The 54,468-nt window shown below is 34.8% G+C and overlaps 3 protein-coding genes and 1 pseudogene across 6 annotated transcripts; 2 read left to right on the top strand and 2 right to left on the bottom strand.

Annotated features, from left to right (window-relative positions):
* Positions 1-7,544: 7,544 nt before the first annotated feature.
* On the top strand, positions 7,545-26,894 carry LOC146168231 (uncharacterized). Of its 2 annotated transcripts, XM_083383332.1 has the most exons (7): positions 7,545-8,077; positions 13,449-13,601; positions 22,395-22,631; positions 22,697-22,854; positions 22,974-23,039; positions 23,094-23,187; positions 25,166-26,894. In XM_083383332.1, exons 1-7 carry the CDS (start codon positions 7,574-7,576, stop codon positions 25,205-25,207), a joined length of 1,254 nt encoding a protein of 417 aa, XP_083239458.1. In that variant the 5' UTR covers positions 7,545-7,573; the 3' UTR covers positions 25,208-26,894. The 2 variants fall into 2 exon arrangements, with proteins under 2 accessions (XP_083239458.1, XP_083239457.1); XM_083383331.1 differs by having other exon boundaries at positions 22,974-23,187.
* LOC146168232 (transcription factor Adf-1-like) lies at positions 15,524-21,587 on the bottom strand (annotated as a pseudogene).
* A 13-nt stretch (positions 26,895-26,907) lies between the features above and the next one.
* LOC146168230 (NADPH:adrenodoxin oxidoreductase, mitochondrial-like) lies at positions 26,908-43,650 on the top strand. 3 transcript variants are annotated; one of them, XM_083383327.1, is made up of 13 exons: positions 26,908-28,930; positions 29,077-29,171; positions 35,962-36,057; positions 36,129-36,198; positions 36,327-36,371; positions 36,448-36,516; positions 37,735-37,836; positions 37,899-38,006; positions 38,089-38,182; positions 38,678-38,856; positions 39,404-39,572; positions 40,200-40,364; positions 42,624-43,650. In XM_083383327.1, the coding sequence occupies exons 3-13, from the start codon at positions 36,026-36,028 to the stop codon at positions 42,743-42,745; spliced, it is 1,155 nt and encodes a 384-aa protein (XP_083239453.1). In that variant the 5' UTR covers positions 26,908-28,930; positions 29,077-29,171; positions 35,962-36,025; the 3' UTR covers positions 42,746-43,650. The 3 variants fall into 3 exon arrangements, with proteins under 3 accessions (XP_083239453.1, XP_083239452.1, XP_083239454.1); XM_083383326.1 differs by having other exon boundaries at positions 36,129-36,251; XM_083383328.1 differs by lacking the exons at positions 26,908-28,930; positions 29,077-29,171 and having other exon boundaries at positions 34,102-36,057.
* An 824-nt stretch (positions 43,651-44,474) lies between these two features.
* LOC146168229 (ER membrane protein complex subunit 4-like) lies at positions 44,475-46,103 on the bottom strand. Its single transcript, XM_083383329.1, has one exon. The coding sequence runs from the start codon at positions 46,054-46,056 to the stop codon at positions 45,517-45,519; it is 540 nt and encodes a 179-aa protein (XP_083239455.1). The 5' UTR covers positions 46,057-46,103; the 3' UTR covers positions 44,475-45,516.
* Between the last annotated feature and the right edge of the window lie 8,365 nt (positions 46,104-54,468).

Below are 54,468 nucleotides of genomic sequence, written 5' to 3'. Positions count from 1 at the left end.
ACGAAAACTACAATATTCATGTTTTTCTATGACAAATTTTACTGGTTCCATGTGACGCTTGGTGTTAATTCTGCTTTTAGGCTGTCCTATGCTCAACAGACAATTGCAAATTTTGGATCTAGAGAAGGGTTAAGAAACAATGTACTGTATAATTTTTATACATGTTTCTGCAACCTTTTAGATATCATGGTGTAAATTTGAAAATATATTTTTTGACCAGCCCTTCACTAAAACTACAATTGTCATCTTGGGTGGTTGATTACATACACATTGCCACAGTGTTTCTAAAACTAAACCAATGTCTAATAAGTAATTTTTTTTGGTTGTGTATTCTTCGCAGCAACTAGTTTCAAATACTTTCATTTTGATGTATATTGATTAAAAAGTGGTTGTTTCCAGTTAGTTTTCCCCATATTCCAACCCAACCTATGGATAAGGGGTTTTCCATCTGTGACAAAAAGGAAAACCTGAACAAAGGGCAACCCCTTGACGTGGGGTTCAGGCTTGCTAACTAAGATTGCCCGGCTGGCAAAATAGTTTTTAAAACTTATAATATTCAGTACATTTTTTAGGATATTAGATTAAATGTATAAAGTTCAAAAACTTTTGTTTTATATGTATATGCTTAAATTTTATGAAATGTATAAGCCTAATTTAATCTATGAATAGCAAACCATTAAAAAAGGGTCACACTGAGTGGGCTTTAAGCCAAAAGGGGGATTTTGCACTAAAAATATAGCAGCATTTTCTTGTGGAGGGCGCTTTTAAAAATTTTGTGGGAAAAATCTGAATAGCATGAGTTAGTGACTAACGTTATGTTAATTAGTATTGTATTCGGTAGTTTAACAGTAATTTTTAGGAAAATCATGGGCAGGGAAAAAAAGTTATAACCCGCCAAACTGGGAGGTTTCGCACGTAAAATATAGTATTTTTTTCGTAGAGAGGCCTTCGAAAAGGTTATTTTTCTGCAAAAACCTTAATGGCATGAGTTAGTGACTAACATTATGTTGTTAAGTGTTGTATTAGGTAGTTTAACAGTAATTTTTAGGAAAATCATGGGCAGGGAAAAAAAGTTATAACCCGCCAAACTGGGAGGTTTCGCACGTAAAATATAGTATTTTTTTCGTAGAGAGGCCTTCGAAAAAGTTATTTTTTTGCAAAAACCTTAATGGCATGAGTTAGTGACTAACGTTATGTTAATTAGTATTGTATTAGGTAGTTTAACAGTAATTTTTAGGAAAATCATGGGCAGGGTAAAAAAGTTATAACCCGCCAAACTGGGAGGTTTCGCACGTAAAATATAGTATTTTTTTCGTAGAGAGGCCTTCGAAAAGGTTATTTTTCTGCAAAAACCTTAATGGCATGAGTTAGTGACTAACGTTATGTTGTTAAGTGTTGTATTAGGTAGTTTAACAGTAATTTTTAGGAAAATCATGGGCAGGGAAAAAAAGTTATAACCCGCCAAACTCGGAGGTTTCGCACGTAAAATATAGTATTTTTTTCGTAAAGAGGCCTTCGAAAAATTTATTTTTCGGCAAAAACCTTAATGGCATGAGTTAGTGACTAACGTTATGTTAATTAGTATTGTATTAGGTAGTTTAACAGTAATTTTTAGGAAAATCATGGGCAGGGAAAAAAAGTTATAACCCGCCAAACTGGGAGGTTTCGCACGTAAAATATAGTATTTTTTTCGTAGAGAGGCCTTCGAAAAGGTTATTTTCTGCAAAAACCTTAATGGCATGAGTTAGTGACTAACGTTATGTTGTTAAGTGTTGTATTAGGTAGTTTAACAGTAATTTTTAGGAAAATCATGGGCAGGGAAAAAAAGTTATAACCCGCCAAACTCGGAGGTTTCGCACGTAAAATATAGTATTTTTTTCGTAAAGAGGCCTTCGAAAAGGTTATTTTTCTGCAAAAACCTTAATGGCATGAGTTAGTGACTAACGTTATGTTGTTAAGTGTTGTATTAGGTAGTTTAACAGTAATTTTTAGGAAAATCATGGGCAGGGAAAAAAAGTTATAACCCGCCAAACTGGGAGGTTTCGCACGTAAAATATAGTATTTTTTTCGTAGAGAGGCCTTCGAAAAAGTTATTTTTTTGCAAAAACCTTAATGGCATGAGTTAGTGACTAACGTTATGTTAATTAGTATTGTATTAGGTAGTTTAACAGTAATTTTTAGGAAAATCATGGGCAGGGAAAAAAAGTTATAACCCGCCAAACTGGGAGGTTTCGCACGTAAAATATAGTATTTTTTTCGTAGAGAGGCCTTCGAAAAATTTATTTTTCTGCAAAAACCTTAATGGCATGAGTTAGTGACTAACGTTATGTTATTAAGTGTTGTATTAGGTAGTTTAACAGTAATTTTTAGGAAAATCATGGGCAGGGAAAAAAGGTTATTACCCGTCAAACTCGGAGGTTTCGCACGTAAAATATAGCATTGTTCTCGTAGTGAGGCCTTCGAAAAAGTTATTTTTCTGCAAAAATCTTAATGGCATGAGTTAGTGACTAACGTTATGTTATTAAGTGTTTTATTAGGTAGTTTAACAGTAATTTTTAGGAAAATCATGGGCAGGGAAAAAAAGTTATTACCCGTCAAACTGGGAGGTTTCGCACGTAAATTATAGCATTTTTTTCGTAGAGAGGCCTTCGAAAAGGTTATTTTTCTGCAAAAACCTTAATGGCATGAGTTAGTGACTAACGTTATGTTGTTAAGTGTTGTATTAGGTAGTTTAACAGTAATTTTTAGGAAAATCATGGGCAGGGAAAAAAGTTATAACCCGCCAAACTGGGAGGTTTCGCACGTAAAATATAGTATTTTTTTCGTAAAGAGGCCTTCGAAAAGGTTATTTTTCTGCAAAAACCTTAATGGCATGAGTTAGTGACTAACGTTATGTTAATTAGTATTGTATTAGGTAGTTTAACAGTAATTTTTAGGAAAATCATGGGCAGGGAAAAAAAGTTATAACCCGCCAAACTGGGAGGTTTCGCACGTAAAATATAGTATTTTTTTCGTAAAGAGGCCTTCGAAAAGGTTATTTTTCTGCAAAAACCTTAATGGCATGAGTTAGTGACTAACGTTATGTTAATTATTATTGTATTAGGTAGTTTAACAGTAATTTTTAGGAAAATCGTGGAAAAGGAAAAAAGTTATAGCCTGTCAAGTTTCGATTATCGCATGATAATTAAACTGTAAAATGTTCAAATTCACATAGTAAATTTTTAGGAAAATTCATCAGGAATTGATTTAGTTGATTTACAACATTTGTTTAAGTACCTTTCTTTGTGCGAATGTTCAATACTGTACCTTGAAACTATTGCCTCGTTGTTCGTTTCCTTTATTGATTGTTGCTATTGTTACGTCTTTAAAAGCCCCAAGGTATTTCCCCATGTCATTCTTTCTTGTCTAATGAAAAAAATAAAATATATGGTTATTGGTTACGTTGATGTTGTATCAATAAATGTTTAGAAAGTGAAATACAGAAACAGTATTTGCTTTTTGTTTTAGTTTGTTTTGTTTATTATCATTACAAACTGCAATTAAAAAATGTGTGAATCTTCCTAAGTCGAATACTTACAAAAATATCGGTGTATAGGTTATCTGATAATTGGCAATAAACAATTTTGTGGTAAACGGGTTGAAAATTTTCTAAAAAAAATTACAAAAAATTATTTCGCCGAAATGACAATGGTCGTTTTAACGACCCTGTTTCAACGCAGCGACAAGGCATTCAATGCACAGCACAAATAAAGTTGGAGAGAGAGGATCTCCATGGCGTACGCCACGTTCAACGTTAAACGATTGTTATAAAAAGTTGTTGATAACAATTACGCACGATGGATTTTGATAAAAACATTCGATCCATTTAAATCTTATCCCGAACCCGAAAGCAGCAGGTAAGGCTGCATAATATGAAGTCCCAGTTCACCGTGTCAAAGGCCTTGAACATATCTAAAGACAGTATCGCGCCAGGTATATCGTAGTAGTCTGCGCAGTCAAAGATATCGAACAAAAGACGAATATTAGTGCCTATGTATCGTTTTGGAATAAAACCATTTTGCGCAGGCGAGATAATGTCGTTTAGTACACCTCGGATGGTAACTACTTTTGAAGCACTTATTAAAGTTTTCCAAAAATTGGTTACATAACTGAAATGTGTAAGAAACCAAGAATAACTTCAAAATGTGAAAAGAAGAAAAATATTTTATAATAACCTACACATAAGGCAACTGTTAATGCGAAGACCGAGAATGTACTGCAAAACCAGTGTTGTAAACGTCTTTTTGAATAATTACCGTCAAGTCCCAGTGAAGTCATAATTAAGTCAAGTCATTTCCAAGTCAAGCCCTTGTCACAAAAACTAAACGTTAAACTATTAAAACTGGTAAACTCATCCAGTCATGAGCAATAACTAAACTAAATAAATACAAAAACACATCATGTACCAAGAAATTAAAAAAAAATGTTTCATGTGCAGAAATTACAAGAAATAACCCAAATTTACAAAAAAAAATGCTAAATGAAAACACTTCATTTCAACCCAAGTCATTTTGCCCAAAAGACTTACCGTACATCAAGTCAAGTCATGGACTTTAGGTCATTACAGCACTGTGTAAAACGAACTAAAGAATTAAACGAATAAAACTAAAATTTTCGACAACTTTACAGTTTTCCAAATGTGCTGTGGCCCAATTCTGGGCCATATGGCCCACAGATTAATAACTCATGGTGTACTGTACATGGTTAAGTATCGTTATTTGGTTTAATTAAAATGCTAAAGTGCGGTTAAATTATGCTAAAGTGCAGTTAAAAGTATTTGGTTTAATTAAAATGATAAAGTGCGGTTAAATTAGCCTAAATCCGACTACCTAAACCTCAAAAAATGATTTTATTCCAAACAAACCGGTAAACAGGTAAAAACATCGCAGTATTCCTTTTTTAATCAGTTAAGACACGCAGCAATTTCGCGCGCTCGTCCTGTCTCTGCGTAGGCATTACGACATGCCTGAGTAGCTAGAATTACGTCATACCTTTATCAGTCTGGCACTCAACATTTGGTCAAAGTAATCAGCCAATATTTTCATTTTATCTATTCCGGGAGTTTACCAAATGCATGGTTGCCAGTTAGGATTGTTAGGATTTTTTAAAGCCAAATTTGAAAATTTAGGCTTTTTTTTTAACCTGTTTGGATTTTATTTTTTCAAAATCCAAAATGAAATTTGGCTTTTTTAGGCTTTTTTCGTTTTATTCCAAAATGTCATGAGTGTTATGTTAAGAAGAGATCAAACTAACACAAAAAGAGAAAATTTGCTAAGAAAAATTTGCGAAAACAAAAAAAATTGCCAATAAACAATTCCAAAAAGAGAAAAAAATTAAGAAAATTTGCCAAAAAAAGAGAAATTCAATGTACCAGCATGGCCATTTATTGCATTTTTTATTTAATTAAGGAAAAACATAGGGTTGTTAGAGTTTGTAGAGATTTGGCTTTTTTTATTTTTTCATCTGGCAACCCTGACCAAATGTCCGATTAGTGCAGTGGTGACCAAACTTTTTCATTCCGCGTCCTAATTATTTTTCATAAAACAGTTTGTGGCCCACCATGTGCCGTTACCTTTTTGTAATCCCAATTTACGCGTACATAGTCGGACAATTTCCCAATAAATACATTGATTCTAACAACATCCAAATAATCCTTTTGTAGTTCCGGCTGATTTCTAGATTGGAATTAAATATCTCGATGACAACAAACTGAATTTAAAGTAAATTGCCGTGCTAACTGCGTAGCGAAACAAACATATGTCGTGAGATTTTGCCTTTACGTATATAGGTTACAAATAGCCAAAAATGGCCTCGTTCCTATTATAGTTTTAAATATGCTAACAGCTATTTTCGTAAAACATAACATATTTAGTTGCAATATTTTCAAATAGCTCTATGGCCCAATCAAAATAGTCTTGTGGCCCACTCCTGGGAACCACTGGATTAGTACATTGCCTCGACCTACCTGGGCGAAGTTGGCGCGCTGGATTGGTTTTGGGCAATATCTCCAAAAGTTGTGACGATACAAAGTTGAAATTTCTACACAATCCTTATATTGGTTACATCTTTCCAGCAATCACACTTTTAACGAAAAAATATTAATATTCATTTTTATGAATATTAATATTCAGCTATATTAACACCTAATTTCCAAACTTTCTCGCTAATTTTTTCTTTTCTCGCTAATTTTTCCAAGACCTCAAGGTCTAAAAGTCAGACTTTTCTGCCCTTGGTTGCCCTAATTGTCTTATACCTTTTTACTTAGAACTGTATTAATTTCTCACCCCATCCGTCAGAAATCAGGGTGAATTTCTAATGGATCGGTTGACAAATTCGTCCGTATATGCAACATTATCTGCCCGGAGGTCTGTAGTGTTGAGAGCTGTCACGAGACTTCTAAAGTTGTGTTTATTGCAATGGTAATTACTTTACATGACTAGGACCATGTCAGTCGACCTCCTTTACCCCCACTGACCCCAAGATACAGACATTGGCGAACTTGGTGCGCAGAGATTTTTTTAGGCAATATCTCCGGGAGTTCTGACGATCAATCCTTATATTGGTTACACCATTCCAGCAAACACTTTTTTAGCAAAAAATATAGCCATATTAACACTTAACGATATAAACTACAAGCATACTCTTCAAAAAGAGCCATCGCTTGTAGTCGATATGTATCGGGCTATACTTTTAATATCGGGCTATACTTTTAATGGCTCAAAAAAGTGTCCTACTGACCAGCCTATACCATTACCATACTATCGACAAATTTTGATTTGCTCACCTTCCCCAAAATAAAACCCATTATATTTAATAAACATTTCCCCAAAATTCTCTAACCCTAACCAGGGCTGCTGAGTCGGTTGAAAATAACCCGAGTCTGGTTCCCGAGTTCGACTCCTGCCAAAAAATAAAGTCCGACTCCGGCCAAATGTGCTGTTTCGTCGAGTTCCGAGTCCGGCCCTGACTCTAAAGCCTGTATTCCGCCAATTTGCCTAACCAAAATAACGTGGATATTCAGCAATCCACTTATAGGGATGTCATATAATTCATTCACTCACAATATATGACTCCAGCAAAACAAACCGAGTCCCGATTCGCACTCTGCAGCCCTGACCTAACCCATTAACTGGAGCCTATATATTACCACATTCTCCCCACCTATTTAACAACATTTAATTATAAATTAGCCAAAATGCCATCCAAGTTAAAACCCATACCACCCCAAATATTCAATTCCTTGATCAAAATTGCCTCCTCTGTCACACCTGAAATAATTTGGATGCCCACCTCACCTCCCTCTTTTAATACTTGCTCACCCTTCCTGTCCCCATGGGCGAAACTTGTGTTTTGGTGGTCCTGGAGTTGTATTGTAGTCAGGGGCCTATTGAGTTAAACCAAGGGTTGCAACTTAATTGCTTCAAGGGCCAAATAAAACCTTGTAGATTAATCTTTGGGTATATTTGAAAAAATGTTACCTGTTTTTATTTTATATTTTTAGCAATTAATCTGATATTATACAGGCCAGCTAAATATGAGCAAGCTAAAACGATTATCAAAAAAATTTGTTTGTTCAAGAATAAAGATCCAGTCAGCACTGCCTACATTTTGGCATGTTTCCAAGATTTTGGACCAAAAGTATGGTCATATAGATTTGAGAGTGTCTGAAATTGAAGACTTTGCTGAGCAATGTGGTTTTTTATTTGATGTGTCCTATTCAAGAAACATATCAACAAACTCACAGGAAGAAATGTCTTTGAAACAGTCTAGCAGAAATTTTAACGAATCAGATGAGTGGTTTAAAAACCCTTCCTGGATACTTAAGCTTGACCTCTCTCTGAACAACTTAAAAAACTTAACTTTGGCTGATTTAGATGCATTTCGGGAACTAAGAAGCATAGACCTGTCTATGAACAGAATTGAAACATTTTCTGGAATAAGTGCATGTCCTCAACTAACTAGTTTGTGTTTGGCTTACAACAACATTGTGCAAATTCCATTGACAGCTTTGCAACATCTCAAACAGTTAAACCACCTCGTAAGTATTTATTATATAAGATATCTTACATAATTTCAATAAAAAATACTAAAGCCATTATATTCAATAAAATCAACATTTTTTTTACAAATGATTCAGCAATACCTCATGCCATCATCAGTGTAAAAATACAGGTGAAGAAAAAAAAAACGATAACACATACACAAAAGACAAACAATGAGGTTTGGATTGTCTTGACCTAAAGCAAAACTCTGTTGTTGTTATTGGATCAAATGGTCAAAATTTGCAAAAATTATGGTAAACTCCGCAGACTAAAGATCAATCAGGAGTTAGTTTTTGACCTAAAAAATTAGAAATTTTGACCTGAAAAATTAAAATTTTGACAAATTTTGACCTAAAAGTATATTTAAAAAAAATTTTGGGTTTATACAATACTCTCGGGAATTCCTAGTTGATATTTTTGTTATTTAAGAAAAAAACAGTATAGAAAATACCACAGAAAAAACCACAGAAAAAACAAGATGCTGGGTATTTTCGAAAATGCTGTGTAAACAGTTTAAATACAAGGTATAAAAGGTAAAAATAGCAAAAAATTGTACAATACATTTGTCCAAATCAGAGATACACACTTATATAAAGCAAAAACGAAGTTCGTGATCAGCCTAGTGCGATAAACTAGGTCTGGGTGGTTATTTCTAACGGCTTGAGTATACCGCATATTTTTATAGTGAAGATATAATACCGTTAAAATGCTGTTGCATATAATTCAAAAGATACACCGTTAACTGAAAGACAATTTAAAAAAATTTGACTAGTTTTTTTAATTTTGTAAACAATGTATATGATTTTTATTTTTTTAAATAATCGCCCTAATCATGAGCGTAAATCTCTTAACAATAAACGTGTGAGAAACTACAAAATAAAAATGTATATTGCACATGGTAAAAAAGTATTCTGCATTCAATATTCTGATAAACAATTGGGACCGCTCTATGAAGAGAACAATACTGATAGCGGACCGAAATAGAAAGGCAGGTTAAATTGTTGAAAAAACAATTCGCTAGGACAAAAATTCGCAGACAAAATGCCAATATTTTTTTGGAGTGTAGTTGGACGAGCACTTCTTGGTTGACACATGCTTGTGTGGCAAGTGCCAGTTTCAAATTTGATGTCCCTGTATATATGGGACTTTAACACAGTTGCCAACTAAAAATATATTTGTATGCATCAACTGTCAAGTTGCTAAATGGCCTCACACTTAAACCTTTTTTAGTCGTGGACCCTTTTGAAAAATGACAAGCTTATGGACCCTCAACTTAAAACTAACCATTCCAAGTCATGGAACTATGGTTGGGTTTTTGATAAAGCCGTTTGCATAAATTGTGTTAATCTTCCTGGCAATTTTTCTCTTAAATTTGTAAACGTTGAATCAACAAGGTATTCTTTAAGGGCATATTTTGTCACGGTTAAATTAGAATCCATACTTCATGTTGAAAGCTAATTCGAGCTACCAAATTTTAAAAACATTTAAAATAGGAATGTGGAATATCTCATGAAAAAATTCAATTTTCATGCAAATAAAAATGTCACAATCTTTTTGATTCTTATCTGCGGAAATGTTTTACAGATGGCAATTAGCGGTTAGGTATTTCTTTAATTTCGCTTATTTAATGCTACTATTAGCCAATGCTTTACAGGTTAATAAAAACTCAAACCGACTGTTCTAGAGTAGTGCACTATACAAGCCACCGCTACTGTAACTAAATGACGTTGCAATCAATAAAAATGACGTAACAAACTGATAACATTATTAACTTATTGCTTACATATTGCTTTGTATTGTGTGGTGTGTTTAGATACTGATGCTGCTCGTAGGAGCGAAATATGTTTAACATATAACATCCAAACAAACTGATATCTGGTGTTCTATGTTTTGAACTGAGTTTAATCTTTATTATTTAATGTGCAAACAGAATCATTTGTTTTCACCATTCGGATTCAGGCAAATTCTTTTATTCCAAGAAAAGTTCTGATTAATTTCCATGCTAGGTCAAAATCATTTTAGGTCAAAATTGTTTGCAAAATCTAGATGGTATGTTGTAGAGATTGTGTCATTGCGTCTTTGTTAGCTTTGTTGCTAACATCTAGCTTGTAGTTTATTCAAGGGGTCACCAAATGTTTTTTTCATAAAGGGTCTAATTACTGTAAGGACTGCTAATCGCTAACAATTTTTTTAAGTTGACCATCCCTGGCCAGATATTATTTTATACAAACAAATCTACATTAATATAATTATTTAACAAGAACTGTAGTAAGTTTTAAAAAAAAAATTCCTTGTGGGGATTGAATTTTCAACTGTCTATTTTTTGTCTCAGGGAATTGCTCTATTTTCTGTCTGACGTTTTATTATGTTGAGTATGACATAAAAAATAGTGGTTTGAAATAACGTCATAAATAGAAAAAACTAATCAGAAAGAGTCAATTAACAGCCAGCAAAATCTAAATGTAAGACGCAAAGCAAACACGTGCATTGTTGACACTCCTGCCAGGTGCCAGCAGGCGAAACCGCTTAACATGCAATTGTCAAATTCAGGCAAAAACTAAACCAAGACCGTGAAATATGGGTGATTGTTTTTGCTAGAATCATCTTTCGATTATCAACAATGCAATTTTCTGGCGACTTATTACTTTGCGTAAAGAGTTTTTGTGTAATGTTGCATTGTACTCACTATATTGGAAAAATATTAGGTTTCGGCAACCACCTGGACATCACTACAGCTTACACAACTGCTTCAAATGGCAGTTGTTAAGAATGTTTAATATTTGGAGAATATTTTTTTGTTACACAAATTGTTTAGCGATATATTGCTGTCATTGTAGGCCATGTAGCCTGTAGGGTAGTGGGGTTCAGACTCCCTTTTTGTAGGCGATATTATCATTTTTGTCAGGGTTTAACTCACTGTCCAAAGCAGAAATGTTTTTAATGTTCTTGGGTCACGTGTCTTAAGCTAATGCAAAACCAAAATCAAACGCAAAACGCCATTTTTCTTATCTCATTCGGTTGCATGTATACACCTTTTGTTATTCGTTCAGGTTGGCTGATAAGTGTTAAGTAGGATGTTCAAAGTTGATTCCAATCCAATTTTGCCATTTATATCGGGTAATTGGAATCGATATAAATTTCATTCCCAAGTGCGCTTTTCAGAAGGAGGTGTGTGACGTATTGGACTGACCACGCGGTTGGACTTTGGACTCCTGGTAGTCATAAAATACACTGACTTTGCAATTAAACATTTCACTTTGCATTGGTGCTACATAAACTCCATTCATAAGTGCGTTTTTCAGAAGCCCTGTGTGATGTATTTGGACTGACCGCGCGGTTGGACTTTGGACTCATGGTAGGATTAAAAAATCGCTCAATTTGTATGTTATCGTTTCGCGTTGGTGCTAAGGAATTCTGTATCGCCTTGTTGTCATTGCGGTTGAGAAGCATAGACATAGTTTTGACGAAAAAGAAAGAGAAGTATGTTCCCATTACAAGTGTGGTTCCCATTATCAAGCGGGTTGCATGAAAAACTCAAGCCCAACAGAAAGAGGATGCAAGAACAATCCATTCTTTAAGACATTGAATATGTCGTGCAAATTGCAAGATATTTTGAATGTCAGAATCATCCTATGCTGTGGGTGTAATATGGTGTAATATTGGAGACGGTAGAGAGTGGTACAGCATCACATCCTTCAACATCCACTGAAATACCTCATACTCAAATGGACCAGATTGCTGACCTCCTGGCTCTTGGGGTTAAAGCTGGGAATTCCAGCAGTGATGAGACAAACTATGATGAGCGAAAAGCCTGTAAAGAGCTGGTAGACATTTAAAAATGGTGTCATGCAGACAAAAATAAAATGCCAAACCTAAAACAAAAATTCCAAAATATACCTTGCAATAGCCTCCTCTGCATCATGAGAACGTTCATTTTCAAGTGCTGGCCTAACCTCTATTAACTATGTTCATGGCTTAATCTTTTCCTCAATGCATATTATAGTTTTTTGATTTTTGTTTATATTTTTGCATTATGTTTATTATGTATGTTTTTGTTGGTATTTTTTTCTTTCTTTTTCTTTTTCAATAATATTCAATTATTTCAAATAAAATGTTGTCCTTTAAATTGTTGTGTTGTCATACAGATGCCAAATGATATTCATAAATAGTAAAAATTCCTCAACATATTATTACATAAGGATTCAATATTCTGGATTCGTTATTCTAGATTCAAAACCTACTATTCTAGAATACCTTTGGATTCTACTTTGAACTTCCCTACAATGATAAGCCAGGGTGTATTTGACAATTGACAATGCTAAGTCCAGCCTTCTTCCCTTTTTTCATACTAAACAGGAGTTAGGCGCAGCTACTGTTTCTCGCCGTCTGCGCTAATATCCGATGTTGGTGTATCAACGAAATTTTTATAACTGAAGCAGATTGTCTTCAAAGGTGGTCTAACTTGACTTTTCAAAGCCCATTTTTATATATTCATAGTTACTGCAAAATCATTCTCTATAAGCATATCCTAAGACCATGTGTTTAGTGTGCAATTTACACAACTTATTTCTCTCATCTCTCAACTGCTGCTTTTAGCTGACTTGGCACACTACTTTGCGCATATGTTGCGCTAATCGCAGCATAATAACACCCAGCAAAAACAATCTTTGTTTAGTATTGCAGGTGGCGAAGACGTGCTTGTAATTTAGCTAGTCCTGTACATTGAACTCAGGAAACTGCACTGCTGATAATCTAAACATGATTCTACCAAAATCAATCACAAATATTTCACCAGCTTGGTTTAGTTTTTTCGGCTCAAGTTAACGATTGCACACTAAGCTGTTTCGAGCACGTGTTAGCTTTACATCTTAAAGGTTCGCTTTTGCTGGACGTTAATTAGCAGTGTATTGTTATTTTTTATGACGTCATTACAATCACTGTTTTATGACGTCATTCGCTCACTATTTTATGACGTCATTATTCATTAACGGCAGAAAGAAAGTAGGGGAATTCCCTAAGTTCAGGACCCCCCCTTGTTGAATTTCTGGATACGCCCCTGGTTTGGATCACCCTCAGGAGCTATAGCATGAGGGTTCAGCAAACTTATATATCCATGGTCCAATATGATATGCCATAGTGATTGAGAGCCCACAGCTTGATTAATTGTTTATGTTATTTATCACACTTATTGCAGTGGTTATTATGCTCCATCACCAGAACAACGTCCATAGTCAGTACCTCAAATAATTTTAGTATCATACAACATTTATGGCGACATACAATTAAACCGATGATTAGCCTATTTAACATTGGAACGCCAGGTATTTTGTCTAGTATACATATTAATCTATGCAAACATGTGTACAGGATTTGAGGTCAAACTTGTTGAGTGATCTCAATCACCTGCCAACTTTGCCAAACTTGGAAAAACTAAATGTTAGCTACAATAACTTGACAACACTGGATGGGTTGCAATCACTAAGGTCTTTGAGAGTATTAAATTGTCAATTCAACAAACTGGTATGTAATGTTTTTTGCTATTGTGTTTTTGTTCGTTTGGCTATGTGATGTATTAAGTAAATCAGGAAATGCCATTCCCGGTAATTGATGTGAAATCTCAATATATTGCTTGACTTAAAAAATCACTTACTTACTTTTAAATCTATGTCATAAAATTGAAATATATTTTGTTTGGGTAACCATCTTAAGCACCCTTGTATTTGCTAAAAAAATAGCAATATGCTAATATAGTTTTCAGAATCATAGCTTTACTTTAGCCCAGATTTGTTCTAGCCTGTGTCTCAGTTAAATGGTGAATATTGGAGTTTTAACTCTCCTGTTATACATTTACCATTTAGGGTAGTTAAACATTTTTATAAATCTAAGCTAAACACACCAACATGCAGGAGATGCAAACCTATAAATTAAACAATTGACCAGGGCTGCTTTGAAACTTGTGTGATAATAATACAATTTAGTGCTGTCTTAACAAATTGATGTCAAAACAAATTGATGGCTTGACGTTTCTTGTAATTTTATCTACAGGTTCTTAGATGTAAACTTTATAGACAGAATGTGTTATATTTGCAATTTTCGATACATAACACTTCAAAAAAACTGCTAAGCATAATATTAATAAAAAAACAGCGTCTCTGTAAATTGTGTTTATTTTCCAATGTTTCGGCAACCTATTTAAGTAGCCTTCTTCACCGTGAATGATGCCGAATGGTTGTAGTGCAATGTAAAAGCGACGAGCAACAAAATAATAAAAAACACAATTTGGGATAACCAATGACTGCAGCCTCTTGTACTTCCACAGGTGTCTGTTGCACACTGAGAGCATTATTTTTGGTTTGATGTTCATGGTGTTACCCAGTCTAGCAGTCTAGACACCCCCATTTGATTTTTTTGAACTCCTGTATAATAGTATCCATGGAATAGTTAATATCCCGGTGTACGATTATTAGCGTTAAGCTGGGTTAAGCGTTATTCGCATCAGATTTTTCTATTGTATGTTTTTATTAGCCATGAACTCGTAATAATAGCTGTTTTCGGCGTCTAGAACAGTGGTTCGCAACCTTTTTAGCTTACGTACCAGTAAAGTTTTAAAACAAATTTTGCGGACCGGTGGACCTATAAAAATCAAAATCAACCCAAAATATATGCAACAAAAGTCTTCTTAGCCTTTACATACGCTACAACTGGTCTTAAATTTTAAGACTTAAACAAGATGTAGCCCACTTTTAAACAGTTGGTCACAACACTTGCAACATTGTTGCCTATGTAAAGTCTGAAGTATTACGAAACTGGAGAAGTTTTAAATTTGATAGACAAGCCTTCAACATCTTGCATTTTGCAATATAGATATAAAATTGTAATATATTTGGTGGACCGAAAACCGGTGTCCGGTCCGCGCCTAACGTTTATGAGAAGTTACGCCTTTTTTCTTGTTTTTCCTTTTCCTTGTGTTTTGTTTACATGTCTCGTTTTGGTGTGTCATAGTTCATTCTAACTGGACACAATGAATTAAAGCAACTTCGCTACATATTGGTGACGCCAACGTGATTTGGACACGCAGCCTTCTAAAAACACCTGTCAACGCTTTTTGGTCGACACCGGCGCTGAAATTAGTGTTTACCTTCGTCTGCGTTTCAACCTTCGTCTGCGTTTCGAATTGCACTCGTGGAAGAGAACTGCAAGCAGCCAATGGCACTCGCATTCAGACGTACGGCAACAAGCAACTGTTGCTGATTTCTTGCGCGCGCATTCCTTGATTGTCGACCTCAAGCATAATAGCCTGTTGAATGCTAAGTTGTTCTCGAGCATTCCTTTGCACTCCGCCAAGCAATCCGCCCTTCAGCTTATCAACATTGCTTTAAAAAATTTCTGGTGATTACAGCACGTACTCTACCTTCCACGCCACCAAAGCACAACGTCAAGCATCACATCATTACAACAGGACCACCAGTGCACTCAAGGGCTTGTCGCTTATCTCCGGAGAAACTTGCAATGGCCAAACAAGAATTTGAGAAAATGCTAAACATGGGAATAATTTGAAGGTCAGCGAGTCCCTGGGCTTCACCCCTACACATGGTTCCGAACAATGATACAGGTTGGCGCCCTTGTGGAGATTACCGCAGATTAAATGCGATAACAGAACCAGACCGATACTCTATACCACACATTAAGGGTTTTTTGGCAGGTCCGGCTGTCGCGAAGGTATTTTCCAAAATGACTTGGTCAAAGGTTATCACCAAGTACCAGTAGCATAAGCAGATATTCCGAAGACGGCAGTTATAATGCCTTTCGGTTTGTTTGAATTTCTGCTAATGCCATTCGGTATAAAGAATAATGCTAATTTGGTAAAACTAACATTGAGTTTCTTGGTCATCACATTGATGCGAACAGAGCTAAACCTCTGACAAACAAGGTAGCAGCTATTTGCCGCTTTCAACGCCCACAAACGATCAAAGGTCTGCAGCAATTTGCAGGTATGGTAAATTTCTACCACCGATTCATTCCTTCGGCCGCAGTGACACTTGTTCACCCACAACCGCAAGCACCTGTATCATTAATAACAGGCGCATCAGATAATGCTGTAGGCCAGGGGTGGGTAACCTTTTTAACACAAGGGCCAGTTAGGAAATGTAATGCTCACAGGAGGGCCGCACATCAAATTAACACTAATTCATATTTTTAGCTTTTATTAGAAATACTAATGAGCTACTTGGCTGCAACTATGACAGTTTTGTCAGTGCTGTCTACTTGTGGATTCGGAAATAACCTTTTCTACAATTCCAATGAGACCTTGATCGTACGGATCGGCTCAGTACAATTTAATTAACAGCCTTAATTCAAAACCAGCTGTTAAACATAACATTTCAGTCAATATGCGTAGCAAAAGCCTGTTACACCTTGACCGTCTAGACAAGTGTAACTGTTGCAAAACAATTCTTTATCATAACAACGTGGCACAAGTAAAACTTTATGAATGAAGATTGTTTTCTAATAGATGCTACCCATTCGAGTTCAACTGCATTAGTTTAGCGCCTAAGATGGGTTACATCACACTTCAAACAGGAAACTGCTAGAGCAAAAGTCCCAACATGGTGCACACTCATAGCCTTACTGAGGGAAAAATAGCTGGAAGAAGGTGAAGGGCCGCACAAAAAATGGAAAAGGGCCGCATGCGGCCCGCATGCCGCACGTTGGTCACCCCTGTTGTAGGCGGTGTCCTAGAACACAGGGTTAATGGATCCTGGGGGTCACTCGCGTTTTTCAGTTAGCAGAAGCTCAACATTGTGACGAAGTTGAAGTGTATCGCACCGCACTGACATCATTCAAGTTAGAAGGTATTCGCTATGGCACTTCGCAAACTACTGCGTTATGTGACACATCCACCAGTTCTTCCCGGCCAATCGTTCCCTCAAGCTGGAAGCAAAAAGGGTTTGATGCCGTACACCGATTATGTCACCCATCTGTGCGTACTACACAGAAGATTGTGTCTGACAAATTTGCATGGCATGGAATTAACATAGAAGTTTGCTTGTGGGCGCAATAATGCATCAAATGTCAGAGGTCAAAAATTCATTGTCACGTAAACTGGAATATTTTGCTGTCCCAAACATACGATTCAGCCACATACATGTGGACATCGTCGGTCCATTGTCTGAATCAAGAGGTGCAAAATATCTATTTACAATAGTACATCGCTATACAAGATGGCCGGAGGCAATTGCAATGAAAGAAGCCACAACCGCTAGTTGTGCAAGGGCGATATCGTTTCATTGGATCGCCAGATTTGAAGTTCCCAGTCTTGTCACATCAGACAGAGGACCACAATTTGCGTCTAATTTATGGAAGGTAGCCTGCCAAATGTTGGTCACCAAACATCAATGAACCACCGCATTTCACCCACAGGCAAATGTCCTGGTTGAACGCTTCCACCGGCACCTCAAGACGGCTTTAGTTGCATGCCTAATGGACGCAAATTGGTGCGACGAGTTACCATGGGTGCTTTTAGGTATACGTACATTGCCCAAAGAAGATCTGAAGACCTCCAGTGCCGAATTGGTTTACAGCTCAACCATACCAATTCCAGGAGATTTTTATCTCACCTACGCACCAAGAACCCCCACCGATCGCTTCGGACGTAGCACAAGGCACTGTCAAGATTGCTCCCGGTGCCAACATCACCCCATTGAAAAATGTAATCAATTACCAAATCAACAGAAGAGTAATTTTGGTCACAAACTTCATCAGCTGCAGAGGCATGACTTTATTGCCAAACAACAGGCCAGTTACGTTCAACACTTATCTGTATAAAATAACTCTTTGGGTTGCATGATACAGAACAAGGCTTTCATTAGACCTACAGCCAACCCACAATACACCCCTTTTTATTTCATAATAATTCCACTCCAATTTTGTGTCATGCATCATTATGATATAGACCACATTTTGCCTGAAAAGATTTTTTTTTAAATAAGAAATTTGTCATATGTCCCTTCAAATGTTTAAAAAATATTGTTTATTTGGTTGTAATTCAAAAAAATTAAATTAACTCCCTAAAGTTACACATATAATCCGTAAAAATTTTAAAAACACGCCCAACATTGTAAAAATGCATTTAGGAATGGCTGAGCTATTAGCAAAATTACAAAATATATTTTGCCATCTAGTGACAATAGTCCTACAACTTAAAAGTGTATTTTCTTGAAAAGTACATGGTCAATTCTAACAAAATTTAAAACAAAGAGTGAGTGTTATGGGCTTAGCAACTGTTGGGTGATTTGATATGAAATCACCTTGATCACATTTGTAGTATAGTAGCTGTAAAACACAATAGAGTTTTATAAAACAAACAGATTTGTGAAAAGTTAATTGTGTCGAATTGTACTCACTATGTCTCCTGCAAACTTCAGCACACTTCCAAGATTTCTGACTTAGGTAGGTGATGCTTCATTCACAGATTATTATTTGACTCAATCCAGTAGTGTTGTGCGGCCCTTCACCAAAAATACAGAATGGAATTGTTGGTGACATTCGTGAAAAAATAATTGCACATTTTAAGAAGTCAGTTTATTTCGTTTCAGCAATCGCAACCAGTGACGCTTCTGACATTGAACGACTCTTGCTACCTGTTCCTAATGTTGATGATGGGAAGCGATACAGGAAGATTTCCTGAGGTTCCTGCAAGCAGAAGACTTCACAGGGGACGCACTAAGTACCCTAATTTTGGACAGCTTAACAGATGGAAATGAAATTCCGACAATATATAAAGTCAAGATTACGAGTGTGCAGTTAATATGTCTGGAAGAAACACATTGCCCATCATACAGATTAAATACAACTCATAAGGCTTTGGCAAATCGAATAAAGTTAATACAATCAGTAAGATTATTGTATTATTCAATTCAAGTTTTAAGCTTTTAACAATACTCCCCAGAAGCATCAAGACATTCTTTCTTGAAATCAAACCTACTAAATTGAAATTGATGTGCGAATCGGTTGACTGACATGATTCAGTCATACTGTTTGAGTAAGTTTTTAGGGCGGTAGTAGGTGGGCTCAGTTAAAAGGAAACAACAACTCACACAAACTTGTGAGACAGGGCAGCTTTGCTAAGGAGAGCAATGAGTTTTGAGTTTATTGTGGCTGTCATGATCATTATCAGCGGGCTCATGCTGGCCTTCTTCAGGGCACTTCAGCGCAAATCTATTGACTTGGTGGCAGGTGTCAGTGAAGTCAGAACATGTCAGAACATGTCAAATGTTATTGCTGATTCCGGAAAACACAAATAAACAGAATTTTTGTTGCATTTTTACCCAGTCATGAAAAGATAGTTAAAGCATACAAAAGGATTTTAAAGCTACACCTTCCAAGAACCATTGTTGATAGATTACAACTGTCAAGTTACTCTAATACATTTTCTTCCCTTGTGTCTTGCTTAAGCGATGTATTTCAACAAGCAGTTAAACTGACCACATTGTACCATGCTTTTTTGTGTTATACAATCATAATTTAATTTATTATTAATATAATTTGAGATGTTACCAAGTTGGGAATGTTAATATATATTTGTTCATTCAGAAATATATGTAATTTAATGTGCATGAACACAACCACAGATTTTTTGTAAAATGTATATTTTTAAAAATGTAGGTATATATTTAAAAAAGTTTGAATTTAATATTTTTTCAATGAAATCATTTTTTTGCTTTAATTTGTTTTGTTTTCTGAGTGATTATTTGGCGCCAAGTCGCCAGCATTCGACGATGCAAGGCCGTGAATCTTTTCCTGGCAATCGTAACCCATTAATTTAAACACATTTGCTTTTAAATAATGCTGTGCGAGCCACATGTGGTCTACGGGCCTAGGTTTGAACTACCTTACTTAATGTGTTCATAATTTAGAGAAAGGATTTCTGGAGCCCTATAATTTGTTAAGCGAAATGTGCAAACGCGTATCTCAAACAAAAAACAATTTTTCACTTGCTAATTTTGTTAAATTAGCTTTGATCAATATGTTTTTAGTAAACAAATTGTCAAAACTGCCTAATTTACTCTCTTAAAAGCCAAAAACGCATAATATGACTTAAAATAAAGATATTTCCTACAATTTGTAGATTATTACCTTAAAAAGGGCTCTGCACACCAGACGCGGTTGACGGTGACGGCTGGCGATAAGCGGCGGCAACGGTTGATCGCGTTTCTTCCGCGCGACGTTTGACGCAAAAACGGCGTTCACACCAGCTGTGCGTTTGGCGACGCGGCGACGAAGTGTTTTTGTCTTGCAAACACAGCGGGATAGGAAATGGATCATCTTGTACTGAACAAAGGCTTTGCCAAAGTCAAAAGGGCACGAAAAGTAACGGCTCATAACTTATGTGTCCATGGTTATTTGCGCTGTTGGACGCTTACAGCCAAATAAAGTGGGTCAGTGTGCTTGACAGAAGGAGTATATTAAACCCCATCCAAGTAAAGAATCAAATAGTCATGCATGTTTTTTTATTTATTAAGACAAATATCTTAGCAATGTGAACAATTTGATTTTAAAGCCCAGTAAGGATCTGCATTACCTTTGCTACATATGAACCTAGTGCTTTTCATTCACTGTTTTGTTAAATTTGTTTTTGTACATATTCAATAAAGCAAACAAAGCTTTTGCACATTTTCATGTTTGACAAGCCAGAAACAGTATAAACATTGGCTGATAATACAGAACAACAAATATAATGAGGTAACAGAACACCATGAGTACACACAATTAACACTTGGTATATAAAAAAGTACAAAAAAGCATATAAAAATGCAAGACACTATACATTGCACAAAAATGATTGATACAGGATAGAAAAGAGAAAATACAAAGAGGTAACAAACACCAGGAGTATATGAAATTGAAAACAACTAGACTGTACAAAAGTGCACATAAGCATACAAAAAGTGCAAGACACTATACATTAGTATATGTTAAGTTGAATTAATTGAAACCAAACAAAAAAAATACCATCTTCTGGTGTAGCTTCATCTTGTGTGAAATCAATAATTGGACTGGAGGTTTGGGGAAAATTGCCAACAGTCCTATGAGAAACCACAGTTGTTAACAGAGCACATTTAAAACATTTATATTAATTTTAAAAATCACTCACACTTTATGCCTCAAATGCTCTTGCAAAAATTTAAGAGCCTCATAGTGCTCCCACCCTGTAAATTTGCAGCAGCAGCACCACTTTTTTGTGCATTTTTTCTTCCTCTTTTCTTTAGCAAAGCGGTCTCTCAAACTCTTTCAGCGCTTCATGCAAGTTTCAACTGCAACATTGATAATCGTATCATGATCAAAATAATTTACCGGATATCAAGTCTTACCTGTTTGGCCAGTTTGTTGGGCAATATGTTTCCACACATTTTCTTTCCGCTTTTGATCCTTGTACTGGCTGCTACCAGAATCATATATACAGGGAGAATCCTGAACCAATTGTATCAGCATTTCATTGAATTCCATTGTTTTTTTAAGCAAAAGTTTATCTAAATAGAAGTCTACCAACACAGCACCAAAATAATGAAATCAAACCAACATTATTGCACCTTTCATCGTGTCTTTTATTTTTTTGCGACCCCTTTTCAAAAAAAAATATTAGGCAAAGACAAACTGTACCCTTACCATAAATAAATATTACATAAACCTTCTATCCTCAAGCAAACTAACTTAAAACTACGGAATTGTCCCGTTGCAACAAGGTTCTGCACACAGCTCTTCAGTCTGCAAGTAGTGTGGCTGACGGAAAAGTTAAATCTGATTTAACTTTGCCGTCAGCCGTTTCAAGCGAAAAAATCACGCCGTCACGGCATGACGCCGTCTGGTGTGAATACCCCGTCGCTTGCCGTCGAACGCAAAAACGCGCCACTTGCCGCCAACCGCGTCTGGTGTGAATCTTGCTTAAGCTTTAATGACCTATAAGTCAGCTACAACATAGTGAATATAGACAACAACATAACACTTTATATGGATGAAACTTCCACAATATAAATATACATATATATTTATTTATGTTTGTCTAAGTTTGTCCGTCAGTCAGTTGGTCTGACCAGCTTTTGTAGGCTTTCCCTTAAGGACTAAAGATCTTTTTTGCTTGTAAAAATAAAGTTAAATGCTGCGAAGATAATTTTATGAAAATTGTGCTTATGATTATGAATTACTTGCCTAATTTCTTTACCTTCATTTATCAAGATGGGTTTTGTACACTGGGTGATTTAATCTAGCAATGATTTTATTTAGATGCATATTTTAAACCATATATATTCCTTACAGAGTAACATTTTTAGTCTGAGTGCATGTTCAAATTTACAACATGTTGACATCTCTCATAACTGTCTGTCAGAACCTCAGGATATTGTTGAAGTTTTACGACATTTGGCATATTTGACTGAGCTCAATATGGCAGAAAATTGGTTTGTTAGTGATGCTAAAAATCTAGAAGTTAAGCTTCTTGAAAATTCTTCAGTCAAACTGCTGAATGGGATAAACATTCATACCTATAGAGAGCAGGTTATTGTTAACAAATTTTGTTTTAAATTGTTATTACATTTTAACTATATACTTGTTTTTTTTAGGTAAATAACTTACCTGGTATTGAACCACCACTAATTGGACAACAAAAAGTTCTTAAGAACAAGTTAAAGGATGCCGTTCGGGAAGCAATGGCAGAACGTTTGCACGAGCAGCAAACAAAGCATGAAAGTTCTATGCGCTATTTCCACAAAAAGATATTGTAGGGATAATTTCATACAAATATATTTTGGTGATGCGAATGCTATTGTAGAAATGATGTGCTTTAGTTAAATCTACACTTTTCCATTTGAAATAAGTAAACAAAATTCTATATTTTAGGACCATGATAATTGATATGAGCTCTTACAAAGAGAGAAACAAGAAAGAAACTGAGGCATGGTGCAGGTATGTGTTTCTCTTTTTTAGAACTCCTTTATCTACAGGTTATATATTTTGCAGCTATATTGATACACTATCTCAAGAAAAAGCAGAAGGGTTTTCTGTAAATAAAATTCGAGCTTTGGCATTAATTCAAGCTGATGGGACTGTTGCAGTGAGTATATAATCAATATTTTTATATATGCATAAATAACAAAATAATTAAGAATTGAACAAATCTATGTCTATACTTTTATTTATACTAGATGGTATACCTCCCTCTCAAAATTAATACGTTTACTTGTGATCTGAGAACATATTTCATACCTTGTGTTATAGAGGTTGATTTTAGCTTAGCAGGCTGTGTCATAGGATAAGCCTTTATTATTAATTTATATATAACGTCCTGCCACAAGGAAGTCTTTTATTGTAGTGGTCTATTGGATTAGCATTCCCATTGCCATACTGGAAGTCTAGGAAGGTCAGTTTGGGTACCATTTTGCAAAAATAGCACATACAGATAGCACAAAAAATGTATATCATAGAGAAAATCTGACAACAAAGTTCAATCAGCTCGCCAACCTTACCTTAAAGCAGTGTCCAAAGTTTATGCAAGAAAGAAAAAGTATTTTTTACTTTATGATATAAGCTGTATATGATATGTAGTAACTATTTTCCGGCATAATAGAAAACACCTGAGGCTATTTTTAAAATCAGCATCCAAAATAATTCACAGTAAGTCATCGTTTTGTAAACATGGCGTTTTTTTTCTAGTAAAAACTAGTGTAAAATTTCCCAAAATACTTCATTAGCCTCGGCCTGTTTTGAGAAACCTGCTGATATTTTACATAGTAACTAGTGTGTATTTTAAAACGACTATTCCACTGTACTCCCCCTTTCCATAATTTTTGTTGCTGAAACAATTGACATGAAACAAAAGAATGACCTTAAAATGTTAAACGCGCTCAACAACTTTTTTCTCTTAGCGAAAAAAAAGTTTTTGTCTTAACTAATGTGATACACTCCAGGGTTGGTCCCCAACTACAATTGCAATCTAGGCGAGTGTACTCACTTGGACGGAACAACGCTTATGTTTATGATGAAAGCTCACTTTGACCCTTGTGTGAAAAGCGAGTGTCAATTTTTATTTATTACCAACCCTTTACTGAATCAATCAGTTCAAACAAAGAAGAGTTAGAGGAAATATTTTTGTTTAGTTTACCCTTGCAATTATACATAACAACTTATGTAAAAAGTATAATTTATATAACTTTATAAAAAATGTCCGCAAACATACTCTAGGACAAACAGTCACTTTTGCTGTAACTTTTACTAAACTATATGTTGTAAAATAACAGTTAGGATTTGGTCAAGTCAATAAAATTCCACCCGATTGTCAGAACTTAGTGCAGTTCTAAGCAAAAAGGTTTACAACAATTAACGCATCTAAGGGCAGAAAAGTCTTGACTTTTAGACCTTGAGGTCGTGGCAATGCACTAATTTGACCTTTAGGTAAACAATCCCGGCATAGATAAAATGAAAATATTCGCTAAAAATTCTCGAAATATAAAAAAAATGTGAGATAAAATCAACAATACTTGACTCACCTGAACCCGAACCCTAACCAAAATAATGTGCGTTAATTTAACAATTATTTGAACGCTAGGGAAAACGCCCAAACTGGGTGGGCATAAGATAATTCCTCGTCCAGGGTAGATATGATTGTTAGTCATACATTGATGTATGGGGGCCCCAAAGCATTTATGTAATTATTAAATCAACGTACAATATTTGAGTTAGGGTGCTGGTTAGCGTTTGGCTTCAGATGGGTCAAGTACTATTAAACCTAATACTCTAATGCAGATTTGTTAAATCAAATTTGTGCATTGTCCATGACCTAAAAGTCAGACTCTTTGATCCTTTGGATGCCTTAAATGTTGTAGACCTTTTTGCTTAGAACTGCACCAATTTTTGACGGATCGGGTGTATATTCAATTGCTGTATAAACATTGAGAAATATAGGTAACTTTTTTTAATGCCAAATTGTATCACTTCGAGATTTAAGTATTTTATACAAATTCAATATACAAGAAATGTAAATATATTTTATTACTTAAATTACTACCTATTATTAAACGATTTGATTTCTTCAGAACTTGGATAAAGAAATTAATAAAGTTGAAGAACAGCATTGACCTACATGGCTATATACTTGATGAATTAACAAAAACAACAATTTTTTTAACAATTACAATCAGATATGTTCTATACCTTCAAATGTTTAGTCGAAATGGAACCAAAAACGACTTCTTTAAAAAATGAACATTTTAGTTGTTTTTAGTTCTTAATGTTAAGCTGTAAGACTTATTGTTATATTAATATATTTTCCATGTTAATCCTGTGAGTAATACTGTGAGCGCCAACTTGCATTTATTGTTTTATAGTTATTTACTAGTGATTTAGCAGTTGAACTTGTAAGCTTTACCTGTTTGACAAGTTTGTTGCATAGTGCATTTTTAATGTTTTTTATTGCTTTAAGTTACTATGATGTTTAAATTAATTTGTACTTATTTAAAATATTGTTTTTATTCAATGTTGTTTTTTACATTTTTTATCCATTGTTAAAGCAGAATAGTCCATTAGGAATATTTCTATGTTGTTTAATGTACGTAATCCTGTTATATACACAGGCTTAAACATACACCCCGATTTGTACAGAGGTCGGTCTTACCATAAACTTCTTGTACTAATGTTTTATACTTAAATCAGCTTACCAAAAATTTCTATAATGGTGTTCTGTGTCTTGTTCAAATTTCAACCTAAAGTTTATGGACTAATTTCACGCACCTTGTGCAAAAAGTACTATAATCTGGTCAATGCTTATGTCATTGATTAGCCAGAGTTTTTAGAAACCTTAAGTTCTGCCTTGTTTGTCTATTTGATTGCATTTTTATAACTGTCTGCTTGTTAGTGTTATGTACCCTCTGTGAATTAAAAAAAATATATAAACTCACCATTTTCTTACTATATAATAGCTTTTGGACGATAAGTATTTTAAAATTATATAGCTCCCCAAAATATGGTTGCCAAAAGTGAGTATCAGTACATTATTTGGATCCAAATAACTTTCAACATATTAAGTTTTGCAAAAAAAATTTAATTAGAATTCATTTTTCAAAAGTGGTATGGTAATGAAGCAATATTTGTAATATAAAATTTAGTGCAGTTATATATTTTCTGTGATTATAATAATAATTTTCTATGATGTTATGGTTAACTTTTTTCTATGTTTGTAATTGTCCTATTCCTTGGGCCTCTTCTGGTATTAGTACCATACCAAACAATATTCTGCATTTGTCCATTAAATATCAGTGAGACAGCCTGAAATACTAAACTGGATGCTAATTACATTAAAAACGAAGAAATGTTATTAGTTTAAATTGTCTACATTTTCAATTTTGGACACACACAAACATTGTACATTGCTCTGCTCAATATATATTGACTTTCAACGAGATGATTTGTACAAGCATGTTGCGAGGGCCATTGACTTCACAGCTGTTTGGCTGCATAGAAACCAAATCAAACACAATGCACTGGCCATATTGCCAAAACGTTATGATTCAGACAAACACAAAAATATTTTCTCTGTTTTTTTTTTAAGGGTTTTAGACAAGGGTCGGCAACCTTTTTTTATTGTCACGGGCCAAACCAAACTCAGCAAGTTCTCGGCGGTACTAAATTTCCACTAACAAATTTATGCTATGAAAACTGTCCATTTAGATAAAGCTTCCTTACTAACATCAGTCGCGTCTGGTCTGGAAGTGTCTCTTGAAACGCAAATCTCCTTGAAGGCAAATATGATTCGTGTGAAGGGCGACATTTTTGGCATTTTTGTATAGTTAAAAATTTGAGCCATGGCCTTGTGTCAGCTTGTAAAAGAAGTCGTGGGCCGGCATTGGCGGGCCAGATGTGGCCTGCCGGCTGTAGGTTGCCGACCCCTGGTTACTAAGAGAAATAGTTCAGGGAAGCAGTATAACTTTATTGTGTACCTAAGTTGGTAAAAACTGCATTTCATGAGGGCCGTTATTCTTTAATTATTATGTGTCTTTTTTTGAATAGACAGAAAACATTCAATAGTATACACAAAGATTTTTTGGGGCTAAAATTTATGACTTCACAGCAGGGAGTTTGAACCGGAACCGAACCGGAACTTTATAAACCGGTTTTGGGTCTATTTTCGCCGAACCGTAACCAAACCTGAACCTTTTTTGTAAGATTTCAAGGAGCCTAACCAGAACTGAACCCAATAATTTGAAAGAACCTGAACCTTAACTGAACCTTTAAACAAATGCGGTTTACTCCAGCATGACATCACAACTTGTATTTTACAGAGTCAAGTTATGCCATGTTCGAAATTTTATGAAAAAAATATGAATATTGATTAAATAAAAGTTGATTTTTTTATTTTTCAGATATTTCAATAATGAGTTGCTGTTTTTTAATATGTCACGTAACTTAGATTAAATGACTTACAATGCAAATATTGTTCTCTACATTTATTGACCCGCATTTTTAGATTTAACGCTGTATCCGAACCGGAACTGAACCGTATTCCAAAAAAATCTGAACTGAACTTGAACCAGAAAAGTCAAATGGTTGGACTCCGTGCTTCACAGGATAAAACTAAATACAAAAATTAAAAATTCATGTAAAGCGCAATAATTTTATGCAGTTACAGAGGTAAAGTTGGCAAAAAATATATTTTGGAAGGGCATGATCTGGTGCCCAGCTGCCATACATTACTTAAATATCCATCATCCAGATTGTTCATACTGAACATCCCCAAAATCCATCATGAAAACAGCAAATATAAATAAATTAGGTTTAAACACTGAAAAACTAATAAAAATGAATAGGTGAAAAATGACAAAATTAACAACAATATTTTGCTGTATCTTATCTAATCATATCATTTTTTTATGTAAAGTATAGGACAGCAAAGCAGAATTAACGGACTCCAGCCACAAGATAGAAATAAGAACAACATCAACATAAAAAAACAGTTGGAAATAAGACCAAAATAGGACTAAGACCTATTAGTCGTAATAACGTGTAAATCGGAATTAGTGAGAAAAGAAGAATAAGACCTAAACGTTATTATGGCCATATTCTAATAAATTTAGGACTTGTTCTGGCGATTTTATGTCTTATTTAGATCTTATTCTTTCGCGGGTATTACTGTGTATTTGGCTTTATTATGTTGTTGATCCGAATATTACGGTATTATAGATTTTTTCTACTTTAGGTATTATTGCTATTTAGATCTTATTGGTCTTTTTATGTGTTCCAGAACTAACAAATGTAGCATGGAACCAATATAATTGCTATATAAAATTAAATGTTGAATTAGCACTCATGCCCCCAACAAAAATTGGTGGGCATCCCACATGGTTAAAAACACTGCTTTAGGGGTAAAAATCATTTTCCCCATAACTTGAGATTTTTATCTCTGTGCACAACATTTTGTTTGAAAAATATGATGTTAACAGATCATCTTTGCTTGCTTGGTCAATATGTCACCAAATAAGCTAAAATTGTTGTGTTTTTTCTTTATCACCTTTCAGTTTTGGTGTTTTGAAATGTATTTAGTTGTCCTTTGGAAATAATAACTTTTTTTGTCAAAGTTTATGGTTCAGTATTTATCTAACAAAATGTCCTGAAATGAACTTTGGTTTTAACTTAAGAGGATTCCAGCATGCCTTTTTCTGAAAATGTGTGGATCTAAATGCATTTAAAATTTGTGTGCATTTATTTTGTAGTTAAAGTTTGTAAATTAATAAAGATGAAACCCTGTGTATTTTTTAAGTTTCAAACACTGTTATTGGCTTCAAGAACCCAAAAGAGTTTCATAGGAGGTATGTTAAACAAATAATAATATGTATATTGCTGTTTGTTGTCAAGGCTATATGCAAAACTTTTAAGTTTAAACTAGCGAGTTTTTAATAAACTTAGATTTTTTGAAAAAAAGTAATAAGGCCTATTAAATTTACAACTTTTACAGGTAAGGCATGGTTCTCTAGAAGACACAAGGCACAACATGTAGCCATTATTGGAAGTGGCCCTGCAGGCTTTGTTGTTGCGCAAACTTTGCTTAAGGTACATTTTTTGATAATTGTTGCAGTACACTAACAAAGATATTTGACACTGCCAGCAAAGAAAAAACAACTTGTGATGATTTGTGTTGTATAATAAGTTGTTATCTGATTTTTCCTTCCATAAATTTATTATCTGTCAGTTTTGATTATCATATCCGTGCCAATTGGCAATTTATCCCAAATCAATTGTTATTAAGCCTCCATTTATATGATTGAATTTAAATAAGTTGAAAATCTATATTTTTGTTTTAAAACTCACATTAAATATATTTCAATTTAAGTTTAGATAACTTTTGCATGGATCCTTCTGAGTTACTTCATAAAACTCTGTTTTTAATTTGTATTGTCTTCTAATCATATTTTAGAATAATGCAATATTCTAGTGCAGGGGTTCTCGAACCTTTGTTATCTGTGTGCCCTTTTGATTTGTATGAATGTATGGCATGCCCCTTAAAAACAATGACTTAAAAAGACAAAACATGTGTATTTAGGGTTGGAAGCCTTAACTTTGGTCTATCTACAACTTTATAAAACATACATTTTTGGCCAATTAGAGCATGCACAGTAGTAAATAAACTAAAATTGACTACATTATTGGTAGTTTTGGGCAGTTACGTCACAAAACAAAGTAACTCCAAAGGGTCACACAATGGTGTCTAAATAAAACATTGCTTATGCTGGAAATATTAAATAGTTTGATACTTATAATACCATTCCAATAAATGTATTTTTTTGTTTGTTAAGCTTGCACAGCATGGTGGTTTTAGCTTGTATGATGCACTCAGTAAGCTTAACTTTAACTTTGTTCACGCTTGTCACATGAAGGATAGCAGCGATTTCCTAAAATCACTGTTACGGAAAATGATCACAGTGCCTGTAAAATAAACTTACTCACTGATCGCCGCAGTTTTTAGAGTTCAAATACCCTGGTTTGAGAACCCCGGTTGTATAGGATTGCTCCGCCATCTTTTATCACTTGCGACACAACAAGAATGTTGTGTTTCATACTTTTGAATATAGTCTTCAACACCAACCAAGATAAATTTGTGCAACAAAAACCAAGATAAAAAAAATTATAAAGAAAATCAAGGTGGATAATAAGTACAAAATGCCTATTATTTTACATGGAACTTGCATGGGTTTCAAGCGGAAGGTTAATTTCTCCGGGGTTCCGGATCTATACAAAGGTTACAATCTTTTGTGGCATTGTTAAGATCCATAAATGACTTGATAGTTAAGTTTGTTTGAAAAAAAGATTTAAAATTACGACTTTGTGCGATTAAACGTAACATACGTTTCAAAAAACGTTTAAATATAAGGAAATTGTGTTTACCAGAATTATTGCATACAAGCAAAATGGCTGTCTAAAGCAGGGGTTCCCAACCTGTGGTACGCGTACCAAGGCTGTTCAGGTGGTACGGGTGAAGCTTCCGTTATTTTCACAAAACCCTCAATTTATTGGTTTTGTTTACATAAAAAAACTTTTCCTGAAGCCCATTCTTATTGTTACGTAACTATTTCTGTTGTTTCAAAACAATGCGATCTTCAAAATACAGGTCATAACTGATTGCTCTTGATTGATATAATCTACTGTTTTATAGTTTAAGCTACAAATAGCATTGAGGAATAATGCTAGTTGTAAGCTAAAAAGAGATAAAAATATTATTAAATCAAATTACTTGTTCTGCAAGAAGTGGTACGCGTGACACTACAGAGCGTCCAAGTGGTACGAGATTGTAAAATAGTTGGGAATCCCTGGTTTAAAGTTTAAACCAGAGGTTTTTAACCTATGGGACATGGCCGAGTAGTGGACAAATAAATAGCAAACACCTTGACCTAATGTTATATTTGTGACATCATTTCTTCTTGCAATGTGTTAGATTTCTCGCCACCCAACGTGTGGTACTAGTGCTGGTAAGGTTGTCCAAACGTAACAATCGCCTTGTGTCAGTGTTTTTTTAAGGTGTTTTGGGGGACCGTAATGATCAGTTTTTACGTGTGGAAACATAACAAGCAGAAGCCAACAAGCACACTTTGTTTAATTGTGCAGCAAACTTGTTTGGCGGCCGTGTTGGGCAGGCTGCTTGGTCACTGTCACAATCATTTAAGCTGTGCCTTGTCGAATAATTCATTTTATGTTGCGTTGATTGTATGTAGTTTAAATGCCTAGGTTTGTACCGCATCTTTAAAGATTAATGTTTGTCCTAAAGTAACCTTTGAAATCAGAAATAACGTAATAATTGCTTTTCTTGCGAAACCTAGATTCGAGTTAATTCTATTCCTTATGGACTCTTCTCTGACTTAAACTGAATATTATGAAGCTTATGATGTTGAGGTGTTTAAGCTCGTCATAAACGTATTTACTCAACCTGACGTTTAGTTTTAACAATTGTTTGTGACGTACCTTAACCAAAGCTTCTCGTAGGTGGGAGAATATTTTTGGCATTATATAACGCGGCATATTTTGAGTCTAAAAGAGAGGAAGGACAGAAATTAAGAAATACGTAAGTGCTGACAGTTGCTATCAAGTTTTAATCGCCTTGCAAGTGCTATTGTAGATTACATTGCCCTTTTTGCCAGTTCTCTGAAGATTTTGATCAGCCATCTCAGAAGTATAACTATTCAGTCGTCAATTGATCAGCGATCTCTTTCCTGGTAAAAGAAAAGGAAGACGTGACAGTCGCTATCTTGAGCATTTTTGAGATAGAAAGATCGTTTTTGCGATAAAATTTAGAATAAATTTTTCTATTTTTTAACTTAAAAATAGTTTTTTTTGTGAGTTATTTCATGTGAAAATGTTGCAGCGTAAACGCTTATCCTCTGATAAACCTAACAATCGAAGTATAAAGCAGTTCTTTTCTGGTAAACCGTAAACACGTACTGCTGCTCTAACCCCCGAAACCGCATCTGCCAACAGCACCACAAGTTCTGATTGTGTTTTACTGAATGACCGCAATTCTTCTGAAAATGTTAAGAGCAGTCGACTCTTCCTGTTGCATCATCGACGACTGTGGATTAAACTGAAAGGTTTTGATGATGCTCTACGAATGAACGTGTTCACCCTGCATGCTAACGGAGGCATAATATGTTTGCTTTGCTCTAAGCATCCAGTAGCTATCACTGGCCGAGGCAAGTTTGCTGATGTTTACACCAGCATACCTGCCAGACCTCAGCGCCCCTCTCGTCTGGATATGCATCTGAGCTCAGAGCAACACCAGTAAGCAGTTGAACTGGAACAGAACCAACGTGTCTCGCTATTTCACACAAAGTATCAGGATCGTGTCTTAAATAAAACCAAAACAGTGGCTGAGAGAGTACACCTAATTTACTGGGTACTGAAAGAGGAAGTAGCGAATCGAAAAGTTGTTTCCTTGCAAACACTGGTTGACCGCATTGGTCACAATGACCGGCTTCATGACCTGCGACATATTAGTTCAACAGCAGTGACGGAGTTTATTTTGCTTATCTCCGACCATCTGACTGATCGCATCGTTGCTGATGTCAAGCAAAGCCTATGCTGGGCTACCATGGTCGACGAGACAAGCGATATTGCTACTTTGTAGCAATATATTACATTTGTTCAGTACGTCAATAAAAAGGGACGCCAGGCAACTGCATTTTTGAATATCTGTCGGATAGACGCTCGCGGGGCAACTGCTGCCAACCTATTCCGACTCTGGAAAGAGGTCGCTGCTGACTACAGTCTTGATGTGGGTAAACATGTCGCTATTGCATGCGATGGAGCTGCTACAATGATAGGCCGCTGAAATTCCCTCTCACAGAAATTGACTGCACAAAATCCGATTACCTACACAGTGCACTGCCATGTGCATCGCTTAGCCTTGGCATGTACACGGTAAAGGAGCTACAAAACATCCAGGATTGTGAACGTGGCTTAGTCCAGACGTGGAAGTACTTTTCCATTTCACCACTCAAGACCGCAAAACTACAAGAAATGCAAACTGTTGCTGTTGATTCGTCTGCGCGAAAATTAGTTAAAGCCTGCCATACTCACTGGCTATCTCATGGTCAGGCTGTAATCGCAATAAAAGCAGAACTGCCTGCTGTACACGCTACGCTCCAATATTTTGCTACCGAGAAGAAAGATTGCACAGCAGTTGGTATTCTTCATTTAATTTGCTCCAAACGCTTTATTTTCTCCCTTTACTTGCTGAATGCTGCTTTGGTCCATCTCAACAAGTTATCATTGTTGTTTCAAAAAGGTAGTTTTCACTTTTCTCACATGCAGTCGGCACTTTCAATATGCAAAAAATACATTAGGAGCATTGCCAGATCAGGTTTTAAACAGCCTAAAACTTGACTGGGAGAAGATTTCAAAAGTTTTACCAAGATCTCAAACTACACTTCTTGAAGATGATTTTAAACTGCTGCGATTCACCACAGAAACATACTGTGAGGCACTGCTCTGTAATCTCGAAGAACGTTTCCCTGAGCCTGAGGTACTCTCTGCTTTTCGAATCTTTGATGCTAATGAGATTTCTCTTGATACCCCTGACATTGTTCCTGCTGAACAAACCTTGAAAGTACTAAATGATTATTAAACGTTGAAAGATAGAATGACAATGCCAGAATTTGAGTTCTGCCAAGATCCCAGTGATGTCTGCAGCAAAATTACTCGAGACAACGTATTCCAGCAAATGTTTCCAGAGCTGCATCGACTTTGCTGTATTGCATTGTCAATTCCTCTAGCAACCGCCTGGCCAGAGTGAGGATTTTTGACTCTATGTCGTGTGAAAACCAAGCAACAAAATAGGCTACTAGATATCACCCTGAATGCTCTAATCAACATTTCGATGATGGGTCCGGAGCAGCTCACTGACGAGGATGCAAAAAAGATAGCTGAGAAGTGGCAAAAAACAAAGGACCAACGAACAGTGACAGTGCGAGCATTGAAGGCGTTGGGCGTTGGAATCTGCAAACAAAGAACAAATGGAAGCTGGCGGATGGGAACGGGATTGCGCATCTGTTTTGTTGCATGAGATAGAACCTGAAAAATTTGTTCTGTGATTGTGCACTGCCAGTAGCCTAATAAATAATTTGTTTAAGCAAATATGGCTATTTTTTGGTATTTAAATGAAACACTTGCAGTCTCTTAAAACTACTTAGCGGCCTCCCAAACCAAACCTTAAAAAAACCTTGGCCTTTTTTACGTATTATTAGTCATTGTTACGTTTATTATTTTGTTTACGAGCAGTAATTTTGCCTGGTTTAAGACAGTGCTCCGCAACCGGTGTGACGCGACGTTCTCGTAGGTGTGTTACTTGCGAAAAATATATATCTCATCAAGGTAGGTATTTTGACCTTATGCAATATTCAAGGTGTAAATTTTTGTGAACCGGCTGAATCCCACCACTATATTGAGCAACTCGCCTCGGCGGTCCCAAGCCACGCCATTACGTTTCGGGCGACTTAACGCATTTGAAATAATGTACAAGCTTTATTAATTTATTGTGTTGTTCAAACTTGGTGTTTTTCATTAAACGTTAATGGGCCAACGCCATTTTTTTTACTAATTTAGTGGGCCATGTGCAAAAAAGGTTGAAAACCTCTGGTCTAAAATATGCGTTTTTGTATTATTAGAATAGTAGCTTTTGGAAAAAAGCACAAGTAAAACATGGCACAATGGTCTTGCTGCACACCTGTTGCTATTGTTCTAGAGCAAGGATTTTACACTAAGTGTATAGGCTCCTCAGGATCATATTAACCCATATAAGGGGCTTGCAGTTTTTCTTATTAAGTATGACTCCATTGTTGCATTAAAGTTTATGTTATTTAAAATGCCATTGAGCAGCAATAAATTTCATGTTTAAAACTATTATTGACTGCTATCCACTTGATGAACAGTTTTGCTTTTCAAATTGTAGGCTCACGTAAAACACAACCTCTCAGCAGCATGTGGTTTAATTGTGTGACCTTACATTCAACACAACAAGATGCATGTGGCATGTCACGAATACAATAAATAAACAACATGCTACAATAACCCCATCACTGTTACACACCAAACGAATTGGTAAATTTATCAAGCGACCATAGAGTGTATATGTTGGATGATTACGAACCTGTTGGCACAAAAAGTTGTTCAATATTAGCAGGCTCAAGACGGTCTATGGAAACTGTATCTTGATGACCGTTTATTTCAAGTCAAAAATACTTGCTGTTTTTTATAAGACCTTGAAAGGTCCATCATAATGGGCACTGCAAAGGTGTTCTGTATGCATCGTTGCGAACATAGAGTAGAATGATTGATACACGTGAATAAGTATGTAAATCCTTGTGAAATAAGAAAGGGCCTACAATATCCTCGTGAATATCTGCAAGACGTCTAGTTAGTAACTTGCGCGAATTCCACTTTTGTAGGCTCGCATAAAACACAACCTCTCTGCAGTGCGTAGTTTAATCAAGTAACCTTACATTTAACACAACAAGATGATAGTTGCATGTGGCGAGTACAATATACCCTTTATTTATATTTATATTAACTGCGATGGGTCCACAGAGTTAGCTGAGAAGACATGGCAGTCAACAAACTAAAACGAGCTGGGAAGACGTACATGCAAAAATCAGCGCAATATTGTTCACTGTATTTGACTAAATTGTAGTTTTCCTAAATGCTATTGCTAAGACAAACAAGCATAAATTAAGTCTCATTATTGGATATGGGGGAAAATATAATATTGCCTTATCTCAAAAACGAAATCAGATTTTTCATTTGCGAATACTTTTAGTTACCCATTTTTGTTAATCTACATTAAACAGTTTTCTTGCAGAATCACCAGTCTGTCATAGTTGATGTTTATGAAAAGCTACCTGTTCCATTTGGCTTAATTCGTTATGGTGTCTCTCCAGACCATCAGGATGTTAAAGTAATAATTGCATTTTAAATTTTAGATATTATTTGTTTACAAACAAAAACGAAGATTATTTTTTGTTGTAGAATGCTATTAATGGCTATACAAAAACTGCAAATTCGGACCGGTTTTCTTTTTTTGGAAATGTTGAAGTTGGTAAAGACATTTCGTTAACTCAGTTGTTTTCAGCCTATCATGCTGTTGTTTTGGTATATAGAATCATTTATGTTTGTTAAATCATCAAATTTATATACTTTTGTGATTACCGCTAATCTTTTTTTTAGTGTTATGGGGCACAGGAGGAGTTGAAGCTAAACATTCCAGGAAATGTATGTTGCAATTAAGTATAAAGACTGGTGCAATATTTTTTAAAGACATTTCACTCAACTAATATATATTGAACAGAATGCAGCAAATTACTTTACCTCAAATCAATTTGTGGGATGGTACAATGGGCACCCTTGTCAAAAAAATGTGAGTTTTTTTATTTTATTTTGGTATTTAATAACTGCAGCTGTGCAATTATGTTTGTCAGTAAACGAAAAACATTACTCAATTATAATGGTGTTCATTAAAAAAAATTCAAAATGTGAAACCCCCAATGATTCAGTGATTCATAAAAAAGTTCAACTTCCCTGTTTCACTTTGTAAATAAGTGCTTCTTGAACGACGCAACATTTTTCAAACATAGTTAGAGCAACTATCTACAGGTCAGAAAAAATAAATTTTAAGCTTAATGGCATTTTGCTTTTTTTTTTCGTTGATTCATGTTGGACCCAACTCACTGCTTTTTAAGTTATATATTATTTCTGATCACGGCAAAATGCTAAAAAACACATCATAGTTTTTGAAATGTTTGTTTACCAAAAGTGATAGCCATTTTTAATAATATTTTCGCATTATTTAGCGCTCTGACGAAGACTGTACTATTGACAACTCTACTTTTTGTTTAGTGTTTTTTGCCACACTAATTTTTATAATCATTAGGTATAACATGAGTCTAGCAAATTTAAATGTTACCAAATAATATACAATAGTGATGATTTTTTACCCTGTGTTTAACCACACCAAATTTAGTAGTTTTTCACCATTTAGATTTAAACTGGTAAATACTCCTGCCTGGGCACGCAGGGTACTTTGTCTAGTACAGGGGTGGGCAACATATAGCCCGCGGGCCAGATCCGGCAGCGGAAATCCTGTGGCTCCGCAACCCATTTTACAAAATGGACACAAGCAATTCCTCATATTTCTTGTATTTTTCAACTTGTAAAAGCAAAATTTTTTGGCCCTTCGTAAAAATCTTGTTCCTGCATCGAATGTAGCATGTAGTTTAGACCCCTTTTCAATGACAACATACCATACCCTGGTATTATCTCTAATTAACTGTCAGTGTGGTTGTTATAATAAGATGCAGAAAGTCTACACCGTTTAAATTTATCGGCCCACAGAGACCTTTCTGAGTTTGCTTTTGGCCCGCGACTAAAAAAAGTTGTCCATCCCTGGTCTAGTATGTAATATTGCTCTTTATTCGAAATATAATTTATTTTTAACACGGGAAACTAGAACATCTTTCAATTTGTTATGTAAGTTGAAAAATTGCTTTATAAAGTGCAAGTTTTTAATTATGCTGTAAGTTCTCTTATATTTTGTGTTTAACTTACATATTTAGGTTTAACAATTTATATTATGTAGATACAATTGAATTTATCTGGTAAAAGAGCCATAATTATTGGAGTTGGCAATGTTGCCCTTGATTGTGCAAGAATGCTCTTAAAGCCTTTGGATCAACTAAAGGTAACTTTACAGATACTATTCCTTTAAAAATAGAGGTGTATTTTTAATTGTAATCTTTGCAGGCAACAGATATATCATCGGAAGCTTACAATAAATTACAGTACAGCAATATTAATGAAGTGTATTTAGTTGCTCGTCGGGGTCCAATGCAGATGGCCTGTACGCGAAAGGTGCTAAAATAATATATGAATTTGGCCATTATTTTTTTTTGAATACTCCACAATTTTAAATATTGCATTCAAAACTTTGTAGGAACTTTCTGAAATTGTGGAAATTCCAGGAATATACACAAGAATTGATATGGAACAATTCAATAAATCTGTTAAAAATGCAATAAAAGTTAGGGGTAGGTATAAAGTCAATATGTTATGTGATGTTTTACAATATCTGTGAGTATCTTTACTTTTAAGGTTGTTCTTAAATAAATTATGCTGCCCCAATAAACTTTTTGGCAGTCCAGCTGTCATCAAAATTAAAAAAATACATTCAGAAATATCTGTCTATATGGTTTTTAATTTTGTCTTCAGCCTACAGTTACAAACCTCAATGCATATTTAAATCTTTTATATGCACTCATGAACATTATTTTTTGTAATAGGATTTTTATGATTTTTTTTTCTTTTTGGTGTATAATAGTGTTCCTTAACTAGAGTCTGGAACATCCGGACATTTGTGCCTCATCTATGTAAGGTTTTGTATCAAGAAAATTGATATAGGTGAAAGAAAAAACACATAGTTATATACATGGTTAGGTTTCACACTTTAAACATGTGCATGAAACTCTTAAAAAGTGAATTGAATTATGACAAACAGAAAAAGTCTGTAAGTTATGTTTTAAAAGATTTGCAGAAGAGAAAGCAAGTACGTCTAATATCCTACCTTTTAAAAGTTGCTAATTCGAATTTGAAAACATTGGAAAGTAGTGACAAGTTGAACATCAAATTCTTGCATGCGCCTGTTGAAATTTTAAAATCAAATGGGAAAGTTTCTGGTGTGCGTTTAAAGAAGTATGAAATGAAGGTATTCCTATCAATATTAAGATTTTTAGTAGTTAAAAAAATAGTTTAATATGATTTTTGCTATTAGAAAATATTATTTTATTTATTTATTTATTTTTTTAACTCTTAAGTATATGAGTCAAAAAAATGTGGCAAAAAACTAACGACTAATTAGGAATGTTCGATACTTGACATTTTAATCCAATACAAAATATATTCCTGATGCGATAGATTGCCAAATGAATAAAAATAGATGAATTTCATTCTTTCAATGGTATTTTTCCAGGTTATTTGGCAAAAAATTGCTTTAGTGTTAAAATGTTTGGTTACCTTCAGTTGTTAACCACTATGTTTTTACCTTCCAATGTAAAAAAGCTCCATTAGGTGCAAATCATAACCACAATGTCTATATTAATTTACAAATAGATCAACACCGATACCACCCTATTCTACCACTTGGCATTGGTTATCATTCCTAGGTCGAAGTCTGTTGTAACTACTAAAAGTTTGCCAGTATAAACGTTTTTAGTCTACAGTGTTAGTAAGGAATATTTGTTCAATGTCTTCAGGGTGATGATGCATTTAATCCCATAATATCTGAAACAAGTATCGAAGAAGATCTACCTTGTGATATTTTAATTTCATGTATTGGGTATGGTAATAAACCAATTGAAACGCTAATTCCCTTTTGTAAAGGAAGAATTATTCAAGAGAATGGAAGAATCTTAAACATCAAAGGTACAATTGTCCTACTTATAAACAAAAATAGTACCAAAGTTTACTTTAACAAAGGTTCCAGTTCTGTATTTATAAATCGGTAATTTTAAAATGCTAAAATTTGTTGCATAAAACCCATCATAACCTTTTTTCAATAGTTTAAAAAAAAAACATTTTAATGCAAATGTTTGCTCTATTTCATTAAAATCAGCAAAATATAAAAAAAAAAAAATGATGTAAACCTTTTAATTAATATCCAAATTGCCGCGTTTACCTTTTGCAACCAATACAGAATATTTAAAGCCAGCGATTTTCTAACTTTCTTGTGACCATGATGCCACTTAAAAGAGCGTCATTGTTCGCACTGCGCCTGTGGTCTGAAAAACTTCTCACAAATCGGGTAAACATAAACGGCCGTACGAAATTTGAATTGTTTTTATATTTATCTAGTTTAAACATTATTAGCCTCCCACCTGCTTTGCTGCATGTCTATTTGTTTTGTAAATTGGTTTTGCTTCAAAGTAATAATTCTATTGCATTTTGATTGTGCATGTCAACTTGACACTTGTTGACAAACTGTTTTAGAATGTTAGATACTATACTGTGTATGACCTACGAATTGCAAATAACCAGTAAACAATATTACAGGTCTTTATGCCTGTGGGTGGTGCTGTCATGGAGCGCAAGGTGTCCTTGCCGATAGTTCAAATGATAGCATTCAAACTGGTATTTTATTACTAAAAGACCTTGATAGTCTTGCAAAATCACGGCGTGCTGGAAGTATTGAAATTATACAACAACTTGTAGCAAACGGTTGGTTGGTCTTTATTTTCATAAAAAGTTTTCACAGTTATAACTCATCCACTTACGTAAGGTCTATTCAGTCGTAAGACTGTCACCTGATTATCGTTAAATCAATAATAAAAAAATTATTACGATATACAGTATGCGGTCTAATCGATTCTAAACTTGCTACTGCGCAAACACGTTCCAGTCCGACCGACTCCGCCGCCAGAGTGTTCAGTAGCCCAGTTGTTTTCCCACTTCTTTATTGTGGCTAGTTTTATGCAGTGTGCCCCTGGTCTCTAATTTATACAATTCGCCACAAATGTATTGTGTAGGAAGTGTTTTGCATTACATAGGTTAAAAAAAATACCACTCAATATATTTAATTAGGCAACCCCATAAAGCAGGGGTGTGCAACCTTTTATACAGCCGGGCCAAATATGTGTATTCGGATTAGACCACGGGCCACTTGCAGATATCTCGTCGACTACCCGTTTTAGTACTACCACGAAAAGAAAACCGTTTCGTTTTTAGTTTATTGAGATTCAACCGAAAAGCTTTAAAATCACTTTAATGAGAGCTTTGAATGACTTGCTTTCCCAATCACAAACCACCCTATCCAGGTTCTTAAGTGCTGGCAACCCGAGGTCTAATCTCCAGGTGTACTTTAGTCAGTTCTGAGCGATGAGGGTATTTCATGAACCCCATTTTAGAAAAAAAGTTGTTCAGACACGTACGTTGAACCGTACAATGCAATCTTTGAAGTAACAAATTTTCTCAGCTGTGGAAACTTATTTAGATCCAGATGATTGCGGAAAAAAACTACTTTTTAGCTGCGCAGAGAGAAATTTGTTTCTTTTTTTTACAACTCACATGAACATTGAAATTGATTGAAAAACAATTACATTTCAAATGAGTTAAAACGATCAAGCTGCCATTCTTTATTATGCTTTATATTGCCATATGGACCACAATATTAAAATCATTTCAAGAACAAAAAAAATTGCAGCGCTCAGGGCAATCCATACCTTCAACTTTCACACAACTCGTACACTTTCCGCAACCGCATCCAAAACCCATTTTTGTAGTTTTATCTTGTTAACAGGCCACATTACTTAGGAATTACTTTCGTTTTTTACTTCCGTCAACCAAGGAATTTTGCTATAAAGTTTGACTCAAAATTATAAACAAACTATAGTAATTAACTGTTAACAGCTACTGCAGCGATAATTCCATGGTTGTTTTAAAACAATGGCACTACAAAAGGATATCGTTTAAGGCGATTTTATTCGTGTAGCAATTATAATTTGCTTTGCGGTTAAAATGACTGTTGGCGGTAATTTTAGGTAAATCGCTTCCCACCTCATACTGTGGTTATTTAATGAACCAAAAATTAACATGCTATATAAGGTGACCTAGAGTTAGAAATTGTCAGGAAGTTTCAGTATTTTAACAGTTATGTAAAACAGTTGCCTAAATGTTTCCTGGTGCCGGCCGAAAAATGCACTCCGCGGGCCACATATTTTGGTTCCGCGGGCCGCAGGTTGCACGCCCCTGTCATAAAGGATGATATAGTAGTCGTCAGTTTTCTGAATGGCCTGTGTCTTGCCTTTAGGCTAACAGATTGATTTGAAGCACGTCGAAGTTTCCACGTTATATACGTTACATACCCTACCCGTTTTGCGATTATGTAAAACTGCTTTACGAACAATTTCCATGCGATGCTATAATTTTGTTATATTTAATTTTCCTTCAGCATTTAGTACACGGCAACCCCGATACAAGCTCTTGTGACACCCAGGCTGTGAACCATTGCTTTAAACTGTGTACAGTCTTTGCCTTACATTGTATGAGTTAAATAAGTAATAATTTCAGCCGCTTTGTTCTTGTTGGTCGCAAAGATATAATAGGGGACTCAACTGTATGTCGGTCGCCAACGCCACTTCTGTCCTTATTAATAAAAAATACTTTAATAACGTTTAGTTTATGCTATTCGTTTACCCACAGCAAATTATATCCTGATAATAGGTTGCAAAAAAAGGTAATTAGTTAAAAAAGACGTTCCAGATAACCCCAACAACGACCCTATTCAGGATTCACGTTACAAGTTTTACGAACTTACGTGGTTTCTATTCGGCCTTACTGCTGTGAAGTCAATTGCCCGAAACCATGTTTGTCAAAATCATCTTGATAAATGCCATTATTTTGTGCAAAAATCCTTCGATTTTGTAAATTTCTTTAGGCTGTTAAAATTTAAAAAAATATTATATGTATTACTACTTAAAGGTATTCCCGTAACTTCGTGGGATCACTGGGAGAAAATAAATCAGCAAGAAAAGCACGATGGGAAAATATTGGGAAAAATCAGAGAAAAAATAATCGACGTTAATGATATGCTAAATATTTAGAATACCTTTTCTTCAAGCTCAATTGTTTCGCACAATCATATAAATTTTTTGCAACATCTTGTTAATTTATATTTGCTTTTGAATACTGATGGCTATCGTTTGCTCTTTGCACTGGCCATTGATATATATTAGTGACTTCGGATTGTTGGCTACAAATGCACGGAGTGGAAATTAATATTATTGTATACTAAACAAATACCCGGCGTTGCTTTAAATAGGGTAAGAGTTTAATTAATATTTCTGATTTACCTTTGTGTGATAAAAAATCCGTACTAGCCTATATAAAACATAAAATGGAGTAAATCGCGAAATCTACGTCTACGTGAATTTTGCGTGTCAAAAAACGTGAAAATACATCAGTCCTTTCATTCACAATTACATACTATGTTGCACCATGTCCTTGTAGGCTTGCTTTAAGCTGCGTTTTACCCCCGATAAATTGAAACAACTGATTCTGACCATTAAACATTAATGATTAAACTAAACCAATGTTGTGTTTTCTGTCTGTACTGTAATGCATAGACTAAATTAAACATACTACCAAGAAAGCTTGAATAAAAGAGAATAGTCCCCGGCAGAGCGGATTTGTTTTACATTTCTCTGTCTGCGCAACTTGCATTGCCTTAATCGCGTCGTTTTCGTTACTAGAAGGACGTTGTGTTTTATTAAACTTCGTCCTTGCTTGTCTTAAAACATCATAATAGACGCGTTATCCTTATTGCCGTACTCTTTAACTTTGGTCGTATAATTTGTTTTAACTTTTCCTGCATTTCTTTTCTTATATCACCCTCAATCTGCAGGCAACAATATCGCCCTTTCTGTGCCTTGTGTCGCCCGTGTAATTTACTGGGATTGTTTTATCTGCTTTATTTAGTAAGTTAGCCTATATAGCCATAGCGCATACTTAACCTGGAAGTCTACGAGTTGAAATGACAGTTCTCAAGTCCTACAACCGCTGCATATTTCGATTTCGTTTTATAAGATGAATACTCAATACTCATTTTAACTGCGAAACAAGAGTTTTTAAAGAGAACATTTTAGGAACATTTTTTCGCTTTACATGTTTGGTTCTAGGAATTGGCAGTGTTGTAAACAATTTATTTTGAAATGACTCCAGTCCCCGTGAAGTCATTTGGGAAATAACTTAAGTCAAAGTCAAGTTATTATTACAGCAAGTCGTATTCAAGTCCAACCACATATACATAAACAATAAAACGATAAACCATTTGTAAATTTCAACAGGGGAGACAGACATCGGAATAAAGGCTTTATTTCCCTACTACATTGTTTTTTTAGAACCACAAGTCTGACAAAAAACTCCCTGCAAAAAAGTAAAGTTAAGGATAACAATAGTTTCTCCACTTGCAAAAATTAATAGTTATGTTGTTGTGTGTAAGTATACAGAAAACAGAAGTGTACTTAATTATGTAACCGAATTTTTCAACAATAAAGAGGGTGATTTTAAAGTATATATTTAGGTACCAGCATAGATAATACATTTTGTTGGGTCCTAAATTAAGGATATTTATTTCTGTTCTGAAAGTAGTAATACTAATACTGCTTCTAAATGAAAGCCAGTATTGGTATTATTGTTGTTGTTTTTCGTCTATTAAATATATGATTTTAAAGCAATGTGCTGTTTGCCACTTTAAAGACGTTTCAGGGTTCTTAATCAAAGGGTTTGAATGCAAACTTAAACACATTAAACCTAAAGCAAAAGTTAAAAAATGGCTCACAGTCACATGTCCGGTTTTACCCTATCTGTCAGGTTTCAGGAATATTGTTTGTATATTTAGTGTGAGTAGACAGTTCTTGAATATATTTACTTTGGTGCGTGGTTCAGGCTAAGCATTGCATGTTTTTAGAGATGCGAAAGTGGTAGTTTTGCAAGAGGTACCGTTTCAAAGACTAGATGCAAAATTAATTGATTAGAATTATTTTCCAATTAAAATATTCACTTTATATTTGTTTTGATTTTGCCAGCCCCAAACAAAAGCCCAATTCACAGTAGACAGTGCAAACTGGCACCTAAAACTTTCATCTGACAACAGAATTATCAAACGCCATATAGATTAGAATTATAACAATGCTTAGTATGTTTCCATGCGTTCTACCATACAACATGAGATGTAGCGTCAATGTGCAGTGCAAAAAAATGTGCACATTTTAAAATGTCTTCACTGATGTGTACATGGAAATATTATCATGGTTAGAGAGAAAAATAAAGAGAGATGGTGGAAGAGAAGATTGGGAAAGAATAGTTGGAGGAAGACTCTGAGGAAAAGTGGGTTTTCACCTAATGTTTAAGCTTGTGAAGCCCTTTTTGGAGAGTCTGTTCAGCACAAAAACGCTATGAGTAGTTAATGGCACTCTAGCTCTAAATTAGTTTAATAAAGTAAAGCAACATTCTTTCGAAGTTCTTGTTGCCAGTCTGTGAAATGATGTTTGTATTGTTTTCGGTCTATGCTACACAATCCATTCCAGATTTTGCACATTTTATGGTGGTAAATTAGGTTACACATACTTGCTGATGCACAATTTACTTTTTAGTACCTTGTATTGAATAGTATAAATTAGGTTCCTTTACTTGGCAATAAATTGAATGAAAAAAAGCAATCACTTAACATACCAGGAAAATGCGAAAATTTTAAAACATTAAAAAATTGTATCATGCTAGGTGCTAAATGCCCTCTTTAGTCTGGTAATTCAACACAGTACAAACACATATATATATACAAGTTGTACAATCAAGTTTTATAGTTTACTTTGCTCTATAATGATATTCCTCCACCAACTGATTGTATTGGCAAAACAGGGTCAGCAAATGCAAGCCAGTCTGAACTGTAAGTAGGTAGAAGTCCCATGCTGTTACATTTGTATACAGCAAGTCCCAGTGCTAGACAATTTCCTAAAAAGTACACCAAAGTTTGAAGTATGTATTGACTGGACTTTTCCAACATGCGAGTTGTGGCTCTAATACCCATTAAAGCTTGAATAGGTCTAAAAAACATCATGCCAACCATCATTATAGGAAATATGGAAATGGTATTTCCAGCCATGTACATAATAAAAATGTTCATTGGTATTCCCTTTATTGGTGCAAGGGCAATATCCCACGACCGCTTGTCCACCAAATCATTGTGTGCACTTTCACTGGTTGTTGTTGTATCCACTTGTGCTATCCTCTCAGTGGAATATCCTGGAGGCACTGCGAGTTCAGGACGAAAGTCACCTCTTCGAATATTTGTATCCAAATTCCACCTTTCTTTTCTTTTGTTGATCTTGTTTATAGTGGACACATTTTGATGCATTATTTTTAATACAATTATATATTATACATATATATAGTGATAGAGAAAATTCTAAACACCCAACAAAAGTATTAAGATAATTTGTTTAGAAAGGCAGAAATACTTATTTAGAAAACAATTTCCTAAAAAGAAATATGCATTTGATTTTCCATATTTTAACAAGTTTGTTCTCCCATTCAAAATTCGCACTAATGTAGCGATCTGCAAAATTACAATGCGATTTATTGCTAAAGCCATTAACAGTACCTCATACTTCAAAATTTGCACTACTGTAAACAGCTTTAAATAAGCAATTAATCGTATTATATTTTGGAGAGCGAAATAATTCTTTCCTACTCCACATCCACACAGGGCTGCCACTCTAAATTTTCATTTCACCCTACATTTCTCCTACGATGTTACCAGGTTGGAAAGTTTGGCCTGCGCGGGGGATATCCCCCGCGCAGTAGCACCTTCAGCCGCGCAAATCTGACTCGAGCAAACGCACAAGCCGAACAAACTTTACTATTTACGAGAAGTGTATTAACATAATAGAAACGTTGGTATAAAACTGACGTCACATTTATTCACTCATCACTCGTGTATGACCGAAAATGTGTCACCTTAAATCAGGCCTGCACAACTAAAATGGTACAAGGGCCACAACAAGCACAAAAAAAATTGGCGGGCCGCATACTGAAGTTGCATAACATTTTTTAACGCTAGTTTATAAGACGTATATAATATAATGCATCATATAGAATCCCCTGCGAAACGCTAAAAACGCACAGTTCGGCGTTTTGGTCACGCATCAGTGGACAACGGTCACGTGTATAGTGACGTCAAATTAGGCAATATCGATATTGCATATTAAATGCTACACTATCAAACTTTTTAAATATTTAGCTGCGCCCGCACACCAACCAAAAATTGCTCAGTGCTTCAAGTATTCTATGAACGCTGTAAACCTGTAAGTTTATTATAATGTCGCAAACTTTCGGTAGTCTGGTGGTTTATTTTCAGCCGCGCAAGTTCAAGTCGAAATTTTATTTTCAGCCGCGCATTTTTTCAGCTGCAAAACATCTTCCCCGTGCAATATCCAAAGTTTCCAATCTGGCGATGTTACAGTAATGGCACACCTTAGGTTAGAAATCCTACCACAATTTAGCTTTTTTCGAAATTTGGAAGCACAATACACGAATTCAGGTATGCATTCAAATTTTGGTGCTATTTGATTTTTGCATTAAGAAAGCAACACAAAAAAATACAAAATAAAAAGGTACGGCATACAAAATATATTATTTTAGCATCACAGACACTAGGGCAGGGTAGCGATGAGCGAACCATTGACCTGCGGTGATCCACCACAGATATTTAATGACCCACATTTTTCACTCTAGTAAAACCGAAATGTTATCAATCACTTTGAGGAAAGGATAAATGTAAAAAAAATTCTTCGATATATAGCAACTTTAATTCTTTCGATATATAGCACTTACTGTTTTAATCAGGGCTGCCCAATCTGTGGGTCATGCAAAAGTGTTTTAGGGGCGATTCGCATATACGGGCGAATTTCTCTACCGAACATACTGTGTGGTGTAGGTAGATACTTAAACGTCCATAGTAGGATTCTAAATCCAAGCGTTTTCAGAACGCTTCCTATTGGCTGAAATTTTATGACGTCACAGATGACATTTTAAAACGTAACAGACGATCGGCTGAACGGCCTACTAGATAATTTAGTTTTCTTATAGAAGAAAAATACCAAACGGGTATTTCGAACATATTTTTAACTCTGTTAATAGGACACGTCGATCCGCTGCAATGCTGCCGTACCACATTTTCGTCCGGGGGCTTATATTGCTAACATTATTCGTGTTAGCGTTTGGGCTTACGTGGGTCAAGTATTATTATATTTCCTCTCCCTATTATTTTTTTTATTTAATTTGTTTGCGTTTATCTTGTTACAAAAGTATTGTTAAAGATACGTTGGCCTTAAGGCAAACAGACTAACTCAGAACTGGCAATAATCCACACCATAAAGTTGACCAAACGAAATCGAAACATTCTAAAGGCCCGTTTACACTTCAGCTGCACTGAGCTGCGCTGGGCGTGGAATTTTTTTCACTACAGCTGCGCTCAGCTGCGGTGGGCGTAAAAATCGCTCCAAACGTAACGTTTTTCTATAGCTGCACGGGGCTTGAGTTTAGCAAAGCGTGAAAATCGCTCCAAAGCGTATTTTTAAGCTAGCTGCAGCTGCTACACGGGGCTTGAGTTTAGCAAAGCGTGAAACGCTCGCCACAATAGAATTTAAATGCAAATTACGCCCAGCGCAGCTCAGTTGAGCTGTAGTGTAAACGGGCCTGAACGGAAGAGCCGTACACAACTGGGTAAAGAGCCGCATGTGGCCACCCCTGATATATATATTCTAGAAACAACTGTTTTCACAAAAAATGTATTTGTTTTTAAATGTGCACATACCTAACATATGCATTGACCATGCTTTCTTTATTACACCAAAAATCGACAACACTAGATAAGGAGACTTACGTATAAAAAAAAACAGAAAAAATCACAAAAAACACTTCACAGATTAAATAAAAATGACTTTAAACTTTGCATACACATTCATTGGCTTATGTAAATTTGCAATTAATATGATTAAAATTCATTTAAAATCAGTTTCAGTAATTCAGGCTGTGATGCAAGCAACATCTAGCCATGACATGAGGCTTGCAATCCAAGATCTTGGCTCAACAGGGACAGTCACTTTTTCACCTGAGCTACATAAGGCTCCATGGGAACGGGTTAAGGAACAACCATACCACATTGCCTGCTCCCTTCTGTTACATTTACAACTCCATTGAAGATGATCTAAAAGACTATTCATAGCATGTGAAACCTAGTTAGTAATAAATAGAAATGCCTATCAATTTAAGAAAGTTGAAATAAAATGCATTAGAACACAAAAGAAATATTATATATACAAGAACATCATAGTTTAGTTTTCACCCGTTTAGGTCGTAACCAAACGGTAAAGTAAGTGCATTCTTACAATTTGAATCCTAATTGCTTTAATGTCATTCATGTTATGGACCAACAAATCAATATTTGCAATTAAAAAACTTAGAACATTCTGGATTTGAAACTACCATTTAATAATACCTCTGGTATTCTACTTTGAACATCCCATTCCTATCAATCAGGCATTTTTTTAAATGAGATTTACTGTTTGGGACTTTAGGATCTTAAATATATAATTTAGATTTTAGATGTTTCTTTAGATTATTATAACAAAAATGTTGTGTAATCTAAAATTGTGGCAGATTTAATATCAAGGATAATTATTTTAGTAATTTCTTAAGTTTAAATTTTTTGCTAATTGAAAAACAATTAATTAGTGAGTTAATAAATCAAGATTTCCATAACTGGTCCATATTCAGTAAAATGTTTTTTAAAACAGCAAATCTAAAGCTTAAGGCAAAACCTGTTATGTCCAAGCGTATTAAATATTTTCAAAAATAGTTTTTAGATTTCTTTATAATAAATCTAGATGTTTTTGATTTAATTTATTATCGTTAGAAAAAAATGGTAACTATGATTGAAACAGTACACAAGCAGAAAATCCTTAATTTGTTGTACTTTAATCATACTCAAAAATTGCTAATTAAGATCTTAATGAAAATCAGAAAATGAAACAAAAATTGTAAGTGTTTTAGATATGGCACCAAAGTGCCAACTTAAAATACAATCAATTCAATCAGTCTTATATAGCTAATCCTAAGGTGTGTTTAACAATCACTAATGGTGGGTAAAATTGACTTTTTACACTAATATAGTTCCAACTCATTTAAAGTTGTGTGCTTCATTTAGCCTACTTAGACCACCACAACAGATTAGAGTTCATAATTAACTAATTCTAACCTAAAGGAAAGTGGCACGCCGCCTGGTAAATAATACAAAGTTTGTCACACAATTGCAGATTTGATCATCATTACTTTTACAGTAAAGGCTGAAGTTTTCAATCCTATTTATTCAAGTTGTATGGTATTTGCAATCAGGAAACTGCAGGCTATTGTTACTAAAATGGCAGCTAGAAAAGAGTAAAAGGCAGCCAAAAAAAAATTGCCAATTAAGTTGGTTGTTCAAACGCACATGACAAAAAATATCTATATTTTAATAAATAATAAACAAAACGAAGTTATTAAGTTTAGTACGTATACATAGTTGCTGCGTACGGTCAGTTAAGCAGACTGTACGCAATTTTTTTGTAATGGCCTGTTTTAGCTTTGCACACCTGCATTCACACACAACTCGTTTTGGCTAGGGATATTATTGGTCAAGTTTAAACACACTTGAACTAATTTTTGAGACATATACTGCATAACGCTTGTTTTTTAACAAACGGTGGTGTGGTTATTTTGCGCTTCTTTTACGGCGTAAAATTCAAAACGGTGTCAAAGTATTTACCCATAAGCCAATTATGTTTTAAGTAACGTCTTATGGTTTTGCGTGTTTAACGACTTTTTATTTTTCGTCAAGTACTACAGTACATTTGCGCTTAATAAGAATCTATTACGTCATAAAATTTCAGCCAATAGGAAGCGTTCTGAAAACGCTTGGATTTAGAATCCTACTATGGACGTTTAAGTATCTACCTGTGGTGTAAGGCGTCGGATTGGCATTCGAACATATTTTAGTTGGCCATTATAAAGTGTTTATGTTGCCTGACAGGTATAACGTCATATCATGTCATCATCGTGATGTCACACTGATTATGGTGGCCCATGACTGCCATCCTGTTTTTTTTTAATTTAACAAAAAAAAAAAAAAATTAAAAAAAAAAAAAAAAAAAAATTTAAAAAAAATGAAAATAAAAAAAAAAAAAAAATTATTGAAAAAAAAATAAAAATAAAAAAAAAAAAAAAAAATTATTAAAAAAAAAAAAAAAAAAAAAAAAAAAATTATTGAAAATTTCGACGTGGCCCAGGACTGCCATTCCCATATAAAATGCATTACGGTCGGACCATCACTGCCAATCATAGAATACCTTCTATTGTGTGCTGTTAAGTTTCAAGCCAGCGCAGGGAGGTTTGCCACTTAGTCTTTTAGGCCTTCTGGTGGGATTCACCAAAGGGAAGTTGGCAGAGTAAACAAGATATCGATTAGAAATTTTTACACATTACTCAAAGCAACCTAACTTAGCCAGCAATCAGACTTTTTAAAAAAAAAAAACATAAAAATATTCATATTTATGATATTAATATTCAGTAATATTCGGCCCTTAAATTAAAATGTGCCCTAAGTGACTTACATAGGGTGATAGCTACGAGTCTACTCTTCAAAATAAGATATGACTCGACCACCAATTATTCGGGGATAAGTTATTAATATTCCTTCAAAAATTCATAAAGGTCGAAAGTTTCAAATTTTGTCAAAACGTTTATAGGCTGCATCACTTAAGCAACCTGGCCGATCTTTCAATCAGGCTTTATCAAAACCTTGACAAGTTGTTATCAGGTTTAAGTTGGTTTTGCGCGGTCAACTTGGTATTCTATGATTGGCAGTGATGGTCCGACCGTAATGCGTTTTATATGGGAATGGCAGTACTGGGCCACGTCGAAATTTAATTTTTTTTTTTTTTTTTTTTTTAATAATTTTTTTTTTTTTTATTTATTTTTTTTTTAATAATTTTTTTTTTTTTTAATAATTTTTTTTTTTTTTTCAATAATTTTTTTTTTTTTTTTTTTTTTTTCAATAAATTTTTTTTTTTTTTTTTTTTTCTTTAATAATTTTTATTTTCATTTTTTTTTAATTTTTTTTTTTTTTTTTTTAAATTATTATTTTTTTTTGTCAAATTGAAAAAAAAACAGGATGGCAGTCATGGGCCACCATACACTGATCAAGTCGTGTAGTAAATTACCCATATTTGCCAAGGTCGCATATACGGGCGAATTTCTCTAACGAACATACTGGGTGGTGTAGGGCGCGTCGGATTGGCGTTGCAACATATTTTAGTTTGCCATTATAAAGTGTTTGTGTTGCCTGACGGTTATGACGTCATATCATGTTATCATCGTAACGTCACACTAATCAAGTCGTGTAGCGAATTACCCATATTTGTCAAGGTCGCATATACGGGCGACGGGCGTTCGCATAATGTCGCATATACGGGCGAACCGACAACCTAGCTATACATGTTTCACAAATATTATCACCCTTAGTGGGCAATAAACGGTGGACAGTACGTAATTCGTCTAAGTTTCTACAGGCGTAGCTGAAAGGACAGCCCGTAGCCGACACTGAGGTATTAATTTGATATGACGTGGTTTCATTGTTTACCTATGTGCCGGTGGCATTAGCACTGGAAATTGCTTCCAACCGGTAGTGGGGGCGCTATCTGCAGTGGCATGCATACAATAGGCAGACTTGAGATTTTTTGCACAGATGTTCATTTTGGCGTTTTATTTTGATTTTTGCCCGAACCCAACTTGATTTCGGTGTACTTCCCCCCGTATGACCCCCTAAACCCCTAATTTTAGCTTCAGCAAAATTATCTGTGATTAGTCTCAAACGAACCAGAATGAAAAATTATTTCTAAAAATATATTTGTTTTTAATTTAATTTTATGATGTATAATTTTAAAGTTATGGCTATTTAACGTTTTGAGACGTCATCGTTGAAAGTCGTAAATACGTCAAATTTGTGTCTTAACCTCCATTTTATCTGATTATAATCACAGTTTAACTGATTTAAAAGAGAGTTTTTGTTTTTTCAGAATTAAAAAGTTATTTCACTTAAGCTATGACGTCATAATGACGTCACATTTTTTGTATTTTGCGTATTTAGGAAAAAATGAGATTCATTACAGTGTAGAATTTCTTATATAGAATGTAAAAAGCCATAAAATGTAGTATAATTACTTTCGTGGCGTAAGAAATCATCAATTAATTACGGTAAACGCAGTTGTAGATAACTTTTTGGTAGATAAAGCATCCAACTCTATTCATCGTAAAAACGTATTAACAACATGTGCTGTTGATAATATCGACCATAACCCTACCTCCACTACAGCATGCTACTCGTTTCATGGAACTGCCATAACTATTACGCAACATCCGGATGTCCTCCTTTAGAAATATCTTCAAAACGTGTAGGTGAAGTTCTTTCAGATATGACCGAAACTAGTTTTATATGTCATTCTGAGTGTAGTCAGTGGCGTAACTAGCCGAACATTTTTGGGGGGCCAAAAGTTTGGAGTTTTTTGTTTAGCTTTTGTCATTGTATTAACTGCCGTAACGAACACAAAAACAATGCTAGCAAACAGTTTCGCTTAAACAGATGAAAGTTGGATGCGGTTTTCCTTAGCTTGACAAACACATGAGCCATTTTTATAAGGTATATATTCCCCTGTTCGACCCTGTAGCCCTAGCAGTCACTTCCCTATTCCCTAATTTTTATATTATTTGCCAACAGCTCTCTCGATGTATCACACACGCATTCAGATTCGGATTAAACTGCTGGATTTTCGTTTTACACCGCTGGATTTGTATTGTTCTTATTTTTTCAATATGTTGTTGTTGTTAACGTTACTTTCCTGTTTTAATGTGCATTGTTTTACACATAGTCTGCGAAATGCAAAACTTTTTAAATTTTGTCTTTTAGACTGTGTTAGTGTAATAGAGCAATTTAAGTAACACTATAAAATTCGTGTGTTTTGCAGGTCTACAGACCAATTTTCTTAGTTTTCTTGTCTTTTTTACAGTTGTTTGTTGTCAACATTTTTATACTGACGTGTTTGTTTTACTTCAATACTATATTATTTCTATATTTTCCTGGATGGTAATTGTTTAGAAGATTTAGTAAGAATTTGCAAGTGTAAATAATTACAGTCAGATATGTCACAACAAGTATAAGTGTTTTAAAAGTTCAAAAAAATCGTTATTATGTTTCTTTTTTGCGCATTATACCGTAGTTGCGAACGTAATTTGTAACTTCATTGCAAACGTAATTTGTAGGGCATGGAGTCCAAACTATTACGCAAACATAACAATGTGAACGCTTTCAATAACCTAGTTTTACAACGTAGTTTCCAACGTCGCATGAACTTTGTCCGGATCACACATTTTTACGTAAAAATAACGTCTGTGATAAACTTATAAATAACGTCGCTGAACATCGTAATTTGCAACGTCTAATCTACGTCGTCTGGAATAGACACTTCTACGTAAAAACAACGTTCATGATAAACGTATAAATAACGTAGTTGCACAACGTCGCATCTAGGTCGTAAAGTGTCGACGCTTTTACGTGAAAATAACGTTCATGATAAACGTCTAAATAACGTAGTTGCACAACGTCGCATCTACATCGTTTGGTGTCGACGCTTTTACGTGAAAATAACGTTCATGATAAACGTATAAATAACGTCGC

The sequence above is a fragment of the Ascidiella aspersa genome, chromosome 1 (assembly GCF_963924565.1).
Source record: "Ascidiella aspersa chromosome 1, kaAscAspe10.2, whole genome shotgun sequence".
Taxonomy (NCBI): domain Eukaryota; kingdom Metazoa; phylum Chordata; class Ascidiacea; order Phlebobranchia; family Ascidiidae; genus Ascidiella; species Ascidiella aspersa.
This window is presented reverse-complemented; position numbering and strand designations above follow the sequence as displayed.

Bases quoted from the DNA above. Each gene is read 5' to 3' on its own strand.
- LOC146168229 (XM_083383329.1), bottom strand. From the start codon at position 46,056: ATGCATCAAAATGTGTCCACTATAAACAAGATCAACAAAAGAAAAGAA.
- LOC146168231 (XM_083383331.1), top strand. From the start codon at position 7,574: ATGAGCAAGCTAAAACGATTATCAAAAAAATTTGTTTGTTCAAGAATA. The intron at 8,078-13,448 runs GTAAGTATTTAT...ACATGTGTACAG, and splicing joins TCAAACAGTTAAACCACCTC to GATTTGAGGTCAAACTTGTT. The intron at 22,632-22,696 runs GTTATTGTTAAC...TGTTTTTTTTAG, and splicing joins TTCATACCTATAGAGAGCAG to GTAAATAACTTACCTGGTAT.
- LOC146168230 (XM_083383326.1), top strand. From the start codon at position 28,801: ATGCATTTAAAATTTGTGTGCATTTATTTTGTAGTTAAAGTTTGTAAA. The intron at 36,372-36,447 runs GTATGTTGCAAT...TATATTGAACAG, and splicing joins AGCTAAACATTCCAGGAAAT to AATGCAGCAAATTACTTTAC. The intron at 38,183-38,677 runs GTAGGTATAAAG...ATGTTTTAAAAG, and splicing joins AAATGCAATAAAAGTTAGGG to ATTTGCAGAAGAGAAAGCAA.